This window comes from Cololabis saira, chromosome 11 (assembly GCF_033807715.1).
Source record: "Cololabis saira isolate AMF1-May2022 chromosome 11, fColSai1.1, whole genome shotgun sequence".
Taxonomy (NCBI): domain Eukaryota; kingdom Metazoa; phylum Chordata; class Actinopteri; order Beloniformes; family Belonidae; genus Cololabis; species Cololabis saira.
The window spans coordinates 24,035,606-24,107,694 of record NC_084597.1 but is presented as its reverse complement, the minus strand read 5'-3'; the positions used below and the strand labels follow the sequence as shown (position 1 = coordinate 24,107,694).

Genomic DNA, 72,089 nt, shown 5'->3' with positions numbered 1-72,089 from the left:
ACCCCTCTGTTGCAAGATTAAAATGTGTATATACTTGATAATAACCTTTAATATGCAGACAACGGCAGGGGGTAAAATAAAATGAATAGATACATAAATAATGTTAGTATGCTTAGTTGAAATAATCATACATAGTTGCTTGTATTGGTGTAGCACCTTTTCCAGATTGTAAGCTGCCTTGTAAGTGATGACATCTGTGATAGGCATGAACATGTATCCTCATTCACACGACCAGTTTGTTCCACGCTGTAGCCCCGGCTCTGCTGTGCTCTGTGTGCTGTGCTCCATAACATTCAATTTACCTCTATTCCAGCTTATAGGAGTTAAAAAAGGGATGAAATTAATACTATTTGAATTGTCAATGCTGAAAGGTGTAAGGAGAGTGGGTGCAGACCCCATGTAGAGGTTGAAATCAGTCCATCAGAGGGATGGTGAGGGACAGTGGTCTAGCACTAACGCTCAGGCCCGCTGTCAGAACATCTGACTTCTGAGCTATGAAAGGACTTAAAAGAGCATAGTAATACTTATTTCAAAGATAACACAGCTTGTTCTGCTGTCAACTGCACTAATAGACCAGTGCAACCAGTTTAATTTAGCCTGGAAAAGGTTCAGGGTGAAGTTTAGCAAAGCACCTTGAAGTAGCTGGCTCCACTCCGGATCAAAGGCTGCTGGTCCAGCTTACCAGAAGACACCAGCGGCTGTGCTGGCGGCTGTGCAACCAATGGACAGGTGTAAATAATTAGCCTAAGCAAAGAGCAAAAACTGAGCCAAAATGTCTAGAAAAGCATCAAAGTGCCAGATGAATCAAAGACAACACACTACTCTAGACTGCTTGTCTTTAGTATTCGCATTAACGCATTAATCAAACCTGATAATGCAGGATATGGATACTGGGAAGATATCTTGGTTGAACGAGGATTTCTCCTCATGATTTTTCACAGAATGCTACTGAAAAAAATCGTAAATGTCCTTATAATCAAGATACAAAATCAAATTATTTGTCTTCAATTCCACAACAATTCAATAATAATTATAGGTATTATAACATTTAAAAAATACTTTATAGAGATAATCTAATTAAAGACCACAGTCTGATGACTAGCAACAGGCATAACTTTGACACAGTACATATATCAGACACATGCTAACCCTAAAGTAGATTACCAGATGGATTGGAAAACCAGGCCACGTTTGGTACTGTATATCGTGTGAGGCATGATACATTGTTTGCACATGCAAACCCACTGAGGCTCTGTTATTTTTTACTAAATGGGTTCTTTACATGCTTTTCACTCATTCAGCCTTCTTAAAAAGAAGTCCAAGTCAAGCCGCAGGATCCCTCCTAAGAGAAGACGTTTAATCTCCAGCTTGGGATGGAAGTTTAAATGAGCTGTGTGGAACAGGAGAAGACAGCAAACTTTCCTCTCACAGGCCTAATAGTCTCCAACATCAACAGCACTTCATATACAACCACCGCTTGACAGATTAGAGAGACGGCTTGCCACAAACACACACAGATGCACACCAGTAAACATGCAAGTGGATTCCTAGCATATGCAGCACTGCACCAGCAACATATGATACATATGAATACATCTGCACATTATGGCCTTATAAGTAATGCACCAATCCACCCTTATGGACACACATATATATAAGCGCTTCCTTTGTGTTGACAGCAACACAGGTGGGAGTATAACAGCAGCCTGGCGTGCAGTCGCTCCATCTTTGGAGCTTCACATCGCATTTACAGGCGTTTTTCTTTCCAGGAGATTTAAGATAGCTTCATAAATAATAATCTCCGTAAAACATGATAGCTATGACACAGGAGATATAAGCATCATTTGAAGTGGTAACATTGATTGTAAGGAGTTTTATATGAACATGACACAACACAAACTTAGAATATGTTGTGTATGAATGCAGTTGCTGTTGCAAAATAGATTCTATGTTTTTAAACATAATTCTGATTTGCAGCCAGTTCTGTTAGACTGCTAAAACAAAACATAGAACAGAAAAGTGTTTAGTCTATCAGTGATTATAATTCTTCAGGTTTTGTTGAAACAAAGGAAGACTGGCTGGGATGAATTAAACTCTTGTACTCCTACTGACTCTGTTTCAGATTTTCCCTGGTGTTCCTCTCAAGTTTCTTTTTCGTTCTTGTTGTGGGGTCTCTTCGTCTTAAGTATGGTATTCAACAAATGTAAAGCAGCTCAACTGGATTGAGATCATGTGACCGGCTCTGCTAGTCATGACATTCCACACCCTTGACCGTGAAAAATGTCTGATATGATAAAATGTTGCTCAAATAGTTGCGGTGAATCTCACCAAGACACTGTTAAACGTTTATACAGTTGGCCTGTGCTGCCTAAAATAAAACAAAAACACAATATTGGTGAAATGTTGGATCCTATATTTAACAGAGCCAACTCTTCCAAATCATTTTAGGTGTCTTCACTCAATAACTTGCTTAACTGTTGCAGTTGTGTTAGAGGGTCAATAATCAGTCAATAATCACAAATACCTGATTATTCTCATCATGACACCATTCATTTTAAGTGGGAGACAGCTCACTACTTCTGGCTAACCAGTCAATCACACACAGAATAGGGTCTGATTTTGTACTATACTGAAATATTGACCTCCTGAAAAAAGGGATTTCCTTTGGTGGTAGCATATTTCTCTAGAAAATCTGAACATATGCTTATACATCAATGGTATCTTTCCTCATATGGATGTCATCTGATGCACCATCATAGAAAGCTTGAGCTGATAACAGCCAAGATAAGCCTCTTCATCTCTGGGAAATCTAACATGAAAATAATGAAACACAGACATACAACATCCATGAACTGTTCTTCTCTCTTAACTTTTTAAAATGTTTAGTCTTCTCTCGCTTTTTTCTCAATTTTTTATCCATCTGTCTGTGGCTGTTTACGCATTTCGGTTTGTTTCAACTTTTTAAATACATTTAAGTTGCTAAGTGAAGATTTGCACTAGTGTCTCTTAACTAAATGTTCACTTTAATTGACATCTTACATAATTTAGGTATATGTTGTATTTTGTAGGACCTTTTTAGATAACAGGATTTCTTTCTAGAAATGGGATTTGTACTCCAATTCTTTCTACACTTTTTTCATTTCAAATATATTTAATTTAATTTAATTTAATTTAATTTAATTTAATTTAATTTAATTTAATTTAATTTAATTTAATTTAATTTAATTTAATTTAATTTAATTTTATTTTATTTTATTTTATTTGCAATTTAAATTATGACTTTGAATTAGGATCTGTTTCCTTTCTAGGAATATTCAGACTAGCTGTTATGTTATTTCAGAGTGTCCTTAAAAAATAGTTTTGGGTTTTATTTAATTCCAACTGTGACTGACAAGAATGTAATTTTCAGGGGGATAAATGTATTTATAGATTTTAAATGTGGATACATTATATGTTTAAAGAACTTTCTAGAGGGCATACATTTTACCTTGAGAATGGTTAACCATGATTTCCTCGGCTTGCAACTTGTGATAAGTGATGATAGATAAGTTATATACGATCTCTATTTCTGACTGGTATAAGCAAGGAGAGGCACAATATGTTCCATTTATCCAATTTTTGGCTTTAGCTTCATATATTGAGCAATAAAAGGTTGAAGCAGTTGCTCAAGTGCATTTGCAACTAATGCCCGGGGGATTTTCAGCTGTATGGCTCGGTGAGTCAATACTGGTTGGACAGTTTGTCAGAAGAATGGGGTTCAACATTAAATGCAATCTGCCACCTTGTCTTGAGCTGGTGGAAAACGTTGTCTATAAAAGCTCCTTTTCAGACATGAAGTACTTCAAATTAATGTCTTCATTATTCTGTTAAAGCAAAAATATTCAGTCAATGACATATGCTACTTTTGCATTAATGTTCAGCATTTCTTCACTGAGACATACGGGTGGCTTTTAACCTCTCAGGCTGCCAAAGAAAGCAACTGATTTGTCAAATGATAAGCCAGCGGCGGTAGGCTCGCAGTAGGAAATGTAAAGGAGACCAATGTGTACCACTTATTGACTTTGTAAAGTGGTGGTGGTTGTGGGTGTGTGCGGGTGTGTGCATGTTTTATCTTTTCACTGTGCTCCATTTTGATGTATTCCCCATTAAGGCCTGAATACCGGTGCATTATTGGTATAAATCTAAGGGTGGCTGGTTTATCTGCAGAGTTCCAAACTCTGCCTGACCTGCCCATCGCAAAAAATGCATGGCTTCTTTCAGCGTCATAGGCTGTGAATAAATAAAGCAGATATAGTCATATTATCTCATAAAAATGGGAATGTGAAAAAAGTCCATTACCATTGGTGAGCACTAAGTGCTCGCTCTCTGACTCCAACAGACTCCCAATCAGAAAAAAAATACATCAGTAAGTATTTTCTTCTTTAGTTAGATAATCAAAAGAACATAGCATTTCGGGTTCTGCAGCATTTTGCATGGCAACCACCAAAGCTTTAGGCTTAATAATGGCACAAACCATAAATCAATGGGTTCAGAATGGCAATCAATCTTTTGTTTACAGTCAACGTTCTTTGTAACAGCTGACACTCAAGATGTGCTAGCTGATAGTTACTAATGCAGTGGATGCCCAATGTAGAAGCACAATTGGTCACTTTTTACTTCCAACTGCTGTGACATTGGCTACAAACAAAGGTTTGTCACTTGTTAGATAAGCAGCTAATAATGCGCCAATTTATGACAAGCAGCTACTGCATTTGTGTGCTGTGCCAAATTGTTAGCAAAAGACACTCTAGTGCTCAGTCAGACATGAGTTTCACACTTTCATTTGTTTCCAGACTAATGGAAAGCAACTCATGTCTGAAAGTGTTTTCAGTTATTAGTTCTTTTCAATCTGTCACATGCTCAAAGTATTTAGTACAAAGAGAAAGTGTCCTTTATGGTGGTAAATTTGTGAAACTGCCTGAAGAAAAGCTTTTGTTCTGTCTCTAATTAAACTTTTGCTAAACACATCAAACCACACCTTAGGTCAAATTCCTGTGCCATATTTTACAACTTAACTCAATACTGGAATCAGACACTATTTTGCAGCTATCTTACATCCATTTGAATCCCCTGTGTGGCGCCCCTTTGTGCTCTCCTTGATTATACATCAGTTTGTACTGAAATCCACCACAATCTCATTGACCATGCTAACACAATCCTGCAGACACTTATGCTGATGCTGCTGAACAAGGTACTGCAGAACCTTTTTGTGTTCATCATCGTTACTGTCAGTGATTGACAGGGATTATCTTTAGTTTTAGTAGTCCTGGTCAAGTCAGATACACTTGCACAGTGAATGGAAAAGAAAGAGATTGACGTCAGTCCTCAGCAGAGGAGACCACCTGGTACACAATTTCAGAGTTTCGTATGTTGTGTGCGGCTGCGAAGGAAGGAACGAGCCAAGCGTAGAAGACAGCTTTGGGGCTGGGTTCCCATGAGATTTCATCAAAGCAGGCGGTTTTTAACATTGCTGTGGGCAGAAGCAAGCAGCCAAAGATAACATATGGGTCTCAAGCTTTCAAAATGTCAAAAATAACAAATTGTTTAGATTCAGATCAAAGGTGAGTTTACCATCTGAATAATTGTCTTTGCTGCAAGCTTGTGGATCAGATTCAACAAAAGATAGGGAATGCATTATGCAATTAACTTAGAAGATATGGTATATCTGCTTTATTTATTCTCTCTCTAAAAAAGTAAACTGTTTTTAAAAACAGTTTACTTTTTTAACTCAATCAAATAATAACTGATATCAAAGTAAACAGCGACTGAAAAACAAAAATATATATCCTTTATTTAACCAGGTAAAAAACTCATTGAGATTAAAACCTCTTTTTCAAGAGTGACCTGGCCAAAATGGCAGCATAAAAACAATACAACAATACATACATATGAACACAGACAGTCAGTCACACATTCCGGGGAAATGTGATGAAATGAAAATGAAATAAAGTTCAAAAGTAAAGTAAAAAGCACTTGTTGGAACTGGACTCGTTCATGGAGCTTTTGCTTTAGAGTAATTTCCTCTAAACTTTCCAATCACCAGATGGTAATTTGTCCATTACTTTGCTTTTGTAACCAGTGTGTAGGATTCAAACACATCAGTGGGAGAGACACTCATGATGCAGAGATCGAACAGCTCTATACTCAGCATTTGCCTTTCTTGGTTATACAACGATCAAATTTGACTCATAGGACCAGTGGAAAAAACTAGCATGAGATTGTCTTGCATAATTTATCTTCAATAAGTAACTATCATTATAGCCTCACAGTTCTCCAAAGCAGTCAAGGGGCAATCATATACTTGGTCCACATGTGCACAACGTAGTACTTGCCCCAGCATGGGCAGAGATCATGAGACTGCAATATAATTGTAGTCTGTTTTGTGTAGGACAGTGTCCACACCAGTTTACAGTACACTGGTCCATGAATATTAAGGTGTTATTATTATCAAGCACTGGCATCATAGTTTTTCTAACACTAAACATTTCTTACTCTAATAGTGCCATCATTCTAACACAAATCATGTGCTTTTAACTCATTACTCTAACCATTTGCAAGTTACATTTAAATTAAAAAAACGTTAAGACCTGTAGAAAATGTGATGGGGCTCTCGGTCACTTGATGTCCGGCTGGAAAGTTGGCAACCCCACCTTTACTTCCTATAAGTATCCAAGTCAACTGTGTCCAGTACCTTGTTGTGGAATAAGTATTTGCGCATGTAGCAAGATGTTACACATGAATATGTGGCTTGAACGCTTCAAGATGTTGAAGGTATGTGTGATCAAGTAACGATCAGTGATGTTGACATAGCAACGTATCCAGTAGTCAGTCAGCTACGTTTTCATTTTTGCAGTGGATGATAAGATGGAAAAATTTATTAATTCAATCTTTTTTAGTGTACATCATAGAACTGCAACATTTAGACGTGTGGAACAACAAAATTGTAATTTATTGACTTGGATTACACTGATTTATATGTAATTGGATATAAGTGAAATTTTTATATTTCTTCGTAAAGAGTTCTGAGATGGCCACTGTTGTGATTTGTTAAATATAAAAATAATTAATTAATTTAAAAATCCTGATTTCTAGATTCAAGGATTTCAGAGGTGATCACCATCAGTAGAAACTGGAACAGATTAATTTATATACACATTGACTATTTCACTGGAGATGTATGCATTGCTTTTTCATTTCACCAGCAGATGGCAAAGGGGGAGAAATTGGAAAGCGTACAGTAGGTTATTAGATAAGGACTTGTTTAGCCTTCTGTTACAAACACAATTTTATAAAAGAAAAGACAAAAGTAGTCATGAACTTTCACATTGTTTAAGGCCAACATTTATACCAAACCATATATATATAACCATAATCAGGGCTGCACATAATTATTTTGGTCTGGTGCTCAGAGGAGCCCCTGGATATGTGACTTGGGCCTCCAAAGACCCGTCTCGCCGGATCGATAAAAGAGGGATGCAGGAATAAGTTATAGGCAAAACGATATTTATTCACATATAAAGATGAATGGCTCAATATGGTCCTTTACAAAGTTAATTTATTTCAATAATTCAACTAGAATATGGTGTAAAAGTTAATTTATTTCAATAATTCAACTAGAAAATGGTGTAAAAGTTAATTTATTTCAATAATTCAACTAGAATATGGTGTAAAAGTTAATTTATTTCAATAATTCAACTAGAATATGGTGTAAAAGTTAATTTATTTCAATAATTCAACTAGAATATGGTGTAAAAGTTAATCTATTTCAATAATTCAACTTAAAAGGTGAAACTAATATATTACCTAGTCTTATTACATGCAAAGCAAGATATGTTAAACCTTTATTTGTTATAATTTTGATGATGGAATTGTTTATTGATTTCATAAAATATTCTCTAATTTATTTTTTATTTGGGGTTTTCATAAACTGTGAGCCATAATCAGAGAGCAGCGTCTTGCTGGCGCAGGTAACTGCTGCTGCATGCAGTGACGGACACTGGCTTTTTTTATTTATGGTTCCGCGTTGCACCAACGCAGAGCTTACGGGGTAGGATACGCGGGAACGTGAACGTACGGTACGCGTCGCCGCGTAACATCATGCAGCCACTTCTCGGCAAACACACGTTTTCTGTTTCTATCCACGGGTAGTGGTTCAGTTTGGCATCTCTTTGTAGTTGGTGGTGGTGGAACGCCAAAATAATTACTTAATGGCGCTTGCTTCTTGGACATTTTGACGAGACGTGTCGGGGTTTGTTCAGTAAAGCTGATCCTTACCTCTCTCCCTGCGCAACCCACCGCAGCAACGGACGCGCTGTGATTGGCCAGCCCAGTACCAACTTTGAGTGGCAGTTCTGGGGAAAAGCTCTCCCAATAGATGTTTTAATATTAGTATTCTGGTCTGGCCACAACCAATAATATGAGCCCCAGCTGTTGGTACGCAAAAGCGCTTCGCAGCACAAGATTGGCAGCGCACTGTGGATTTTGACGGCGCATGCGCTCTGGCGGCCCACTTATGTGCAGCCCTGACCATAATACTCACTTTAGGAATCTTCTGTCAGATCATTAGTAGTGAGATAATGTCTGCCTCCACTGAACAACATTCGGCCGAACTGCATTCTCTCTGGTCCCCGATTATAGGCTTCATTACCTATTGGGGGCGGGGGGGTGGTGATCTGGTAGCCCTTGGGGTTGGGGGTCGGCTTGGGGGGCTGAGGTGCGGGCCTCTGGTGGCCCCTGGGAGGTGGGGGATTGTCCTTGACCGGAGGGGGTCTATGGGGGGGTTACCTTGTGGCGGTGGGGGGGGTGGCTGGGGGGGGCCCGGGTGGGGGTCCGTGGCCTGGGCATCTCCGGTCCATTCCGGGAGGGCCGGGCTGTGGACGTGGGGGTCCCACTTGGAGGGACCGGCTCTGCCTGGGTGGGGGGTGGCTGTCTGCACTGGGGGGGGCATCGCTGCCTTGGTCCGCCGTCGCTGGGCAGGGGCCGCGTGCCACTGTGTCTGCGGGGACTCCGGGGCCTTTGGGGTGTCCGGCGGGGGGGGGTGGGGTCAGGTCCGGGGGGCGGGCCTCCCCTGGCCAGGGGATGCGCGGGCTGGCGCAGCGGCGGGGTGGAGTTATTCTCAGGTGTCTATGCCTTATGTCGTCAGTATGAATGGAGGGATGTTGGGCCATTCCCCCCTCCGCCTGGGGGCTCCGACGATGCCGGGGGCATCCATGGAGGTACGGTGGGGCCCTGTCCCGGCTCGGAGGGCCGGCCCCCGTCAACTTGGATGGCCGGCGGGGGAGCGTGGGCGCCTTTCCAGGGCCGGCTCTGCTGGCCTTGCCTCCTGGCTTTGACCTCGGCACCCCCTCCTGCCCCCCCTACACGATTCATACGCACATAGGCGAAGGGGCAGGGGGTCCGGGGCGTGGGGGACATTGTCCCGCGTGGCCCGGTACTCCCCGCCCCACGGTTTTAATAACACTGTAGACACCGCACACTCAACATTTAATAAATACATTTAACAAGGATACTTAGCGTTCTGGAGGGGGGGGGGTCATTGTCAGTATGATACCCTGACCTCCCCCTCCCTGTTTTTATTGCATTAGCCACATGCACTCAACACCAGAGGCGGGAGAGGGGCCCACACCACCAGCGTCAGCCTGGGACGGGCGGGTCGCGGTGCCCGGGCCTGGTGGGGCTCGCCGCGCAGCCTGGGGTGCCTTCTGGCGGTGCTGGACCCTCCGGGGTGCATGAATGTGCGTCCTTGTTGGTGAGAATGCGGTATGAAAGGGTCCTGCCATGGAGGATTTGGGCCTCCATTGGCAGGACAACAAGATTTAATAATGTATTAATATTATTACTATTGTTGTGCCACACAGGTAGCTAAGCTGATCAGTTATCGAAGGCTAATGATAATTCTATTAAAGAATTATTAATAATTAATAAAGTCGACTATTTATCAAATTGAATTATCAAAATGATAATAATTCTCGTAGGGGCACCACCCCAGGGCCTTAATCCGGGGGAAAATGATAACTTAATAGCAGAAAATCAGTCTCATATGATTTGAATTATCCTGCTATCAGCAAATCTTACTATATCTTACAGAATAACAATTGAAGGAGTGATATCCGAGCACTGGTTCTGCTTAAACAAATCAATTTGTGACCAAATCTTGCATGAAATAACCACAACCACTCATTAAAAATCAATCAGAATTTATTTACATACGGGTATCAAAGATGATAAACAAATACCCAATAAATCTCGATGGCAGAACTTAAGTATTATAAAACCATTAATTAAGAAAAACAACAATCAATAAAAATGAAATGAAAGTTAAATGCATGGAATGAAAAAAAGAAATCAAAGCAATAATAAAAATGATACAGAACCTCTACAGTTCAAACGTGGCTGCGGTGTTTAAAGAAGCCGGGGTATTTAAAGATGGCGGAACCCTCTTTAAGCCACGTGCAAATCTAGACCGGATGGTGATCCCGGTGTTTAAACCGTGATCAACTGGCAAAACGGCGCTTTAAAGCATGAATGACTAGCAGAAAGTAGTGACTACAAATTAATGACAACAGTCATGATAATTATGCTGATGTAATCTCAGCTCTGAACAAAGATTTAGCTCTGCAACACTCCCAGTTAAACTCATACACCCAGGTCTCAAAACCTCACGCCACCTCGGGTCTCCGGGTGCCGATCAGGGGTTCCTGCCGGGTCTTTGGTCGGAGTCCGATCCAAGAGTTCTCCCGCCTCTCCCGCTCCTCCTCCTGACTCTGGAATCACGAGAGGACGGTGGTACAGCGTGAAGCAGCCGGCGCTCCCCCCCCGGTCCGGAGGCTATCACGTCGTCTCGGGTGCGCGCGGGGCCGGTCCACTTCTTCAGAGTGCGGGTGCCCGTCGGGCTGGTGAGCGCGTGGCCCCGGGACGGGGCGGCGGGATGCGTCTCGGTTCTGCGCTGGGCAGGCTGTCCACAGGTCCTTTCAGGTGAAGCAGGAGTCGGAGCTCCGGATGAAAAGTTGAGACCGAGAGTTGATGGGAGCGGATCCGCGCACCGCGGCTTCAACGGGCTGCAGGTCCAACGGAGCGGCCCGATGGGGGCCTTACACCTCCCCCCAGCCGGGGGGAGAAAGGAAGATGGGACCTTGGCCCGCAGCCAAAGGTCCTGCTGCTCAGGAAGAGAGGTTGATCGGAAGAGAGAGGAAAAAGGAGAGAGAGGGATGCAGCGCCGCTGTCTGCGCCGCTGTCTGCGCCGCTGTCTGCGCCGCTGTCTGCGCCGCTGTCTGCGCCGCTGTCTGCGCCGTGGATCCTCGCTGATCCTCCGGTCGGACCACGCTGCAGACCTCTCCTCTTATCCCCCCCTTTGGGGGGGGGGGGGGGGGGTCGTGGTCCCTTTGGCCCGGAGCCAAAAAGACGTGCTGACCCGCCAGTTGAATGAAGTAAAAAGAGAAAGATGGAGGAGCAGCGCTGCGTTTTGATCCTACGCGCGCTGCGGTGACGTCATCGGTGCCTCGTTGCGATTGGATGCGCGCCGCTTGTAGGCGCCACCCCCCCCACGCAGGGCATGCTGGGGGTTGTAGTTAATGGCAAGGCGGCCATTTTTGGAGGCACATTACAGCTGATTTCCAGCTGAGCAGTTTCAAAGTTGAATATACACATTCACAAAATGTTCATACATTTTATAAGTTCAGAGTTCACATGAGCATATGGGCAGCGCACAACACTATACAAGGATGGTTATTATTATTATTATTATTATTATTATTATTATTATTATTATTATTATTATTATTATTATTATTGTTGTTGTTGTTGTTGTTGTTGTTGTTGTTGTTGTTGTTGTTATATATTATTATTATAATTATAATAATAATAATAATAATTATTATTATTATTATTATTATTAGTATTATAGGAATCGGATGGGTGAATGGATGGATGCCTGGGTCTGGGGCCCTCTGTTGTCGGGCCCGCGAGGGTGTCTCCCTGTTGGGGGGTTCCCTCTCTCCGGGCCCGTCCCTGGTCCCCCCCGCTGCCCGTACGGCGGGCGCTCCTTTGGTCCTTTGTGGGGGCGGGTGCACCTGCCCACGTCGGCAGCCGGGGCGGCTCTGTCTCTCCGGGCAGGCTGGCCTTTCGCCGGGTGGGGGTCGTTGGCCTGGGGGGTGAGGGCCTCCATACATACATACACACACACACACACACACATAGCCACATACAGCCACTCAGACATATACATATACACACGCACATACACACACATAGACATATACATCGGCTTGCCACACATACATATACACACATACACACACATACATAGCCACACAGACATATACATACACGCACACACACACATAGACTATACATCGGCTTGTTCACCTGCATGCTTGCTCTGTAGTTTTTGGGGTTAGTTAATCGCGGTAGCTTAGCTCAGATTGTGATTGGATCTCAAGATTTGGGATGGTTGCCCCTGTTGTTTTTGGCCGGTTCCGTGTCAGTTTCGTGTCTTTTCTGTTCTGTTTTTTGTTGCAGATTTCCAGTTCTCAATGTGCGCCTCTATGTGTGTTTTTGCTTCCTGGTTTAGCAGCGGAAGTGCCCCCCCCCCTCTGTATGCGTATGTATGCGTATATATATGTATATATTTACCAGCATGATATTAACCATTAATATGTTTGCAGACAAGGTAAAAAAAAAGTATTATTACCATCTACTCTCAGCTGGTTTTGTAAAATGGCTCTGGAAATATAGCAACAACACCTCCACTGGACTGTTACAAAATCTCTTTAAACTACTTAACTCTTTACTGCCTGACATATAACATCATACACAGAAAATTTTGATTTTCTGTGTATTATGTATATTTCTGTGTTGATCATATTTTGAAAAGAAAAGAAACTCTCAATTTTATCTATAACTGTTTCTAAAGAAGAATATTTGCATCATTATGAATACATTTGGTAATTGTATGTTACTTGTTTTGTTTATCGGTATCATTTTCTTTTCTTTTTTTTCTTTTCTTTTCATTTTGTTTATTAAATGTTTGTTTTTGTTATGTGGATGGTAGAGAATTTTCCCAAATTTTCCATTTAAAATATGACATATCCAGCATTATAGGGTTTTGATGTATTTTAAAACTCTATGTTACTTCTTTACCTCCTCAATCACTTCTCCTTATAGATCTTATTCATGATCACCTTGCTGCTGCTTTATTTTTAAGCTGAATTTTACACTAAATTGTGACTTCTCTTTCAGCAATAAGCATATATGTAGACTTTACCAGTTACAGAAACAGATTAAGCATTCCCTTTAGAGTAGCTTCCTTATATCTTCACTTCATGAACACTATATTTATGCCACATTTTATCATCTCTTTACACAGCGTGGTTCCCCTTTTTGCTTATTGGTGCCTTCTATATTTCTGCTTCCAGGTGAATCTGTGGCTGTTCTGCACAGTTTCGACCTTGGATTGTTTGAGGTTTACATGGACGCAATTAATTAATTACCATGCTTGTTTATTGTGGAAATCTGCTCATAGTGACAGATTCATAACTGTTTCTGATACTACATAACGAATGTTAGGTCCAGAAGTATTTATACAATGACAGTGTTTTGTTTCATAATTCTGTCATTTTACACCACTTTCAACTTTAATCTAAGAGATTTTCGCAAAAATGTGCCTTTTGCCATTCAGAAATTACAACCATTTACAGTATTAAAAAATTATTTGTTCAAGTGACCCAAAAAATATGTTAAATGGCCAGGTGCTCTACCAGAATCAATATCAGGTACTTAGTTGGTATTTGGCAGCTGTGTGACTGGAGCTATCAAGATGAAGTCCAAGGGGATCTGAAGTGGAGCAGGCTCTCTACAGGCTGAAAAACTGTGCAAATAGATAAGACACAGCTAACCTTGGGTGTGGTTAAATCAACAGTGAGGTGTAGTCCTAAATAGAAAGAAAGCTCCTGTGTGCTCAACAACATCAAAAGGTAATTGATAACATCAGTAGATGATCACAGGATATTTTTCTTAGTTAAAAAAAACCTCACCATCACAGCAGCAGAAGTCGAGAATAGTCTTGAGAAGGCCATATTATTGTCAAACTCTCCAATCAAAAGACACCTTCATGAATATAAATACAGAGGGTTTACTACAAGGTGCAAACCTCTGGTAACACTCAAGAACAGGAAAGACAGATTAGACTTTGCCAGAAACCTTTTTCTTTTAAACAGAGAGAGAAAAGCCTCCCATGATCTGGAATAAGATTCTTTGATCAAATGAAACCAAGATAAACATGTAGCAGAATGAGGGGTGGAGAGAAGTTTGAAAAGTGTGTAGAAGGAAAAGAACAGTGCATGATCCAAAGCATACCACATCATGTGTCAAACATGGTGGAGGCAGTTTTATGGTATGGGCATGTATGGCTGTCAATGCAACAGGCTCACTGGTGTTTATTAATGATGTGACAGCTGACTAAAGTAGCAGGATGAAAACAGAGGTTTATGGAGCTGTATTCCGCTCACATTCAGTCAAATGCAGCAAAGCTGAAAGGGTGCAGCTTCACACTGCTGAAGATGGCTGTAATTCATAAATGGCATGTGCAACCGTTTTTTTTTTTTAATGAAATCTCCTCAATTAAAACAGAAAATCTACACTTTGGTCACATTTAGATTGTTTTTTTAATTTCAAATACATTGTGGTGGTGCATAAAAGCAAAAATCATATAAACTCAGACTTGGTCCAAATCCCTCCGGGCAGGACTCTGTGCCTTAATTGTTTTGTGTATATTTAACTGTATTACAGGTTGCAGTTTCAGAGAGAGAAAAAATGTTCCTGCTTTATTTATGTTTCAGATCTACATTTCAGAATTGTTTATTATTTGACATAAGCAACGTAGGTGTTAGGGTGAGTTTTGTCCTAAATTTTCACCTAATTCTTCTCGGAAGTGTTCAGAAAGACAAATGTACCATTAATGTGCCTCAGATCCAGCTTTCATTGAGAATTTTACTTTTAATGGGCTTTATATCTTTCATAAGCTTGATAAATCCCAAATATTGCAATATTCCTACACAAAAAGTAAGAATGAGCGAAACAACATACCTAGTTCATAATTTCTGCACTTGAGTCATAGTCATAGTTTGTGCATTTTCACATGTCAGAGTTGAAGGTGCTTTGACCTCTCTGAAGTGAGACATGATGGCCCACAGGCATTCAGAGTCTGTGGATATGGCAGTGGTGGAGCAGACCACACCACATGATTCTCATGTTTATAAGCTCAGCTTTGTAGGTGGTAGGGCGCCGGAGATTCTGCTAGTGATAATATCACTGTCTCTGTTTAAACACAAATGTTTGATATGAAGACCCAAGATGCCATTTATTTTTTCTCTGCTATAGTCTGGGTTGTTGTGGATTACCATACCATCATAGCTGCTAGAAATTATCTGTTTACCGGTACTCATATTTGTTTCGTAGCGAGAAGAAATTGGGCCTTTTTGTCCGTGTACATCCTCATCATCTTTTCCAACACAATCATAGTTCCATCTAATTGTGTCTAATATTCAAGCACAACGACATTTAACAAACGCACATCACATACATAAAGAGTATTCATGTGAAAGCAGTATACATTAAAAACACATTGGTTTGATATTATTTCTTCCTTATCATGCTTATTTCCTTTAATATTCATGAACATTTGCCAATAAGCGGAGTAACAAAAAAAAGGATTTGCTGTGTAATACAGTGTTTTACCTGAACTTCAGTTTTACCATCTCTTCTCGGTGAAGTCCTGCTGTAAAACTACATTATGAATGTATATATTAAATAAAGATGTGTTTTTCACCTGCAACACCCTGTTATGGGGAAAAAAAGTGTTTCCCTTACTTGATGAAAACAAAACTGCTGGGAACCTCTGAATACAAAGGTGCAGACTATAGTGCTCCGCCCAGACCAAGATTAGCGGTGGGAACACCAATGTTTTGTCTACTAGAATGTATCATCCTCTACTTTTTAATATCAGTACACTCCTCTGTTTCATTGTCATTCTGCATCAAGACGCTTGATGTATGTTTTGACCCTTTTGCAAACAAATGTTTAATTAAATCTACAGAAATCTGGATCATCTCTCAAGTCTTATTCTTGGTAACTTAGACACTCAGCTTTCAGTCCAGTTATTCATCTAGTTGTAAGGAACATGTTAAAGTTTGGCAGGTTATTCCATGACACACACATTTACAGTACTTTTTAACTTAACTAATTTATTTTTAATGATTTATTTTGAAGGGGTCGCCACAGCAGATCTTCGTGTTGTGTTTTGTAATGATTTGATGAAAGAAGAAGAAAGCAATTTGAAGAAAGCAAAAAAGATAGTAACATATATATACATATATATATATATATATATATATATATATATATATATATATATATATATATATATATATATATATATATATAGAAAAAAAGAAAGCAAAAAGATAGTAACATATATATATATATATATATATATATATATATATATATATATATATATATATATATATATATATATATATATATATATATATACATATATATATATATTGTGTATATATATAATATTTCCAATAACTCAGTCTCTTTTCTTCTTAAAAATAACACTAGAGGGCAGCAAAGTACGTGACATGCAGTGTAAAACATTAACGCTCCTACTTCAGTAAAACCTGCCAACATGTCAAGATGAACTACATCCAGATGTGCTGTTTTGGAAAAGGTTTGATTTTAATGACTTTATTCTGCAACATTTCAAACGTTGGCCTCGTCCAGGAGAATCATAGGTATAACGTTTTAAGGTCTAAAGAGTACCGGTAAGTCCAGAGTTAAAATCACTGGTCGTGTGTTGTTTTCATTGTGGTTGTTTTCTGCAAAGATATTCCTTGAAATATTTTACGATTCTTTAATACAGTCTGGGTCTTGCGGGTGGAGGAGGACGACTGTGAAGTTAAGAAGGTGGGGGGCGTGGGGGGGGCGTGATCAGGAAGTTGGAATGTGGGTCCCTGTGTGTGATGTGATCGTTAGCAGAAATGTGTCAGCCCCAGGCTCACCACCACCACCCCTGAGCCCGCAACTCTCCTCAGGTTGTAAAAGTAGAGCTCTTCATGTGAATATGCATGCATGCTTGTGTGCATTTGCACACACGCACGCTATATCCTCTGAGCCACTGCGTTGCCATGGAGGCCCAGATACGTTATCTTTGCCTCCTCCAGTGGAACAAGGGTAAACTCATTCACGAGGTCGAGGGTGAGGATGAGGGGGGAATAACAAGACAGCCAAGGAGAGTTGGGACGGGTGGCAGACCACAGGCCCATGTGTGGCCATGGAGGGTGAAACCATACTGGATTGAGAGGGTTTATACAGAGAAACCAAGAGACTGAAAAAAGAGGATGGTGGCGGCTTAGTGTGAACTTTGACTCAACAGTAAATAAGGCATCAGTCGGAAGAAACCACTCTCAAGTCACAGCAATAAAAACAAAAATAATCTAGATGCAGTTTCTCTAAAATATTTATTGTAGTTCACTTTGTAATAGATTTGATCAAAGTTTTGTAAGAATATGTATGGACTGTTAAACGTATGACCAACAAACACAATTTTTAATTTTGTGGTTTTCGACGTATTGTTTGTATATATTTTTGATCCAGATTTAAATAGAATCTAGATAGAATTTTTGTCACTTCATGTGACAATGGAAATGAATTCATTATTATCATTTTTGTTATTATTATTATTATTATTATTGTTGTTGTTATTATTCATTAATGAATAATAATAATAATAATTCATCATTTCGTTACAAAAGCAAAACGATGCGCTAGTGATCTATCTGCTTTTGCCTTAAAGGTAGTGATAAATCCATTGATATTCACGTTTATGTGAGACTCAGGAGGAAATCTGTGGAGAAAAAGAAAAATAGATGTCATGTTGGCTTTTATCAAAGTTTGTTACTATTCAATCAAGATTTAACCCAAAATAATAAACATCTTCATGTCTCGTTTTCCTTCTGCCCCTCTTCCCTCTCTACTCTCTTGTCCCAGCTGAGACCACTGTGGATGGGTTTTCTGCCACAAACCTTCCAGCTGCTCTCTCCACATCTGGTCACGCGTGCCTCACTGATCCACGAGTCCCGGCTGCTCTGGCGGTGAGCCACATCAGCCTGTTCACCTGCCCGCCTGCTCCACACCAGACTCCACTGAACAAGTGGGAACATCAGAGCACGCATTCAAAAGCACCGGGCAGGTAGGGGTGTGTGTGTGTGTGTGTGTGTGTGTGTGTGTGTGTGTGTGTGTGTGTGTGTGTGTGTGTGTGTGTGTGTGTGTGTGTGTGTGTGTGTGTGTGTGTGTGTGTGTGTGTGTGTGTGTGTGTGTGTGTGTGTGTGTGTGTGTGTGTGTTGAACTGGTGCGGTTGTGCATCTGCAGGATGAGTGCTGATTGCTTACTTGAAGTCCTCCATAGTTCCTCGTTTTTTACTTGAAGTCTCAATTTCTTTGGCACCTTGTCATTAGCTGCCGCATGAGTGGAAATTAGTAGCTTGTAATTTTTCAGGGGGGCAACCCACACACTGCGCGCGAATATCATGTTATCATTTATTTATCTGTTACATGACAACGCTTGGGCTTTGTGCAGTGTATGCACTTGTTTGATTTCATTGCTGCAGATTTATAGTCTATAAGCAAGCTGGTCAGTGTACAGCTGCTCATTCACTTCCTTGGCTGCTGCCTTGCACGTCTTCGAGGATATATTTAGATTGTATGTTTAAGAGCAAACGCTCATTAGCCCGCATGGTCATGCAACATGTGGATATTTATTTATTCATATGCCTTTTTATTTATAAGTGAGGACAGATTTTACTGCCGTGTACCCTAACGAATTCTTTGAAAGACATACTTTATTCTACTTGAAAGGGGTTTGATTCAAAACGCAGAGAAGGTAATTCGCATTTGCAAGCTTCCTGCGTCCTATAATGATATATACAATAATACAATCATTCTTTTGGCCTGGACTTTTATATCATATGCTTCCAACTCCTTTATACTCTGTCTCTTCGAATACTGGTTTCAAAACATGTTTATATGGTGTATAATGGGTGGAATTTTGATTCAAAATGAAGTCCCATCAATCTCAGCGATATTTAAATAACAATCTCAATTTGCCCCCTAAATACGTCTTTTCTTGTGTCATCTTTTTGAGTGAGAAAAAATAGATTACATAATATATATATATATATATATATATATATATATATATATATATATATATATATATATATATATATATATATATATATATATATATATATATATATATATATATATATATATATATATATATACATACATAAAGATGTGTTCGTTAATTTTTTTGACAGTTTGGTCATTTAGTTATGCTATTAAGCCACCTATAACTATGTTAATCTAAGTTAGTCAGTTAACGATGCAAACAGGCAAAGTTAAATAAAGGTAGCGTTGTAGTAGCCTCTTCAATTGCAAAAATAACTTTTTTTTCGTTTTTTTTCCTTTGTTTCCCGTACAGACATCAATGTCCTTCTTCATGAACGTGCAAAAATCTTTGATTCACTGTAAAGACATCATTATAAAAGCTGATTTTCAAAGTTTAAACCATTCTATTCAACCTTTCCTTCACATTTTTTTCTTTTTAACTGGTTAATTTTTTTTATTATTCTTATGTCGTTAATGAGATTGTGAATGACAGCTGTAATTTTCCATTTGTGGACTGCCTGGGCGAAATGATGAAGAAAACTGTTATAATAAACTAAAAGGGCTCCTGTTGATGAATGCATATGTGAGTTTAATGTAATTCAATTTACAAATGATTCATTTTATCTGAAAAACGTTCCGCCATTTCTATATCAAAATTACAGTAACAACCTCACTGTGGTCAGAACCAATATCACATATTATGATGATGATGATAATTTGTTTGTTGTTGTTTATTTCTTGCGTCCTCTTCTGAGTGTGAGAAAAGATAGTTAGGAGAGCTAGGGGGAGAGACAATGATGAGAGAGAAAGGTAGAGAGAAAGAGAGATAGTTTCCTTAAAAAATATTTTGTCATCCTTCGGAATTATCGATAATGTGACGTATATGTCATCCAGTTTTGGGGTTCTAAAGCAGGCTAATTATAGCATGGACAAACTTTTTATAGCTCACGTTCACATATTTTTAGGATTTGCTTTTTATTATCCAAAATTTACATTGACCAATTAATTTTATTTTGTTGTTTTCAGCCCTTTTGATTTTTATTTTTTTTAATTTTTGTACATTTTTGCTGATTTTCCGCGTTTGATCATGCTTGTACTCATTTCTCCTTTACAATGATTGGGGGTAGGGCTGTTTTTTATGTTTCAAAATGAAAGCAAGGCATAATGATTCATTTTGCATTTGAAGTCTTCGTGTTTATTGATACTGTGCATTTGGGTACATCACATTATTATTTATGGTTTTTTATTTATTTATTTACTAACTGCGTGCTTTATTTATCAACCATGCATGGGACCAAGTGTGTTGCCTGCTTTGCCTGCTGCCTGCTGTGGCTCAGGTTTTAATGTGGTCCTCGATCAGAGAAGAGCGGTCGAAGTTTTTCAAAGTGTTCTTGTATGAAAAAGTGCGCCATACTCTCCGCGATATGTTCACCAGTGTGTGATGAAGTGAGACTACGGTGAAAGACAAAGCCTCAAACCTTATATAAGGGTTCTTGTAAGAAAGATATGAGTATCTTTCTGAATGTGTCAAAGAGAAACGTATTATAAAACCCTCTAAAGAAGTTACTGAAGGGCCTAAATGGGACCACTGTGACTCCTCTCTTTTCTTATTTCATTAGTTTAAGTCATGCACGACTCTGTTTTCTCAAGTGGGTGGGGTGGTGGTGGTGGTAGTGTTTATATTGCACATTTCCATTCAACAACTCAGTGAATACCTATCTTTGCCCACGTTTCCCGACGCATATGATGTTCTAGTCACCGTTACTTTTATACAATAAAAGACTGCTAGACTTCACTGTGTAAATGTCTGAATTACCACAGCACCCTAGAGAAGCCTCTCAGTCTGAGTGCGTGACACAAAAGTTCACATAATTATCCTAAACTCTAAATTCTAAAGAGTTACAAAATCGGCTATTCTTTGTTGAAAGATGCTGTTGTCTCGAACTTTACGAATGTTTAGGTCAAAACTAAGAAAAGTAACGTCTAGAATTACCCCCCAAAACATAATAAAACAGACTTGAATAATGACTAACGAGATGTTAAAGGACTTTTTAAGTTTCAGTCCTTCGCCTCTTCAAACGGGCACTAATCTGGCATTGATCCCCCCCCCCCCCCTTACACTGTGTTTTCCTTTCTTAAAAACTTAAGACTTTAACTTGCGAATGTACAAACACCCCAAACAACAAGTGCTGTCTGGGCTCACCCTCACCTGAAGAAAGGGCAGGCGCCTGCGCAATAAACTCGCAGCATAAAATGTTAATGAGAAAGTTTCAGTCCGGACACAGCAAAAGAGTTAGAAAAATAAATACCGATTCAGTAAATTTTATGTTGCCATAATTTCTTTTTATTGCTGAAAGCTAAATTTGGCTAAATTAGCTGTTTGGGCTATTTTGCGTGTATTGGAAGGGCTCGAGGGGGGAGGGGGGGTTACAAACGAAGCAGAGTTAAACTCCAAGTTATCAAAGTTAAAGAAGGTTCTGTCATCTAATTTAAAATATATATTTTTTGTGACCCCCCCCCCCCCCCCCCCCCCCCCCCCCCCTTCGACCATCCTCCTCCCTCGTCTCACCTCACCGCTTGCTCTACGTCGCGGACTCAGTTTCCGCTGCGCGCTGTTTGGTCACTGATGCGCATGCAGTGGAGAGTTGGGGAGCGAGCGCGCAGGAAAGAGAGGGAGCCCTTGAGACGGACAAGCCAGAGGCTGCAGGAGAGAGAGAGGAGGGGAGAAGGAGGACCTGCTCCGCTGGGACTCGGCTGCAGCTTACTGCTAAGTGCTATCCGCGGTGTCCGCTCTCAAAACGGAACCCCTCAGCTGTGAAACAGTCAATAAGGCTGCGAGCAGCTTCCCATACAGCTGGCAGAGAGCGCCATGCAGGAGGAACCCCGCGGCATCGACTTGGTATGAAATCTGGACTTATACTGTGAAGAGGAAGAGAGAGAAGAGGGATCCATGGAGAGTCTGTGCAGCTTCATCGCAAAAAAACGCCTGGATTACCTGATTTGCTAGCTTTGGACGTTTGGCTTCGCTTCTCCATTCCATACAACGTGATTTTTTTTTTGCTTTTTTTTTGCTTAATTTACTTTTTTGATTTTTTTTTCTAGGTAAGCTTGACCCTGCTCTGATTCGGCTAAAGAAAGTAGCTTCTTCTTAATAGTCACAGTTATTAGCTGTTTGCATGCATGCAGTGAGCGTCGCATGACTTTCAGCTCTCTGCAAGGTTGGAGTTCTGCATTGTTTAGAGCGATAAATGCTATTCATTTGTTTCTTTCTTTCTTTTTTTGCTCTGGACTTCACACGGTCTGAATATCAATGCTTTTCAGGAAACAGTGTTTCCTTATAGCGACCGAGTCCTGGGCCTGCTTTGATGTGCAGCCTCTCTCAGAAAACAAGACAGCTCGAATGTTTTTAATTTTCTGTAGTTGATTCAAGTGATATCTTTGTTTCTATAATAAGAAATATGCTTAAAAGGTATCTAAAAAAAAGAAAAAACACGCCTTGAAAGCTTTTAAATTAATTTCAGGTGTTTTGATTTCTTTTTGTAGAGCTGAACCTTTTTAGCGCATTTAACACATGCCTATAGGCTATTTATAGTCTCACAATGTAATAATTGCATGTATTTGTTTCTGTTCATCCACAAAAAGGTCTGTCTATTTATTTGTTTGCTCAAAAACGGCCTTCATTTCTGTTTGCAAGAGTCTGGAGCCCCAGACGCTGACATCTTTGGTCTTTCCAGTTGCCTCCATAGTTTTCGGAGCTTCGGTCATGGCGGACCAAGAGGAGACATTTGTCCTCCAAAACTCCCCGGATGAGTCGGATTCAAGGGAATTACAGAACGACAATAAACCAGAGAAACAGAACGGGACTTCCACTAAATCCCCGTCGTCACAGACAACTTACATTCAGCAGGTACGTGCGCATCTGCAGGGCCCAGAGTGCGCCAGAGCCTGCCGGCCACACATCAACTGTTGCACGCGTATTCATTTACACAAGTAACAAATCGTATTTTGTGGATGTTTAGAAAAGAACACGTACAGTATTGGGAGAATAAGTCTGCTATTTTTATTCATGACTTAACTGGCTCTGCTATTCCTCCTACCAGTAAAGTTCTTCTAAATAAGCAAATTAGCAGTTTTCTTTTGTTTAAGACTTTATTTTCTTTCTTTTTTTTGATTGAGAGCGTATTATCCTAGTAAAAATAATTAGGTCAAAACTAACATCCAATAGAGATCCAAATAGCCAATAAAAATATGGGTGCATTTTTATTGAAATTTGTCTGACAGGAATTCTGGCTTTATCAAACAGTTGTCTTTATTAGAAGGGATTGTCTCAAGTTAATGACAGTTTACATAGAAATCTTTAATTATAAACTTTAGATTACGTAATGTAGCCTATATATTTTATTTAGCATATGCTTTTAGACTTATAGACAAAATGTACCTATTCAAAGCTGTTTCTTTATGTTAAAATGAGTTGCAGCCGTCCAACTTCATTATAGGCGATGTGTGTACAGTTTTCATAAAGTAGCGGCTCAAACTTGTCACTTTAAACACCATGCCACTGTTTGAAGACCATTTTCTCCAAGAATGAAACTCAAACTGAGTTTTTGTCTCATTCCTGAAGCTTTAAATTCGCACTGAAGTATTCTGTTATTGGTGCGCGGTGCCAGTGAATGACACATCAGCTTTAAAGTGTGACCGTGGTAACAATATTATGAGCTGTTTTATTTTGAAGGGAATGGAGGGAATAAAGGTCTACCTGCACGAAAGGGAACTGTGGATGAAGTTTCACGAGGTGGGCACGGAAATGATCATAACCAAAGCCGGACGGTAAGAGGATCTATTAATACGTGATTACTTTATACTGCAGTGAGCAAGTTCTGATTGTGAGGTATTTATTTCAAATGGAGAGCAGGCTGAAAGATAATATCTTTTTCTGGGGGGGTTGTTTATTTATTGCTTTTTTTATTTGGGAGCCAGAGGGTTGTTGGAAATAAATGGTTTTACTGCAAACCAAAAATAAGTGACAGACAAACAGCCTCTGCGAGACGCTGAGCAAATCAGTGCACAACCTAGATTTTGGTTCTTCCAGTCAAATGTAACACCACCGGCCCATCTCCCTCGGACAGACACCATACAAGAAAGCTTCCATTGCATTTTATTTTATTTTTTTAATGTTTTTATTTTATTTATTTTGTGCTCGGTGGAATAATAATATGTTGGAGGCACGGGCTGTTCTGCCGTTTGCAACTATTTCCAGGTATCTGATGTTTGCGCGCGTAATTGTATGCAGACACTTTTTGTGACCCAACACTTATGCAGCCATCTGTTGCACAGGGACTGAGAGTGTGTCTTCTCGCCTGCAGACTGTATCTCGTCAAAACAGCTCATAACGAGTGTGAACATACATATGCATGATGATACTGGTGTATCCTCCTGGCAAATAACACGTGCAGCTTACTATAAATTATTAAGACTAATAATTTACCCGATTTTACTATAATCTCCACCTGTGAAGACAGAAAGATGATCATTATATTCCTGGCAATCATTTTTCTTCTTTTTTTGGCATGAGGTGACGTGACGTAGCAGCTTCCCTCCCTTGCGTCGTTGTTCCTCCAGCTTACTTAATATTATTATTTCATAATAATATGTGTGTGTGTGTGTGTGTGTGTGTGTGTGTGTGTGTGTGTGTGTGTGTGTGTGTGTGTGTGTGTGTGTGTGTGTGTGTGTGTGTGTGTGTGTGTGTGTGTGTGTGTGTGTGTGTGTGTGTGTGTGTGTGTGTGTGTGTGTGTGTGAAAGGCCCCTGCCCTGAAATCTCTCCAATGTCCCCGTGTCTGCGTTTGTTTGTGTTTGAAGTTCACTTTTCATAAAGTTTTACTGAAATTTTGTTTTTCTTGCAGGAGAATGTTCCCCAGCTTCAAGGTTAAGGTTACGGGATTAAACCCCAAAACGAAATATATTCTCCTGATGGATGTTGTTCCCGCAGATGATCATCGATACAAATTCGCCGACAATAAATGGTAGGCACACATTCTGAAGCAGAAATGTTTCGTTTATTCTATTTTGATACACAGTAAAAAAAGAAAGAAAGCATGAAAGAAATACAATCTTTGGGTGGTCCCTACAGTCTCTCTGGAGGCAGTTCCAACAGGAACATTTATGTTGTTATTGACAGCGCTCATACGTGAGTAAATTCTTGCTCTAAAATTATGGACCGCACCGTTTGCAACTGTTGGCAAGAATTGGAGATGTTTGAGCCGGAGCTGGATTTTCGGTGTGAAATAAATGCTGATGGCTTGTTCGACTACGGCATACCACATGCGCCCTGAAGTTAACAGTTGGTCACCTTTTAGCGCAAATATGGTTATTTATCATTGTGCTGATTTCTGACCTTGGGCAGAAATGCCTTTATTTGGGTCATTGGCTTTAAAAGAGCGTGCTTTGACGAGGATATAGTTGCATGATAATAATGCAGATAGTGACTTGTAGCCTTCTAAATAGGGGAACTAATTCTGCCATGGACCTGATAACATACCCCTGTACCTGTTCTTGCACTCTGAAGTCCAAACAACACGATTATACGAGGAGTTGCAGAATAAAACTTTAAGAAGGAGTTAATTCATTGTTGGTAAATTGTCTAGTGTCAGTTCAGTTTTCAAGAAATCCCTAAATGACAGTGCACTGTAAATTATTTTTCAAGTTATTTTTACTATTTCAGATTTGATCTCAGTAAGTTTTATTGGGTTCGTGTAATCTGTGCTTGCACAATGTATAGTAGCCTACAGTAGTACAGGGCTGAAAGCGCGAGAATAATGTTGGTGTCAAATGATTATTTTGCACTAACGCCCCTGCAAGTACATTAACATTTTATTATGCAGGCGTTGTAGCGCCTGCATAGCTGCAGTGTGCGTCTACGTTTGTCACCCCAAGTCCTAACAGCATGTATATGTGTGCGTCAGGTCTGTGACCGGGAAAGCTGAGCCCGCCATGCCCGGGAGGCTCTATGTCCACCCGGACTCTCCCGCTACCGGGGCGCACTGGATGAGGCAGCTCGTCTCCTTCCAGAAACTGAAGCTGACTAACAACCACCTGGACCCATTCGGACACGTAGGTGCCTGGTCCTAAATATTATTCAAATACATGCCGTTTGTGTCTGTAAACGCGCTTCGGTCGTGCGTTTGTGCAGTGTGTACATGGTTTTTGAGCTGTGTCTTTTGAGTCTTTCATGAGTCACTTAAAAGCCGTGAGTTTTCATAGCAGATCATTCAATGAGGGAGAAAATAATAATAATAATAATAATGATAATGATAATAATAATAATAATAATAATAATAATAATAATAATAATAATAATAATAATAATAATAATAATAATAATAATAATAATAATTGTGATTATTATTATTATTATTATTATTATATTTGTAGTAGTAGTAGTAGTAGTAGTAGTAGTAATATATGTTCATATGTTAGCTAACTCTAACCCCTAGACTATCAGTTGTTAAAAAAATGAAAAATAAATGAAAATACAACTCCTTCTAAACCTAGAAGAAACAAAAAAATTGAGCTATTTTCATTGCCAAGTCTTAACTTTAATGCAGGATGGTGTCTATTAAATTTATTTGGAGACTAAACACATTTTCAGAGTACTTTAAACTTATTTAAAAACACTGTAAAGTTTTAAATAGTACTCGCTCTCTCTCTCTCTCTCTCTCTCTCTCTCTCTCTCTCTCTCTCTCTCTCTCTCTCTCTCTCTCTATATATATATATATATATATATATATATATATATATATATATATATATATATATATATATATATATATATATATATATATATATATATACATGTGTGTATCAAATTTTGTCAAATTTTGTCAAAATTTAACGTCCAATATATTTTAAACGTTTTTTAAACTAGATGTAAATATGCAAAAATATATTGATTAGTTTGATGTCTTTAAAACCTTAAAAGAAGAATATAAACATATTTACGTACCATAAATATGCCATCATTGCTTCCAGCTAATGCCATTTCTTGTAATGGCTTTTTTCCCCAGCATTCAGAAAAATGTAGTGATATTGTATTAAAAAGTTTCAGTAGAGACAATTGTGAAAAAAAAGAAAGAAAAAAAAAGAAAAATATTCTTGATTTGAATGTGTTTGTTGCAAAAGTGCCCTGGAACGTCTTTTTCTTGTGGTCCAGGTTTATTCTGGGAACTGTTAGATATATTGTAGACCTCCTTCAAGATGATTAGAAAGGAGCAGTCAGGCCTTTTTTTTCTTCTTTAAATAACACAATTACACCATTACCTCTCCTATCCCCTTACCAGGTAGTATGGTATCCATTTCCTAGCCTTATAGCTACTCATTATTCTGCACTCTGGCCCCATTGGCTTTTGTAATTCCTGAGTACCCAAAACAGAGAGCACAAACATCACTTACTTAATCAACAAACAGTCCTGCTGGCGGCAAGATTTCATAAAATTCTGACTTGATAGGCACATTGTGGCCTTATTAGATATCTTGTTGTACAAAGTAAATAGTCACCTTCTTACAACAGTCTGGATCATTAAAGGGAAAATCAATTAGGAGGTTGCAAAAGATGCATCAATGGCAGGCCTGTTTTTAAGGGGAAAATAAGCAGCTAAATTAAGTTATTAAAGGTGTAAAATTGTCCAACTCTGTGGTAAAGGGTGAGAAAAATGTTGTATTTAGTTTTTCCCCTGTAAATAAGACATTTAGAGACACAAGCATAACATTTAAAACATAATCATGTGCTACAGTAATTGAAATTAAATGCATTTAACTAATTGCAAATTAACAAGTATTTTAAGAGCCAGTAACATCCTAAATAGTTATTGAATATCATTAGGTTGCATTAAGCAGAACATCTAAAGTGACACTAGCAAAAATGTATATTTCCACACACAGAAACCACTATCTTTCCACATGGCACCTATAGACTGTTGCCTTGCCAAAGTCCAGCTGGCAAAATGGAACTTGAGCTCATTGAGCAGCATTGTAAATTCAGGTTTAAAGTGCGCTTTTGATTGGTTGCAGTGGTTCCTGGCTCACCTTCTTTCATGCTGGGAGACAGCACCAGGGGATTCATAAATGAAATGCTGATGGCTGGCCAGAAATGCACACTCCATCAGCTTGTTGGTCCAGCTGGTTAAAATAACTTGTAGATGATTTATAATTACTAGCAGTGAGACTTGAGACCAAAACATATTGCTGATGTAAATTAGACCAGCTCAGGGGAGGCTTGGCGCTGAGGTTTTTCCACTAGAAATGTCTGCAAAATTAGATATAGGTCAGCGGACTGAGCAGGGCCGAGTTAGGCAGCTCAGGAGACAAGCAAGATTTTAGCTCTGTGGTGCTTTATTATACAATTAAACTGTATAACTGTCTAACTGTTAATACTATTAAATTAACTATATAAACTCAGACTGAATTAGACGCCCGTCCTGAAAAAGAATAATTGTTGGTACCAAATATTCTTTTTTTTTAATTTGTGGCTTTAGTGGTCTTTAATTGAAGTATAGACAGGAAGGGGGTAGAGAGAGAGAATGAGGATGACATGCAAAGGGCCGCAGGCCGGGACTCAAACCTGCGACCACTGCAGGAGGACTGTCGCCTCAGTACATGGGCCGCTTGCTTTATGTGCCACCCAGCTGCCCGACACCAAATATTCTTAAAGTGAAATATCCTTTATTTATCTACCTGTTATGTTATGATCATATGTTTACAATTTTTAACAACATGTGTGGTATTTTATGAGGTGATGATGTCATAGTTCTGAGGTCAAAATCAGTTCTGTGATTTATTTAACTTCACTGACAAGATGGTGTAGTTGATTTAAGGGCACGAGTATTGAATAACGTTAGAAAAAAAGGGAGTCATCCAACATCATAAACTATCATTTTGGTAATAGTATCCTAAAGCAGTTATGTAAAATAACTACAAAAATGCAATATACAGATGAATAGAGGTTTTTGTTTTTTCCCACTTTGATGTTTCATTTCTGGGGGGTTTTACCTGCATAACTGGCTTGTAATTTTTTTTAACTACTCAACTCAAAGTAAGTTAAAACACTCTTTTTTTAGCAAAGAAAAAGAAAACACATAAAATAATTTTATGTAATCTGATACCTTATCCTGATTGTGTCTGTTTACCTTTTAAATAGTAAAACTATATATATATCACTGTTTCTTTGGTTATGCCCAGATTTTTGTTTGCTTGTTAGTATTGGTATTATTATTTATCACTGCTATTTGGTATCATTCTTACAAAATCATTAACCAAATTAGTGCTATTCCAGTATGTGAGTTCCTAAATATAAGTTGTTTTCCTCTTAGATTTCATGCCAAGCTGCACTTTTGGCTTTGGTCTCCCTCTTGGCTCCCAGAATATTCCTCAGTGTTATTCATCTGTTCTCCTCAGTTTTCTCCCGCACTCGTCTCCTTGTCTTCCCACACATGTTTCAGCCAAGAGGGTGGAGTGCGAAGATCGCACTGTTTATATTCTGATGGCAGTTTGCGATGAGCAATAGATGATGGTGTACAAAGGCTGCTAATCCTGAGGCTCGGGGAAACTCTCTGATGTTTCGGTACTTGAAAGCAAAGGGCAGCAGCGTGGGACCCAGAGTGATCCCTCACTATCATTAAATAGTATCATCTAGAGGCTGGGAGCAGGAGGTGTGGTGGGGGACTGGAGGGGGCTGGGGTAGGGCAGAGATACAGCAACTGGGCCACGAAGACGATGCATGGGCTAAGGTCCCAGTGGGTGGTCTGCAGCTACACCCTACCAACGCAGCGCCCCCTCCACCATCTTGCACACATAATGGACTTTGGGAACTCGCGGTCAGTGGACCATGCTATTTTCCAGAGTGTGATGTGGATGCAGCTTGTAATACGCCTCTGAGGCTGACGTTTTTAGCTTATACTGTGCAGAATGACATGTTTGCATTGCTGGCCTTGTCTTGGATTGCGTGGAGTTATGTGCACACCAACAAATACGACAGTTATAAATGGATGCAAAAGAAGATGATTTTGTTGAATCTACTTTTCCTCTGTGCTTGGAAAGTATTGAGAAATCCTGCCATAGCTGTTATATTTATAAATCCAAAGAGGTCCAGAATGGTACTGTGGTACAAAAAATATATATCTGATACAATACTGACACAACATCTGACAACCACATATCAGCTGTGTTTATGTAAGCCACTGAACCCTTATTCTCACTGATATGTTTTGTATGGGTCAGAGATGTCCATTAAACAGTTTGCATGTGCAAGATGCATTGGCAGACATTGGAACTTGTACCCTGTTCCTAGTTATTACCCAAACCACCAGCATGAAATGATATCAAGTTCAGCTAAGAAGTAATAATGGTCTTCTACTCAATGCGGACCTCTATGGTCCATTTAACTCTGAGGAAATATTGGGTTTTGTCTGTGCAATGCTGCAGGATGCCCCCACATGTAGCTACTGGAGGTCAGGGCAATCCTCCGTCTCATCTGGTGATGGCACTGAAAGGCAGATAAAAAAACAATCTTCAAGATAAGAGATAGGGGGGATGCATGGGAGAGGAAGGTGGGGGCAAGAGTACGCACAAAGAGGAGAGGAGTGCAGAGGGGAGACAGAAGAGAGGTCTATTTTTATCTTTGAATGTATCAGAATTTGATGCAAATAATAATAATAATAAAGCATTACATTTTTTTCAAGGCTGATAGGCACAATTCCCTGATCTGTCAAAACAATTAGACTTGAGATCCATGAATGAGGAGACCTCAAAGGAGAAGTTCAAGGCTGAAGTTCAACAGAGTAATTTGCATCTTAATGTTGGCAAGAGAGCAGCTGATCATCACTGAGAACAAACCAGGTTAGAGGAACAGACAGAGAGGGGATGTTTATGTCAGTTACTGAATCCGTCCCAAACCGTTACCATGGAAATTACACTGTAAGAAATTGAGTTTAGTAATGAGCCAGTTCACCATGAAGACTTACACAGAAAGTTTTATTTCAGGGAAATCTAGAGCCAGTCAGACCTTTACCGTTGTTTACATTTTGAGGAAAATGTTCATGCATTTCACCAGATAAAAAAAAATAAAATAATTGAAAAAGACACATATTCATTTAATGACTTAAGATAAACCCACTGACATTTCAATCAACGTTTTTTTTTCCTTTTGATTGAATAAATAAGCCGAATTATTCAACAAAATCTAAATCATCTTGATAGAGCGCTAAGAAAAATCTGAGATTAATGAGTTAGTCTGGTAATTTACCAAAATTTACCGGGTTTACTTTGCTGATACAATAAAATTAATTATCGACCTCTTACGAAAATAAAGAAAAAATCAATTAAATTAAATAAAAGAAAGAAATAAAACACATAAACATATACAATGTGATTTCATCCATAGCGCATTAAATTGAAATTCCAGTTTTTGCGTGCACAACATCTCTGTTAAATTATTTTACATCATCTTGCTTCGAAAAAAAAAGAAGAGTTTTGTGGCATTAACATAATTTAATATTTGTATAGCCTAACTGTAATCCCTCTTTATTCCAGATCATATTAAATTCGATGCACAAGTATCAGCCGAGGATTCACATCGTGAAAGCGGACGAGAATAACGGTTTTGGCTCCAAAAACACGGCCTTCTGCACCCACGTCTTCCCGGAGACAGCCTTCATCGCGGTCACGTCCTATCAGAACCATAAGGTAAATTATTTTGCTGTTTTGGATTTCCGTCCACTTTAAATTCACACATGCGCCCTGAAATTGTTTTGTTATAGCCTAAGTGCATTTAACCGAAAGAAACTTTCCTGAAACACCCGAACGCAGTTTAAGATGTCACCAGTTCAAATGCATAAACTTTGAAGATCTAGTTGTCATTTTGAGTTATTGAAATGTGCGTCAAACCTTTGATTGAACGTTGACCACTTTCTCCGCAGTCCTTATAGTGATGAGAGAAAATCAAAGACGCGGTCCTCTGCGAGTTTAAAGGAAAGTCTTGTCGCTGTCAGCTGAAAATCACTGATATCACACGGAGTTACTGACAGACGAAGGGAAAACTTCAGATACCCGACTAGACGACGTCTGACCTTAAGTGACTTTTGGCAAGTTGCCTCTCTTTGTAGAAGGAGACAAGCTGCAGATTATCCGGATAAACCTCCGGCATGACTTTCCCAATACTTTAGTATCTTATCAAACTAATGATAAAACTACTACTACTACTACTACTACTACTACTACTACTACTACTACTACTACTACTACTAATAATAATAATAATAATAATAATAATAATAATAATAATAATAATAATAATAATAATAATAATAATAATAATAATAACAATAATAATAATAATAATAATAATAATAATAAAACTGCGGAATCAATAGTGTTATTATGTTCTACAATTTTATTGCGCTATAAATATTTTTTTTAAACACTCTCTTTGTGTGTAGTATAGGGTAACAATAACTCGTTATTTATTTGCACACTTTAGGCCAACCTCTATAACACCCTCTTTATTTATTTTAACTTTCTCACAAACTCTCAAAGGTGCAACAGAAGGCGGTAGGTCGCAAAAGGTCCGTTTTTGGTTTAAACGTTTTAAAACGCCATATCTGCATGGGGAAAAATGTTTAGCCTCCACTTTTTTCAAAATATTCTTTATTTTATAATGTAAAATGCAAGTTCAGAGTCTTCATTTTTTATTCAGTTTTCCATTTTGCTCCGAGGAACGTATTAAGGAATTAATCCTAGTAAACAGGAAATTATCTCTAACTTCTGACCTTATCGCCAAATTCGTTGTTTAAAACCTGAAAACTTGGAACTTCCCTTGTTTTTCACATTTTAACAGTTTAGAAAACTGAGACTTAATGGCATCACATTAGAGTTAAATAAATAAAAAATCCCCAGGCTGCAAACCTCGTTGTTTAATTTCAGTGTTTAGACTCCATAAAAAAACAAGGATAAAACTCACTATTTATTCTTTCCACATTTCTTAGGAGAAAGGGGGGAAATCTTGGGAATACAAATATCCGTAAACAGCGTCTGTTAAACATCATTTAGCCATGCGAGCCTTCATGGTTCTAGTTTAGGGAATATTGGAGAAAAGGGGGCGAGGGCTCATAATGTCCCTGCAGCCAATCCGAAGTCTCTGCACCTCTGGGAACAGGAAGCACAAATGACCAGTATTCTGTAGAAACCATTCATTATTTTCAAAGATGTTATTGGGGGCTGAGATCGTAACCCTGGGCTAATTATTGGGGCTTTCCAGACCTGCAGAAAAACAAGCATTTCTGATTTGCAGGCGTTTTTAACCCACAACTGTCTAATCAAACGGTCAGACATCTGTCAGAGCAATATTGGCTGCAGGCATGTGTCCAATTCACCTGTTAGACTGTTGGCTAATGAAAATGGTCAAAGTCTCAGGTTTCCAGTCTTTCCTGTCACAGCTGCAATTAAAACATTTTTTCCAAAGTGTGTGTTTTTAAAGAAGTGTGTTTTCTTAAGAATTTAGTGAAACTGGAAAAATAGATGCATGTCAGTAAATCTATAGCTTGATTTTCCATTATATTTAATAAATCATTTTCAAGCACATTTGTGATTTTTTTCCCTCTTTTTGTTTTTCTAAAATAGCCCAGTGCATCTGGAAATATATTTATACAGGTTTCAGTTATTTTACTCAGCAAAGTTTAGGCATACAGGCAAGTTAAAGTTTTTTAAGCTTTAGTTTTAAGTATTTAAGTTTTGTCTGGTTGTCTTGAGTTTTTTGTTTTTTGTTTTTTTGTTTTTTTGTCCCCAAATTCAATTGGATCAAATTTACATTCTGCACTTACATCCTCTGTACATTTGCATGATTTTTTCTAAATATTTGATGTTCTTTGCCTGATAACTGAGGTCAGACTGTAACATTTTTTAAATGGTCATTTACTGCCTAGAGTGTCAAGGGGCATAAAGAACTCTAAACATTATTTTATTCCAAAAATATTGAAATGAGGATCAGGGACTTGCCTGGCGGCATGAGTTAACAGGAAGCTTCCAGAGTGTCGCATAATAGAGTTTACAAGGTTATGTTTAGGTGTCAGCCAGCATGCATAGAAATCTCCAGTCTAGTCAGAATTGCCAACTCATTACCTGCCAGAAACCACTGCTCAGGAGAGGGATATCCCTAGATTGTGTTTGACCTCTTTGGGGGATTAAGCAGATAATTCTGGGCTTATTCATAAAAGAAAGTCTACATTTGCTATACTTCGTACTGGCAAAGACATTTACACCAAAACATAAAGAAGTGGATTAAATGCTTCTCTCATAAGTGTAAAGGAGTATTTCTCTGTCAACATTAAAACCATAAACTTGTGCTGAAAAGCTGTGATAAATTATCTGTCTGAGAATCTTGCAATTACTGAAAAATAGTACTATTAAAGTTACCCTTTTTGACAGAAAATATTGATGCACATTTTAAAATTCTGCTCTGATTCTTGTGATGAAGCAACACAGTCTCCACAACAACTGGCTTGTATTGCTCAGTGTATGTTTATAACAGAAAGCCTGTCCCCCACTTCAGATCACCCAGCTGAAGATCGAGAACAACCCGTTCGCGAAAGGCTTCCGTGGAAGTGATGATATGGAGTTACACCGGATGTCCAGAATGCAAAGGTAGCTCCAGTTAAACTGATCTTTTGTTCATTTTGAAATATGTTGCTCGTAATCTTTAATTGATGCCGGGCTTTGAGATGTGGAAATACTTACACATGCTGAATGATGTCAGATAAGTAGATAAATGTCACTTCAATTAGGCAGGAATTACTGACATCCTGGTCACAGTGTCACTTAACAAGCCCCTCTTTAATCCCCCAATCCCCCAAATGCAAGCCAGTCGTGAGTGTTAGTTTCAGTGAGTGTTATTTTCAGTGATGTAAGTGTAGTTCTTGATCGCAGGCCAGTTTTCATGCTAAAGACTTTTATGGCTGATCTGGCAGAACCTCTGAAACATGGCTGTAACATCTTTCTTCCAGAGTGCTTGATGTTCCAACTGCTTGTGTGTCTGCTGCCTGTGTGTGTGTGTGTGTGTGTGTGTGTGTGTGTGTGTGAGAGAGTGTGTCTGCTGCCTGTGTGTGTGTGTGTGTGTGTGTGTGTGTGTGTGTGTGTGTGTGTGTGTGTGTGTGTGTGTGTGTGTGTGTGTGTGTGTGTGTGTGTGTGTGTGTGTGTGTGTGTGTGTGTGTGTGTGTGTGTGTGTGTGTGCATGTATGTACATATGTGTTGAACTAGTGGATAGCGCTTGGACAGGGAGTCGAGGCCGTACACACGCCACTTTGCTCTGTTATTCAGTCCAGATGAGGGAGGGAGCATGAGTCCATACTACATGGGAAACACTTTTTCAAAGGAGAAAATCTGGTTTTGCAAAACCCAGCCCCCCTCGTTTTGGGAGGCAAGAACAGACAAGGTTTCCAAATGAGAAATCCCAAATCAGGCAAAACTTGTAAAGGTTGTTTGGTTTTTCAAGGTGTTAAAATCCTGAACTCTTTCTGGAACCTTCCTCCTGAGCTACAGGATGAAGGTCATTCTGATATTTAACTTCTGACAAATGTGATTTATGTTGCAGCGGAAAATTGCTGAACACTTACATAAAAAAAAACCTCAAACAAAATAACAACCTAAATACTAAATTGTACCAAACACACATAAGGTTAAATGCAATGTTTAGAGCAACATGCCTTCCAGAAATCAAAACCTGAAAATACTGTGAATAGACTATGGTGTGAGTCCAAACCACAGTATCGGTCTTGCATTCCTTTGTCCAAGCTTTTTTAGTACAGTAAGCAATGCACATCTACTCCTGGTTCCACTTTTAGGGAGAGCTTATTGCAAAGCCAGACTGCTTTTTCAGCTTAAGCTATTCCTAAAATCAAAGAACCAAAAGCAAAATGGTGCATTGATGGATTGTGTGTACAGAGATATGATTGAAGTAAATGCTGCATTTTTTTACAAAAGCGTTTTCCCCAGACAAGTTTGTCTTTGTGTGTCCTGGGTGAGAGCGGCTGCTGATTGTCTTGGAGACCAGATCTTGTGATGACTGAAATGTACAGATTTAAACCACTAAGTGCTCTGGACACGTGTAGCATATGCAGTAGTATCTTACAACTTCACAAGCAGATAATTATGATCTCGTGTCTGTGTTTATGCACATAGTACCAAGGAGTATCCAGTAGTACCTCGCAGTACAGTGCGACAGAGAGTTGGTTCCAGCCAGAGTCCGTTCGGCGGGGATGTCCAGGGTATGGCCACACCCAGCACCCTGAGCTCTCAGTACTCCCAGTGCGAGAATGGGGTCACAAGCACCTCACAGGACATGCTGCCTCAGTCGGGCTCCTACCCACTGCCACATGAGCACGGCCAAGAATACCACTGCATCAAAAGGAAAGGTAGGAAACTGCAGTGGCATGGACTCTAAAATGATTAGATCAAACAATGTTGGCCTGTATTTAACGCTGAGGCTTACGATGACGGACTCAGTCCATCAGATGAAATGGTATTCTTTCATCTGATAACTTTTTTACTGCTGATAGGCACACTTACATGACTTGACAGACCGGAAGACATTGCAATATGAGTCAAAGGTTATCCTTTTATAATTCCTCCATCACTATTAGACTCTGATTGGGTACATTAACACAGCATTACTCATAAATAAATGATTATTTCATCAGTATCTCAGTAGTAGAGATAGTAGTAGAGAAACTATAGTAGTCTACTATAGTAGAGTAGAGATACTATCTAATTTACTGATCGAAATGTAATGTAAACCTCTTAGTCCAACTAAAATCAGACTAAACCAAACGTTTCATAGATGGCTGAAGTTGGACTAATTCCTGTAGGTAAACGTTCAACGGGAATTACCGTTCGTTGCAAACTATTTTGTTCAAAAGCGGAACAGATCTGGTGATAGTAGCAAATATTGCTACTTAAGATGCTTAAGACCCTGGAGGCGATACAGAAGGAAGGACAGACGAAAAAGACATACGAAATCTACAGAGCTATAAGTCTGTCTAGTTCACCATTTGCCACTTTTCAAATTGACAAAGCAAAGATGAATCTGCTGTTTTGGTGTTTATTGTAATAGGTCAGCCAGAAAACGTCAATGCTAACAAGCAATTCTTATATCAATTCTTACAAGTTTTCTGTAGTGATGGGTCTCCCTTTGAAACCAGGATGTCTAAATATGCCTGTATATTATCAAGACATGCGATGTGTTCTGCACAAGACAAAACCCAACCACGATATATATATATATATATATATATATATATATATATATATACTCATGTACATAAATTCCTAATAGTCAGTTCATGAGTAAGGTGTACTTGTTTATATGTAAAACCATTAGAAATCTCTCAAACTAATTCAAATTATTCTCATTGTGATTTTAGGTGTTCGATAAAAAAGTTAAAAGACAACAGTGGACTGTTATAATGTCACCTTCTTAAAATGATGACCTAAGTCACATTTTTCTCAAGTTTAAAAAAAACCCACTGAACATGTTTTCTGAAAAACTTAAGACAAATATGACTAAGACCGTTATATTAAAATGCTGACAATAATATACATTTGATCACAGCTGACAGTCATTAACCATTTTTTACTTTACATTTCTGGCTGTTCACACTTTAACACTTGTTCACTTGTGTAACTCTCCCTGCAGTGGAGGATGACTGTCACTCAGGTGAGCACAGTTATAAGAAAGCCTATCTGGAAAACTCATCCAGCGAGGAAGACCATTACTACCGGCCAATTGGCTACACCCAGGGCCTCAGCCTCGCCACTGGGCCCTACCGCAGTGAATCCAGCCAGCGGCAGGCCTGCATGTATGCCAGCGCCTCGCAAGGAGCTGAATCTGTTCCCAGTTTGGAGGACATCAGTTGTAACACATGGGCCAGCGTCTCGCCCTACGGCAGTTGTTCCGTCACCACCATGCAGCCGATGGAGAGACTACCCTACCAGCACTTCTCCGCTCACTTCACTTCAGGGTCTCTGGTGTCCAGACTGGGTGGGGTGGGAGGCCACGCCTCTCCGCAGCTGGGCGACGGCCACCACGCGGCTATGTACCAGAGCTCCATGGCCCATCAGACTCTGGGCCGCCAGTGCAGTCCCGGGACTGGGATCCAGTCGCCAACAGCTGGCCTACAGGGAAATGAATACCTCTACACACATGGCATACCGCGCACACTATCGCCACACCAGTACCACTCTGTACATAGTGTCAGCATCATGCCAGAGTGGAGTGAGAACAGCTAAAACAAAGGTTTTTTTTTCCACACTCAACAGATACAAAGAAAAGAAAAGACACAAAAGGACCAAAATAAGCTGGGTGTAGGTGAATTTATATTTATATATTTTTGACAATGTGTGGCTGTTCATCTTAAAGAGATCCATGTTTTTCATGCGGAACACGAGATATTCGTAGGGTGGTGTTGACTTGAAGAGGAAGCATTTTATCAGTTAAGTAGTTGTGACAGCATCTGCACTCATAAGAAAGCAACATACGCATTAATGAAAAGGAGCTGGACCAGAGCACACACAAGGACTGCTCAAGTGCAGAGAACACTGACAGTAAACAGAACAGAAATGCTTTGGATGCTTGGCCGGCAGCCTCTAGCTGGACGCTATTCTTGTGCAGTGTTGTCTTTTTTGCATGTGTGTGTTTCTTTTTTATTGCCTTTTGGATGTCAGTGGCCAGTGAATATATTTTCAGCTTTTTCTCATCAAGTTCAAAACTTGTTTTATATTCATGTCACAAATTTATTGTTTTTTTCTTCTTTATCACATTAGCCTTAGTTGTCATTATCTTTTACTTTTTTGTAGTTTACCTAAGTTGTAACAGTGCAAAAACATTTTTTTTAAAAAGAAAGAAAAGATAATGCTGTAAGTATTTGTTGTGGCCCTTGGATGAGAATGCTTGCTCCTAAATCTGTCCAAAATGGGATTTTGAAATGATTACCGGTATGCGTATGGTAGAAATCTCCCGTTAAATGGTTTGTTGTTTTTTTCTTTTTTCTGTTTGTTTGTTTTTTTGTTGTTTTCTTTTTTTTTTGGTAAAGACCTTTCAGGCAGACTCACTCTTCAGTAAGTGAAGTAACAGAAATGTCACTGCCAAAAAGAAGTGCAGAAATGCAGACCATGACACCAACAACACCTTGAAGAGTTATTTGCATCAGGCTGGTATCTGTACGAACATAGAGCTAGTGATTTCCATGATGCCTTTTGAGAATCATCCCGCATTTTGCTATATTTGAGAACTTAATGTGAAATCATGTTATACGGTGTAGTTCTTGACTTATCAAGCAGAGGTTTCTAGCTGCTGTTGCATACACTCTTGCTTTTCTTAAAGGTGGTTCATTTCTTGCAGTAGCCCATTCGATAGTTTCTTAAGGCAATTATGTAAATTTTTGGATTCAGTATTTTCTTTTTCTTTCTTTTTGGTAAAGTGTAGAACTACATTTGGCACCATTAAAGCACTGGTGGAATAGGGGGAAGAGAAGTTTTAACCTGAAACATATTTACTCTGATGATCTAATATCGAAACTGCTACTTAATGACGTTCACTTTCTAGGGTATGTTGGACTACAGTGGACTCAAGTTAAATTTAGAAAACATGCCCATATAATACTACCCATTTCTGACCTGAAGATACATTACCTGCTGTCAAGTGTACAGTATACATCTAATATAAAATTTCACGCACTAACTTCAGTTCAACAAAATATTGCCAATATGACATGTAGTCTCCTGTGTGAGTCACTAGAAGTCAATGAAGTATTCAAGGACAACAGTGTCTGATAATAAAACGTAACTGAGACTCAGACAGTAAAACTTTATTACCAATATTCAAGATCCATATTTACTACTTGATATTTTTTATAAATGAACATTTAATATTAACTGTATATCACAATTATACCTCAGTTCATCATGTGGTTAGAGACAGTGTTTCAGTTTTTTGTGACTTCTGAATGTTTAAGCAGGAACAAAATTATCAGCATATTGAGTATTGTCAGTAACATGATGAGGGTGTTGATAACTGTTTAGTTATTTACGTTTCTCTCCTCCTTGTGGGCAAGAACTCAACAAAACACATTTAAGAGTTGTAATCACCCACACGTATTTAGAGATCTACAGATGGGCATGAAAATGCAGTTACCAGTTACCCTTGGGCTGTCAGACTCGGAAAATTAAGTTGGTAAAGTCTGGCCAGTGATAAAAAATGTTTTAACATCGTAAAAACTGCATTTACAGCATTTTTTAACTATGTAAACACCACTGAAATATGCTTAGCATTCCTAAATATGGCTCACAAAAGTTGGAAAATGCAATAATACAGATAAACTAGTCTTATCTTTCAACAGGTCAACATTATCTCTTTTTTGTTACTTGCTATTTTAAAATTGGTTCATAGCACTTTCTCGGGCACACATCACTTATAAAACTGAAGAAATGTCAATTCTTTGTGTGCTTGAGCTTATCCTACAGTAGCAGTCATCCACTGTAGGGGAACCAGAGTGCTACTTCATTCACATTTGCATTAGTTTGATTTCTAAAGACCAACTCCAGTGTGGCAATTAAACAGTATAGACTCATTTTATTTTGCATCTAAAAGATAATAGTTATTACTAATTTTCCCAAAATAAAAACCTTGCTTATCTTGAATAAGTTCTTCATCTTTTGAGAAATGGTAAATATGTGTTTTATGCAGTCTCATCTTGTACACAGTGAATGTGTGGGCTCTGAAATATTATGTTTAATATTTCTTAAAATGGCACTTGAGACAGTCAAACATGTAAAGTAGCAGCCAGACATCACATAGAATGTAAATTTGAAAATGCGAATGACATTTACTTGATACACATTACAAATCAAAGATCCGTTTCACCATGCAGTTGAGTGTATGTTAGGGGTATGTTTTACATGTGGATAAAGGTTAATTTTGAAGTCCTTGTAGGTGTTAGGATGTTTTTTGTCAATAGTATTTATTTTTCAACTATGTAAATCAGCTTGCTCTTTCATATATCAAAGATAGTTGGTCCAGTTTTTATAGCCCGCTTTTTATGATTGTATAGGATTTTCTAATCGTACTTACTCATAAAACAAGAGATTACTATACAGCTGTCAAAAGTATCAAAATAAGATTGAAAAACAAAAATACATAACTGTGTAAATATTCATGTACATAACAGAATATCTGCAATAAATTAAAAAAAATAAACAAAGTGTGTTGTATTGTTTTTATCTTCCAAATGTACTTTTTATGGCCAAAAGGGTCAAAAATTGCAATTATGTCACAGTGTTGTAAAACACAATTTCTGCAAATGTTTTGTTTTGAGTGGTTTATTGATCATTTCACTTCAAGTCAAATTAAATGCTTGAACCAGTTGTAAAACATGGTAAAACTACTACAACAATCAAAATGACGATGCAAACATGCATCCATCCATCTATCCACACACAGGTCTTTTGTAACCTCTACAAGCTATCCCCATATGAGAATTGGGGTACTCCATTGTTAGTACACCAGTCAATAACATACAATCCAAGCCTGAAATAAGATACAAAGTGTAACGCGTTTATAGTTTTTGTGCACTTTGTACACTTTTTTTGTTTTTATTTTCATCTAATTATATTAATTCCAGTCTGCTATCATGGCTCATCTTCACCCAGCCAAGAATAGCAGAGCTATTTCATGCATGAAATATCTTAAGCCCTTTTCACACTGCTGAAGAGACCAGCTGATATGTGGTTCCCAAGAAAATTGGCCTTCGTACCCACATCAAGTGAGTTGGTACATATAGTTTGTAACCATTTAAACAACTGTTAACTAAACATAACATTGCAAATCGAAACATGAGTGCAATTATCTACAGACAAAAAGAATAAAAATAACAAAATGAGGGATAATTGATTTTATATGTCTGCAACACAGCTGGTAGGTTGTTAGAGCTATCACCTTTTTCTCTCTTTTGTAAGCTGGTGCATCTTTGTCGTCATTGATTCCGTTGTTGTAAACACATTGGCAGAATAGAGAATAGAAGCTGATGTTGAATTGCTGAGATGCCTCTGAATTTGTAGTGGAGTCAATCAAGTAACCTTATAGCGTCTGTAAATCAAATCAAATCAAAGTTTATTTAGCACTTTTCATACAATAGTAAGGCAAAGTGTTTTACATAATAAAATCAACATTTAACATAGAAAGACTCACACACTCATGGTTATAAAAACATATCCTCACATTAATACCCTCACAGCAACATCCCCACAGACCAAGTAGGCATAGTCCCCGGTGTTGAAGATCCCATGAGGAAAAAGCACTCGAGTTAACATATTAAAAAGTAAAAACAACATTAAAACAAACCTAAGAACAAAATGAAAAAAAGTTAATATAAAAGAATAAGTACATTTTAAAATAATTGAAAAATAAGTAGTTAAAATAAGAAGAAATAACTAGATAACAATAAACTAAACCACACTAATAAAATAAATAATATTCAGCTATAAGCTAAACTAAAAAGGAAGGTCTTGAGCCTCCTTTTAAAAATGTCAACAGTCTCTGCGGCCCTGAGGTTCTCTGGTAGGCTGTTCCACAGATGAGGACCGTAGTAGTGGAACGAGGTCTTGCCAAAAGTTTTTGTTCTAACTTTAGGAACAATTAAAAGACGGTACCAGAGGACGTCAGGGTCCACGAGGGCTCATAGTTTAGAAGCAGATCAGATAAATAAGGAGGCCCAAGACCATTAAGACATTTATAAACTAATAAAATAACCTTAAAATCAATATGGACAGGGAGCTAGTGCACGATTTTAAGACTGGTGTAATGTGGTTCCGCCTTCTGGTCCTCGTCAGCGCACGTGCGGCTGAATTCTGTAGTAGTTGTAAACTTGAAATACTCTTTTTAGGTAGACCAGAGAGCAGAGCATTACAGTAGTCTCTTTTATTAGAAATAAAAGCATGCATCAACACCTCCGTGCTGACAAGAGAGACAATTGAGTGGACTCTGGCGATGTTTTTAAGATGATAAAATCCTGTCTTTGTTGCATTTCTAATATGTGAAACAAAATCCAGCTCAGAGTCATAAAGGACGTCCTGATTTTCTCACACACTTACAAGATTTAAAATGTTGCAGTTTTGTTGAAATTATCCCTCTTTTGTTTTCAGGGCTAATAATTAAGACTTAATTTTGTCCTGATTAAGCTGTAAGAATCTGCCACCCATGACTTAATTGGTAAAATACAGTCTAAAAGAACATTACCGTAGTCATCAGGAGACACAGCGATGTATAGCGGTGTATCATCAGCAGAGCAGTGAAAATCAATGTCTCCTGATGATATCCCACTTGGGCGACATGTATAAATTAAAAAGTAATGGGCCTAAAATTGATCCTTAGGGAACCCCAAAATGTACTTTATGGAATCTTGAGAAGCATGTATCCATACTTATAAAAAATCGTCGATCAGTGAGATAGGCATAAAAACATTCTAAAACAGTGCTAGAGACACCCACCAGACTTCTAAGTCTATTTAATAAAATGTGATGATCTACTGTATCAAAACCTGCTCTAAGATCCAGTAGCACCAGGATTGAAAGCTTCTGTGAGTCCATATATTGCATATGAGATCACAAACTTTAAAAAGGCTGCCTCTGTCCTGTGGTTTGTCCTTAAACCAGACTGATATTTCTCAAAAAATATTTTGTTTATTTAAAAATGTATTTAATTGGATAAAAACAATTTTCTAAAAGACAGGTTGTTGGGTTTAGTTGAGAGAAAACTCGACCAAGCATCTTTGAATCAACCAGGACAAAACTCTCCAGTGTTTCGTCAGGTAAAAGCAACACTTCAGATCTGTTAAAATCACCATTTTGTTGTGATAAAGCTGGATCTAATAGTATTGATCTTATTTCTGAAGTACACATGTTTAGCGCAGCACTATTACCATCAACCATGTTATTTTTTAGCTGATTCCATACTTTCTGGTATTTTTTTTTCTGATTCCATTCCATTCCATTCCACAGTTTGCTATTTTCAACAACCTGCTATATGGTACTGAGCTGTCTATGTTCTGGCCATGTAGTAATTTAATAAGGGTTAGAAGACTTCAGGTGAAGCCTTCTTGGTGCCCATGTAACATGACCACTGAGAGTAAAAAAAGTGTCTTGTATAGGTGACATCCACAGTTCAGATGAAAATAATAAACTAACTTCATTTTCTTAGAAAGTTCTCATTATCAGAAAATGTAATCCATCTGCAGCGTAAACCGCCATCTGTTCATGTTAGGTGGTAGTGGTAGTTTCTAAATATAGTACATCCCGTTGGACCGTCATGGGGAAACAACCAAAAACTGTAAGGTTGAATCCATATTATTTTAGCAGCAGTAGCTGCATTAAAAAAATAGTTAAGCAAACTTGCTGCTTTTTTTTTTTGGAAAATTTGAGAAAGTATGAATTAGGTCATTATTTTAAGAGGGTGACTATACGCAACACTTCAGTTAAAAAAGGAATAAATGTATGTGGAGCAAGACTGATTGTGCAAATGACAACATACAAACACAGCATGACAACAGTAAACATCAATTAAATTCTGATGTTGAAATTACTCTTCATTGTTTCCACCATCTATTATCCAGTGGATAATCCAAGGGATTAAATGTCTGCAGTCTAGGTAATCCTCCTATCTTGTGCCCCTTGAGAGCTATGCCCCCCAATAAATCTCTTACACACATGTGTGTTTACTAACCCTTTGGAGCATTTGACTGTAAATCATGTTTTACTACATCTAGACTGAGTTCAGTTATGTTGAATTTCGTGCAAAACCCAAGTGGTGTTGCCACTGACTTTTAAAACTTGCAATGAAACTGTGAATCATTTTCAAAGTTATGTATTCAGAGGCTACATAGATGTGGCGATATGTTCTACTTTTTTTCTCACAGGAATTTGTTTTTCACCCAAAGGATAATTTAGTGTTGATGTGATATTTTGAATGATACAAAATCAAAAATTGTGTTTGTTTATATATATTTAACTGTCACCTTGTTTATGGGTTAGGGTTAGGGGTTGTCTTTGATATTCTAATGTTCAATCAGCAGTCATTTTTATATCTTTGTGTCTGGAATTTGTCTCAAATACCTTGTTATGATAAATGTATACCACATGGTTTGGTTTCACAATAAAAGCAGATTTTTTTGTGGCATATTTTTACAATTGCCATTAAACGGCTTATATCTAGTTTTGAGAAACTTCCTCTTTTCACAATTTAAGAACATTATATGAAACGTATTCTGTGATACATCAAATAGCATGAACTAGCCAATTCTTTTCATGGCAAAAGTAATGCTGGGCCAAACCAACTTCATTTTCAACCCTTTCCATTTTTCAAACTTCTCATGATCCCTCTTCTAGATGTTGACAAGTTCCTTCTTCTTGATGTTGTTAACCACCACCATGTCCAATGTTTCAGTCTGGACTTGGAAGTCCTCCACGATCATTGTTTTTTATTGTTTTCCATGATTGGAGTCATCTCCTAATTTCATTTTATGAAGTCAGCAAAGGCTTTCTATTTACTATTTTGAAATCGGGATTTACAATCCATACTTCACACAGATGTTCCTGTATGCCAGTGTTCCCCGTTTCTGATCCGAGAGGGCTGCTGCCCTGCATTTTTTAGATGTTTACCTGCTCCAACACACCTGACAAAAATGAATGAATAACATTTCAAATATTTTATATCAACTTTAAAAATGAGAGAAACTGGCAGCACATGATACGTACACCTGAAATGGCCTCCACCCCTGGGGTGGGTTGTGTTGGGGGGGGTTCTTTTTTCCCTCCACTGTTGCCTTACACTTGCTCAGAATGAACGATTGCACCAAAATTAAGATTTAGAGATTCAGTGCAGTCTGTTGGGTTCTTTAGTCAGGTTATTTTTTTCTGGATTCTGAATTTGAACTGGAATTGTAATGAATTGGACCATCATACCTCAATTGCAGTAAAATGGTGTGAGCTGGGATATAATTGGATTTAACTGAATTGTATTCATTGGACTGAGCTTTTCAGGGTTTGTTGTCTTTCTGTCTGAATTGGTGCCATACATGTAAAATGAATGGAATTCAACTGATTCAGTCAGGAAGTTGTTTGATTTGTGCAATAAACAGTATTTCATTTTTTATATTCTTGCAATCGAAAGTTATGTGAAAAATGTACATTGAACCTCGACTTAGGGCTGAGGTTCATACAAGTTAGAGGTACAGTATCTAAACTAAAATTAGAGCACTGTCCCCCGTTAGTGAGCCATTCAGTTGAAAGAGCTGCCAAAACTCCAGTAGCTGAAAAGGAAAGAAACAATAAACAGAAGAAATATGACATTATTTGTATGTTTTGCTATGACAAATTAAAATATTTTCTGTAACAGTCCATGCTGCAGCAGATTGGAAACTCAGGTGAAGTGAGGAGGGATGCTGTGGTTTCCATGGTGATTATAGTTAGGTACGATGGTTCTGTGACGACTGCTGATATTCTATCACAGAGGTGGGAACATTAATTCCAAGAGGGGCCAAAACTGCTGCATTAGAGCTACTGAGCTGTCACATACAACGCTATATGTTGTAGTCAAGTTTAATGGCAAAGTAAAGCGTAAACTTTCTTTGTCAAACTTACTTATATTTATAAATGTATTTTTACTGAATGAAGGCTGTTTTGAGATGGCTACATCCAACCCTCAGGCTGTTTTTTGACCATATGTTCGAGCACAAACCCCTTTCAAAAAGTATTGAATTTTGTTTAGCTGTACAGCTGGTGCCGGGTTATCAGTCCTTTCACTATGTTAATACCAACACCAACACGTACCCTGATGTGCTGGGTATTTGATGTGAACTTTTGTTAACCATATAGTTGAAAGCTAAAAAGCAAAAGGAAAGTGAGCAAGAAAAAATTTGAATTAGGTCACACACGCACATCAACTTGAAAATCATAGTGTCATCACACTAACCTCTTTGTTTCTGTGTTTTACTTGTCTTTTTCAACTGTCTCACTCCATCCCTTGGCCTGTTTGTCCCCTTTACTCCATGTGATCTTGCTCCCAATCCTTCCAACTACCCCTCCGCGCTCTCCACCACCCCATGGCCAAACATGATGACCCAGACTCCCTGCCTCCTTTGATGTGAGTGATGTGACCCCTGTGCTCTCGATGCCCCTACACCGCCAGTCTTATCCTCTCTCCGAGAGGCGGTACAGCCCACAGAAAGGGCCAGTCATTAACCCCGTACAACCCAGGCCTCCCCTCCACTGCTTAAACACATGATGTATCACAACACCCCCCCCCCCTCCTCCAGATTCACCCAAACATGCATGTGTGGGCGAGAACTGATGATGCAACGGGCTCTTTAAACATTTAAAGAACGGGTCAGCTTTTCAAAGGGAGGAGCTTGAACCTTTGGCCACTGGTTCAGTTATCATGGTCAGCGGTGGAACATCTGGTGATATGTCAGAAGGAAAACAAATGAATGTCTAATGAATGAAAGCCTGGATAATGAATGACACATAATACTGGTACATCAATAGTTTGTTGGGTTTATGAGTGTATATCTTGACTGATGATTGGAATATAGAGAAACCATACTTTTATCTACTAACTGATAAAATATGTTGTCATGTAGGGAAATGTATATATGCGAGCATTATTTATCATAATGCCTTCAACCTCAAATTAGTACAAGAACACTGAGTCAGCAGTGAATTCCTATTCTGGTATCTTTCAGTTGACCCAACATCAGTTTTTTTTCCTTCTTCAGAGAGAAAATTAAAACAAGTCTTCTCAGAGTAATGATGAGTCATGGCCTCGGCCAACCTTAAATCTTAAACCTAAACAAATCACAGTCTGGGTGCCCCGCATGACAAAGGAGAAGAGAGCAAGAACAAGAGCATTCCTAAGAGTTGGAAGATGTGGGGTGAGGGTAGGGGTGGGGGTTGGGGTGGTGGTGGTGGTGATGATGATGGGGGGGGGGTGGCTTTATTAAGATGTACTGAAACACAGATCACCACAGATGAATGAGGACCCGCAACAAAGAGAGAATCAAATCAATTTTCTGAAAGAGTCACAAACATCTGTTCAAAAAGTCAAACCGTTTGCAACTTTATGTCTTTCATTAGGGACTGGAAGCCCCCTTTTGAAAACCTTCAGACAGACAGCTTAGACATCATGTCATAGGGCTCAGTCTGAGCTCAAAAAGACGAAACTAAAATGAAGAGACAAAGAAATGAGGTCTCCTGAAAACCACATCTTAATAAAGAGGAGCAAGTGTGGGTTTCAATCGACAGAGCATCTGGACGAGCCCCTTAAGGAGGTAAATGCTAATATTGTTCTTGCTGGCAGATAAAACAAAGTATAGCACACTTTTACATAGGTTCCCAGGGGTGATGTTTATACCTGCCCCGAGCCTTGTGGTGGGATAACAGTGGTGGTCAGTCTGGAGGTAGTAGAGCTTTTCATCAGATAACACATTTTCTGGTTCATGTAAAGATGTCCAGCATATCAACAAAGACATGCATCACTGTGATGTGAAATTTGCATCTGCGCAGAGCCGCCTTTTTTTTCTTTTCTTTTTTTTTTTGTAGCCAGCACCGCCAGCTGAGACAAGTCCTGGGACCTGAGCGCTGATGTGGGAGAACAGACTCTTCCATCCTCCACCATTCGGTCTTTCAGCACCACTCCTGGTCAGAGTCGCGGGGAGAGTGTGGGAGGAGAATGGGGAAGGCATGGGAGCGTCCTCCGAGGGAGGCAGACAGGGATGGTGCGGTGTTGAAAGGGTGAGAACCAGACAGTGTCTCAGAGTCAGAGAGCAAAGCACATGGAAATTTAAACTAAAACTGCTGTCTGTGTGATTTTAGGCAATGGGGAGCAACCACTGGTACATGACAGCATATCACAGGGAAGCCCTTGAATCAGTGTTCAAATGACAACTACACGCCTTACAAAAACAAGATCTAACAGGCCATTGTGGCATTTTTCTAGTGCACTCTTTGCAAAGCTGTGATGCTGCTAATCTTGGTCAACTTTACATCCAAACAGAGTGTCCTACAGTAATCAATAATCCTACCTTGAGATAATCACTTCATTAAAGGAGCATGTGGCAGGATTGAGGCAGGATTTATGAAAAAAATTCGTATACGTTTTAATTTTTCTAGTAATAATGTCAGATGAAGCGTTCCAAACCCAAAAGAATGAGCCCTCTAGTCTAGTGTATCTCTCCTTTGCCTTGAACAGGCTGTGTGCTGCAAAATGTGCTGCAATTCGGGGCCCGAATTTCCCGCGCTGGGCTGCGGATGTGACGTCACATGACGCTGCATGCGCGTTCTCCCTGTTCTCCCCGTGCCGGTGTCGGTGCTTTTTCCCACCTGCTTTTTTTTAATCGGAGGTCTCCCGTACGTGATGACGTTCCGTCTTGTGGCTTTTGACCGTTTGCGCGAAAAGACCAGGAACAGAGTGACTACAGCAGCCGAGAGAGAGAGAGAAGTCATTGAAAGAAGGTCGTGTCGTGAACAGCAGTTATATGTTTCTTCTCCCTTTTACCTCCACTATGATCTGCTGCTTCTGACTTTACAGAAGTGTATGTCTCTATATGTTCTCATTGTTGAATCTGTAAATGTCTAAGCAAAATAGTCATAATACATTATATAAATATAATTAAAAAAATGTAACGTCAACTAAGCGCTCACTGATTAATCCGCAATTGCCAAAAAAGACGTTTTGAATGTGAAGACATGGTGAAAAACTACCTTCCTAGCTTAACATGGCAAAAAAATACCATTGCGGGGAAAAAATGCACACTTCCAGGGAAAATATTGCAGCCCGATACAATCTGGTACTCACACCGGCTTCGCTGTTGGCTGCAGTACCCCCAACGGCCGTCGTGGCGAAGGGTGGCGCTAGAGAGTCTCATTTCTTAAAAGGAGCCTCGTGCTCCTTTAAGCAGTCATGTGTTTATGTGAATTGTTAATGAAATAATCACTTGATATAACCACTGATTCAGTTCTACCAAAAAGCATATAGATATTTAGAACAGGTTAAATCAGTTACTTCAAATGTTTTTTGTGCTTGCAATGAGATATGGAGGAGCATTAATGTCATCCTCTAAAAGCTACATACTGTATTTGTGCAACTGCTGTTCAGGAGAATATGTCCCTGCCTTAAATGTGTGTAGCTGTATTTGATGTAAGAGGCTCACATACAGAATAAACTTATGTTCAGCAAGTTCCAAAAAAAATTCAGATGAGGAAATTAGTTGTATATTACACCAACCCCTGCAACTATTGTAGTGCCCTGCCCTAATTTACTGTCTAAACTTCACTTTGGGTATTGCAAATCTAAATTGGTGAGCGTTTTCATATCATCAAGTAACACCAAATCCTGGGCTGAAATGAAATTGTCCTCTAAATCATATATCATGTGATATATTAGGTGGGAGGTACACATATTAGCTACATATATATTAGGTGGGAGTGGTAGCCTAGTGGTTACAGAGGTGGGCTTGGGCCTGGACCCAGGTTCAAGCCCCCAACCACTGAACCACTATGGGGCCCTGAGCAAGGCCCTTAACCCCCTAACTGCTATGTGGGTGCTGGAAAAATGGCAGCCCACTGCTCCTGGTGCAACTAGTGATGGTTTCATGAGATATATACTGCCAAATAAAGATTTTTATTAAAATATTTAGTGCGTTCAATCAATCATCAGTCTCACTGCTTTAAGTTCATATTCATTTAATCTGAATGATTTCGTCTCACCAGCTGATCATTTGCCAAACCAACCTGTTCCTTTGATTGATATATATATATATATATATATATATATATATATATATATATATATATATATATATATATATATATATACAAAGATATATATATATACAAAGTACACCTAACAACATGAGCTACAACTTGAATGTGTAATATTGACTGATTAGTCAGATGGGACCTTGGAGAATAATATGAAGTTAACAAACTGCAGCAGAAACTTAACACAGACTGATATAAAGACAGAAAGAAGGAAAAGGGAAAAGGAAAAGAGGAAATATATAAGACTTTTTCATCTGCTATGAATCAAAAGAAAATTATTTTTACCATGTTAAAAAATATGGTACTCTGAGTGAATCAGGGTCATACCAATTTGCAGAAAGTGGGTTTTTTTTTTTTTTTTTTTTTTTTTTGGGTGGGGGGGGGGTCCCATGACAGGTTAAATAATGACTTTCAAACTATTCTTTTCCCAAAAGCCAGTTTAACTCAGGGAAATAGTGTGCAGTATAAGTAATGTTGTCCAGTTTAGTGCAAAGAACACACATCTATTTATCAAGTACATAATGGCATGTCAGTCAGAACTCTTTTTAATCATGGCCCACATTACTCAAGATTTGATTTTAAATTATGTTTCCATAAAACCAAAAAGATTCACAGTCATGCAATGTCAGAACATTTTTAATCAGAAGACTACTCTCAACTTTAGTTCTACATGGAGGGTAAAAAAAGAGAAGAAGCTGAGTGAAATTACAGCATTTGTCCAGTAAAGCCGTCATATTAGATTTGAATAAATGGTATTTTGCAGAAGTCCCATAAATCCTTGTCCTGGTAAAATGAGGCAGTGTAGATCATCAGTGTTGCAATGTCAAAGCTGGACCACTGGAAAATGACCTCCAGCTGTCTCATCATTAGAGCTGATAAGGCAACAGTCTCCCTTCATTCCTCTTTCAGTCTCTAAGAATTACAGGTACATATTGTAGCTAATGGCACATGGAAAACAGCTTATTTTCACATCTTCCTGGGTAGCATCATCTTTCTTAAAGGAACATATTTAGACGTGTAGCTCTTGAAAGCTCTTTGAAATTTTGAGTGCACTGGACTGCATTAGTCTGATCATTTGAATCAGTTTTGCCCTGGGAAAAGCTCTATACTGTAGCTTAACTGCAGGTTTCAGAACAAACGTAAGCTGGATAAATAGCAGCACATAATAACAAGAGTAACTTTCTGACAACTATTACTCAGAATACTTTAGGACAATTTTCTCAAATTCACTGCACAAAGAGAACTGGATGAACCTTTTGTGACTTATCCCATAGGTTTGTAAAGAGTGGTAGTTGGTGGTTTCCACTAGCGGGGGTTCTGGGGTAAATCTGCTAGACGGGAGCCTCCTCACCACCTTCAGCCAGCATGTGTACATTACACTGTACCATCACACAAGGACCAACTGAACAAATATTATTGCTTATCACGTGATCGCAGTAATGTACCTTTTGTGGTGTTCGCAAACAGCAAATAGTGTAAAAGGAGACAAAAAAGAACAATGCAGCCAAAAAAACACGCTGGATCTCTTCAATGGCAAAATACACTAATTGGACCTGAACCTCCTCATGGGTCCATTTATCATTTTGTCTTCATCAAATGTACTTAGAGCCAAGTGTTTCTGGTCCAAATAGTTCACATAACTTGTGTTCCTGTAATTTATGCTCTTGTGATGGGCTGACCATAACTCCCTGCCCGTAGAACACTCAATAGGCAGAGGCTGATCTGAGTACCTGTTCTACTACACTGGAACATGTTTCACCCTGCAACGGTTCCTGGGGGCCTCTTTTGCAGAATTGTTCCTGAGATATGCGTAAATGATTCATTCTAATTAAATTTGTCCAAATATCTTCATTTCAGGTGCTATCAACGCTATCAAAACAAGATCTGAAGTGAGTGCTGGTAGGGCTTTGGGAAAACCCTTATTTGCTCAGCCTGCTCCTCCAGGGGGTTAGATCTATTGCAGTCAGGCAAGGCGAACTGGAGGTTTGATGGATTCTGGTCCCTGCATACTTCATCTTCGAAGGGTCCTTTAAACGGCTCTTGGCTCCTTTAGTGAATCTGTGCTGGGGGAGTTGCAGAGCTGCCAGCGAACATTTGCAAGAAGGGTTCTCGATTGAAATGTTGTTTCTGTGGCAACATCAGAAATGATCCCTGCATTTAGCTGACACACAGCTAGCACACACTGACTGAGCTTAGTTTTGTGCTTTTAACAATGCGCCGTACTATGTAAGTATGTACTATGCTAACTTCTCTCATTGTACGGGAAACACCCAAGTTTAGCAAGCCGTTTAATTAAGCAGTTGCGATTTTCCATTTGAACCAAGCACTTAACCAAAAACTAACAAGGAGAAGTAAAATGACTGTCTTAAACTAGTCTCGAATTCAGCTGCTGAGACTCGGGATCTTGCAAATTTAAATCACGACTGCAAAAAACATGTCAATATTGCCATATGTTATCATGTGCAATACTACCAGGCTGATGTACAGTATCAGTGCTTGTCTCAAAGAACATGCAGGCTCTTTTGTGTGTGTATCTCCAGAGAGAGGCAATAAAGACAAGGCAAAGTGTGAAAATAAAGAAAAGCTAAGTAGAGGTTGGCTAACTGTGTAACATAGTTCTGAATTCATTAAAAATTACATATTTAGAGGGGAAATGGCTGCACAGTGAAATGTACAAATTGATCAGAGATCTTATTTAAGCAAGGTTGTGTGAACACTGGTCACAAATAATCCATTAGCAGCAGGACACAAATAATCTGGTCATATAAAGCTGTCGATTGAGCAGCCCTGTGACAAGAGTGTAGATGAGTGGACAAAAACCCAAGTGTATTCTATACCCTAACAATGGGATACCTGACCACAGCCGTTCATCTACAGTATAGGAATACACAACAGGGAGCTTTGTAACTGCCGAGGGATCGATAGCATACCTACAGGATAACTGAACCCAAGGGTAAGGGAGGCAGCAGGCCATCCTGACCCCTCCGTGCCTTCAGAGACAGTGTGCCAACACAGCAAGTCAATACGTCTAGAAGCAACAGTATGGGGCCATCACATTTTGGGAAAGCAAGCTGACTTTTCATGCGTGCCACAGTCTTGAGAGAATAGTTAATTGGAATTATGTTAAATCTCTATTATTTTGATAACCAGCTTTTAAACAATATTCACAAAACAAAAGTGCTGAAATAGAATACTATCATTCATAAGTACAACTGTATTAGAAATTGACCAGAATGGGACAGTCTCATACAGGATTTAAACATAAATAGAGCTGACTTGAGCGGAGAATAGCAGAAATTATGTCTCTTTCTATTAACACTAACAGCAAATCAATAAATACTATTCTCCAGAGGCACTCTTAGCTGCTTGTGGCAAGGTATCGATCTCCCTAAATGCAGGTGTCTGCATGTTACTTTCAGAGAGACACTGTGGCCTGTCTGTGTGGCAGTAAACCCCAGCCATCCTCGATCCCCTCCCCTCCCCCCACGGTCTTCCTCCTTAGCTTTAACTCCGTGTTGCTCTGTTCCACCACCCGAGCAAAGCTGCCAGTGCAGCACCTCCACAGAGGCCGACGTGTGACTTGATGCCATCAATAAAACCATCATCTGAGATGGACTTACATTGTGCCCCACACAGTTAGCGCAGCCTTCTGCGATGAATCACCTTGATACAGGCATGCCCTCGGGGAGCAAAACACTCAATATCTCACCAGTAGGTTTTTCTTGGATCCATACCGGTTCATGTTTCTGCTTTTTTTTCCTTGTCCCCCCCCCCACCCCCCCGTCACCACCACCACCACCACCACCATGCTTTTGTATTCTTAGTCTTCAGGGCTCCGGGTTAGTCAGCTGCAACGCTCACCAGATAAAGTCACAGTGGGTTGAAAACTAGGGCCTAAAGTTAGCAGTAGACAAGCGACAGAAAAAGGTTAACTTGCTCTAAAGTTAGGAAAAATTGGATGCGCACACTCTTAAAAAGAAAAGAATGCTGTAGGATGACTGGGAACAGGGGATTACTTAGCTTTTTGTGTCGGAGAATCAGCTTTTCTGTTTTTATCTTATCACTGACAGGTTGTTTGGTTTTTGTAACAGCTTATTATCTACATTTGTGAGAAAAGGTCACACTTTTGTAAATGAATGCGGGAGCATGTGTTTGGGTGAGAGAGAGAATGTGCTATCATGTTGGTGGTCTCCTTTTTTTTTCTCTCGTACTTGAAAAACAAACTGGTCCTTCGCAAAATAAATCCTTTATCTGTGAAGTACCAGTTTCCCGAAGTATAAACATGAAATCGCCACTCAAACAATGTAACAACCTACAGTATTTTACAGAAGCTGTGTTGATCACCCCCCCAAAAAAAGTATTTATTTGGCATGCTAGCACTGTTTTATCTCTAAGTACAGAAATGTGAAAAACACTGATTAAAAGTTGGCTAGCCCTTGACAGTTGACAGTAACAATATGGAAGACACCCCATGGTTCCATATCTTAACAGAGTGGCCTATCAAGACGGATGGGCCTGAAAAGACAATAAATAGCCAAAGTCACTGATAGGATAACAGATAGACGCCAGCCATGATAAACTGCTAAGCACTGCATGTAAACATAAATTGTATGTAAGTTCTAAGGGGATAGTCATAGTTGGTGGAAAAATGTTTTGGGTGGATGTACCAAAACAAAATCACTTACTGAAATGATCCTTTCACTTCATAGTTCATTTGAGCTCAGTTGTGAGGGAGGAGCAAATAGAGATTGCACGAGACTGATTGTGTCTCTGCAACTAAACAACTTTGGTCAATCCCTATCTCTGTGTCCTCCAAGCTAACAGCTAATGTGGATGGAGGACAGGAGTTCACAGAAAATTAAAACATTTACAAAGTCACTTAACACAAAATTAAATGGTTAAGCTGGCTTGTAATGCAAGGAAGCAAAGACTATAGTCGGTGGTGCTGAAGCTGCATCAGAATCGGTACTCTAGTCACTTAGCAACTAATAGCAGTGAACTTGGGTCCAGAGCAATGATCATAGGGTATTGATATTCATAAAAATGAAGACACAAACATTGTAGAATAAAGAATATTTCAAAATGCCCCCAAAAGGGTACAAAGCTCAAAATACAAAGTTCAGTTACACAAAGGCAACAAAAAAAAAGAAACCATGACAAAAACTAACATAAATTAAAGCTGCAAGCAGCGATGAACGGGCACTCGCACTAGGCCCGGCCCAAAGCAATCGGCGCTTGGAAACTCAACAACAAGAACAACAACAATAACGCCTGGCATGAGTGTCACAATACCTAATTGTGGCTCATGATACTATACCATCCAAATTATAGCAATAGCACTGATGTTGCCTAGATGTTGTGTTAAGAGCATAGTATTCTAGTTTAACTTGAATACTCTCACATAGAAATGAAGGTCTCACTGCAGTCCCTCTGGTTGAACCAATACAAAACAGGTATCTGAAATACACAACACTGTATGAGTTATGATAAATCACAATGTAAAGAGGCTGTAAATATACAGTTTAACTTGAATACTCACATAGAAATGAAGGTTGAATACTAACCTAAAAAACAAACCAGCAATGCCATTTTTCTCAATGTTTGGGGATAAGGAGTTTCTTCAACAGGTCACTTTTTTCTGCAACTCTGTCTATAACCAAGTCATTGTCAAGGGACATGAGGATGTCTTTCTCTGTGGTCATAAGCATGAATGCTTCCAGGTGTCCTTGTGACTGTGTGCTCCCCCCTCACAAAAGAAAAATAGAGAAACATATTTTCTCATCAACAAAACATGTTATTTTATTGTCTGAAAGGTTCAAATGTTATTTTGTTGTCTAAAAAATGGTTCAAATGTTATTTTATTGTCTGAAAAATGGTTCAACTATGTGATTTTGTTACTTGAAAAATGTTAAATATGTTTTGTTGATGAGAAAATATGTCTCTCTATTTTTCTTATTTTTGTGAGGGGGGATATATATTGTTTTTCGGCACTACCTTGTTCTCTATAGCTGATACAACATGAATTACTCCTATGTGGGATCAATAAGGTTCTTATTTTTGCCATCTGAGAAAATTAAATATATTATATTTGGTGCCTAACTGTTTGCCAAGTATATTAGTGCGTGTGTGAATAAATGAAAAAATGAGACGTCAAACGTAAATTTCTTTGTAGAAAGACGCTTTATGAAAATAAGTCCATTTACTTGTATTAGTTTACAGCGCAGTCTTGCCACATCCAATATGGCGGCGACGTTGACGTACGGCGCGTCGTCGCAGGATAGAGACGCACATTTTGATGTATAACACACCTGGGTGCACGTTACGGTTTGGGCCCTATTAACTGCCGAAGGAATGGCATAAATTGCGCCAAAATTAGACGATTAAGTCAAAATGCCCGACTTCCTGTTCGGTTTAGGCCATGGCGCCAAGAGACTTTTCTTTAAGTTGCGGCATGATACAGGTGTGTACCGATTTTCGTGCATGTACGTCAAACCATATTGTGGGGCTTGAGGCACAACGTTTTCTAGGGGGTGCTGTTGAGGCATTTTGCCACGCCCATTAATGCAAACCATGAAATATCAAATTTATCGCCAGGCCTGGCTTGCGTGCAAAATTTGGTGACTTTTGGAACACGTTTAGGGGGGCAAAAAGGCCCTCCTTTTGTCGGAAAAATAAAAAGGAAAAAAAGGAAAAAATATTCCTACAGATAAAATAGGGCCTTTGCACTGTAAATGCTCGGGCCCTAATAAAGAATAAAGAATAAAGAATTCCTACAGATACAATAGGGCCTTCGCACACAGATACAATAGGGCCCTAATAAATAGATAACGTATACTGAAACATGTAAATGATTGCTTGATCTGGGGGTTGTCTCTATCACCAAAGAGGTATACGTGCAGTGAAAAATCTGTTCTGTACAAGCATACATATTTCTCACACGAATGATTACCTGAGTGGTCAGCTGTTTCAGTTTCTTGCTTCAACAAGTCAACAAAATAGTACGCTGTTATGAAAAGAAGACAAGCTTAAACAGAGAGTATTTAAACATTTGAAAGGGAACACCTGGTTTCACTTTAAATTTTAGAAAAAAATTTACCAGAAAGCATGAACTTGATGTGTATGCTTCTCAAGAATTCTGTTTTTGTTTTTTTAGTTTTTCTTTATACTTCTAACACAGAACCATGTTACCGGCTGTCTCCGATGGACTGGAAACCTACCCAGGGTGTACGTAGCATTTCACCCGCTGACAGCTGGGATAGGCTCCAGCAGACCTCTGTGACCCTGAATAGTATTGAAGTGGGTAAAAAATAATGGATGGATGGACATTACCTGGTTTTCACCTTAATTGTTCATCTGTAGTATTATTGAACACAGCCAGCCTCACTTAGTAAATAATTCCCCTCACACTTAATGTGCCCGCCAACTCTGAAACACAGTAGAGGTGGTAGACCAGCCACTTAATCAATAGCAAGTTTCATATTTAAGATTCTGTGAACTTGTTTGGTCACAGACAACCCAAGTTTTTACGAGCCATTTGAAGACCTTGGACCAGTGATGTCATCAGACAACTTAAATTGTAAACCTAAGGTAAACAAACAGCTAGACCTGCACTCTGAAGCCTAAAGGACTTTAGTTACCTAATATATGTGATGCAAGAAGCTTTGTGGCCATTTGGTGTTATACATCATAGAGTGGTAATGACACTATAGTGGTAATGATCCAGAAAAGACAATGATATGAAAACCCCTCTAGAGAGCATTAAACAACAACAAATCTTGCTTCTTATCTATTAATGAAGATTGGCTATATGTAGTTATACAGTAATTTAGGTGGCAAGAGGTGCATCTTTACATGCAGAATTGTTGTCATGTATTGTCGTTTAGCATTAAACAATGACACAGTATTGGAGAAATGATGTGCAATGTCCATAAACATCTTTAATAATGCAGTTAATACATGTTTTCTCTCCTGTGAGATCCAGATTGTAGGTAACCTACTTCAGTAGAGCTGGGCTCTCAGATGATTGCTGTACACCTGGCGATGGTCCAACATGCAGCTGAGATAGATGAGTGTGTGACAGCACTCTCCCTTTACTCATGACTCTCACACTGATCCATGTAGTGTGTGTGTGTGTGTGTGTGTGTGTGTGTGTGTGTGTGTGTGTGTGTGTGTGTGTGTGTGTGTGTGTGTGTGTGTGTGTGTGTGTGTGTGTGTGTGTGTGTGTGTGTGTGTGTGTGTGTGTGTGTGTGTGTGTGTGTGCGTGTGCTGTCTGTATAAACTCACCCAGAGGGACCCCAGGCCTGGAGGAGATAAAGACTTCTCCTAAAATGTAAACACTCTCTGAAGTGGTGAGCAGGACAGCTGTAGTTACACACACACACATTTAGAGAAATGCAGTCCCAAGGTCAAGGTTAAGCGGCATGCTCTCTCAAGGCTCACTTTCCCTCTTGACCCTTTGTCTTGCTGTTGGATCTATAGTGGAGTTTAGGTGCTGAAACATGGCCCACTTTGACAGAGGAAAAACACTGAGGATGTGTGAGAGTGTTGGAATAGAGAATGCTGGTACACGCTGTTGTTTCTCACACAAAAGCCAGTGAACGGGTATTATATTTGTAGCTACGTTCATTTTAGAAAAAAAGGTGGTATTATGGTATTATGTAGTTTTTGTTTGTTTTCTTCCTTGTATTGTCATCTTCATTTCCATCATAGCTTTCTTGAGTCTCTCAGTTGCTTCTGCAAGATTCCACTGTAGTTTTTAATAGTAGTAAGGTAATTTCTATATTTTAAATGAACTGAGTCTCACACTGTGTCAAACTATGATAATTTGATAATTTGCAAGTGTTATAAAGAACATGTACTACAGAACTGTGAAACTACAAAGAACAACTCAGAATTATATTCCAGTGGTCACATTTAAAGGGGACATATTATGGCATTTAATGTATATTTTAAACAGGCCTTGAATGTCTTAAAAACAATCTGAAGCTTGTTTTTTCTACATAAATCAGAAATTCAGCCTGTGGGCCATGTCTATAGTTTTACCGCTTCTAACCACTTTTTCTGTGCTCCATTCTAAGGGAAGGGGGGGTATGATAATGAGGCTCTGCGCTGATTGGCTGCTTGAATGACGTGTGGGAGGGGAGGAGACAAAGCGTCGCTCTGGGAGAATAGCAGCTGCTGCGTAGCAAAGCGTGTCCACGGTTCTGCGTTAAATCAACGCGTACCCTACGCCGTAGGCTCTGCGTTGGTGTAACGCGGAACCATAAATCAGCCTTTAGTCACCTCGTCTTCACACTAATTCACACAGGAAGATTGAATTTAATTCTAAACAGTTACACCACGGTTATTTACTCCAATTCCTCATCATTTCACTTCTTATGTTACAAGACAAATGAATCATGTAACTGTAAAGAACTCACAACACTGAATTTTCACAAATGGCAACTTTATTGTTAAAATATATAAATAAAATGTATGCACTATTGCTGGCTCAAGGAAGGACCGCGCGTCTTCTGAATGTGAACAGCTCCAGATGCTTGAAAGATCTGAAACCACAGAAGAAAAATGTATTACGGTACTGACCCGCCGGCTCCAGGGGAGCCGGCCCGCCGGAGCCGGTTCCCCCGGAGCCGGCGGGTTCGGATCTCCGGGTTTGGATCGACGGTCCGGTCCGTGAGCAGCCCCCGCAGCTCCGTATGCGGCGTCGGGGCTCCGGAGCTAAGCTAAATACTTAGCCCATGCAAAGATCATACAAATATAAATGACATAAAAAAAAGGAACATACCGTTGACTCGTGTGCAGTTGCCGGGTCCGTGCTGTGGGATCTGATCCTTTTATGAGGGTAAATGTCGATACAAAATCTCATTTCTACTCTCCCTCGCTGTGGAAACAGCCACCACTTGTAAACAATGGCGGAAGCTCGAGCGGGCGGACAGAGCTGGTTGTGGGCGTGGTTTCAGCAGCGGAGGAGACCGAGGGCGTGGTTTGCATTTTGGTGACGTGAAGAAAATGCACAAATCCAAACGGCTCACAGAAACCACATGACACTGGGGGACTCTGTAAGGCGGGAGGGAGCAGACCTTGCAGATTTTCATGGGGTATCATCTTTTCTGTGTTGGCAGGGTGAGGGGAGACCACTTTATATATGTTAAAACAAGAAAAAACTTGTTTTTCATAATAGGTCCCCTTTAAGGAAATGCAAATAGATTTTCCCCCCACAAGACCAGAATGTCCTTGTAACAGCCCAGTAAGGTCCCATCGCAGATTAGACCACTCATACCCCAAGATGGTATTAACAGCACTCTCAAAGAAGAGATGCTGCAAGTCGGACACAAAGATGTGGAATGGATACTTTTATTTTATGACTATTTGTAAGGTGATGTAGTTATCAACAAGTACTTTTGTTTTTGTATAATATTAGATGAAGGCATAGATATCATTTGGAAAATCACGTGTTTAAATTAATTTATCAAGCTTAAGTTAAACTTATGGCATGGCTGCTTTCAGAAGAATATGACGTAAATCGCTCGCGAGATGTGGTAGTATCGCGAGAAAAACTACGAGGCAGCAGAATCTAACATGGCGAGCTAAAATAATTTCTGTTCTCAGCAAATGCTTTACCGAATATTATCTGAGATTAAACTAATGAAAACCTATTTCATAGATAGGCTATACAAATATAAAATAATCTGGAGCAAAACGAAACCTTAGACTCACTTACGGAATATATAGACGAGTGCTTTAATAGAATCGTCATGGGAAAAAAGAACGGCGTCACCCCAAGCGCATCTACATCTAAGAGATCGCGGGACGAAGATTCACCTGGAGCCGTCTCCCCTCCAGGGAACACCACCGTGGACATCCTGCTGTCCATTGACAGCCGTTTGTCCAGCTTCGACTCCCGCCTGTCCCTCCTTGAGGTCCTGCACAGAGAGATCCAGGCTCTGCGTGAATCTCTGGAGTTCAGCCAGCAGCAAGTGGAATCTCTTGCGGTTGAGAACCGAGGTTTGAAAGAGTCAGTGATTTCCCTCACAGAGGGAATGAACCAGCTCCAGAAAGAGAATAAAACCATGAAAGAGGCCGTCTTAAACCTGCAGGCTCGGAGCATGAGGGACAATTTAGTGTTTTTGTGGATCCTGGAGCAGACGGATGAAAACCCGAAAGTGACCATTCAAGAATTCATCCAAACGCAGCTGAAACTTCCAGAAGAGGTGGTCCGGAATATCACATTCCATCACGTCCATCGCCTGGGAGGAAGAAGACCAGAGGGCCAGAGACCAAGACCCATCGTAGCAAAAATTACGCTTAAACATTTTAAGCAGAAGGAGCAGGTGAGGAGCCGCGGACCCCAGCTACACGGATTACCATTCTCCGTCAACGATCAATTCCCCAGGGAGATCCTAGACCGCCGCCGGGTTCTGTTCCCGATCCGGAGGAGGCTCATGGAACACGGGCAATCATCCCCGTGGACAAGATGTACGTGAACGGCCAATTGTACCACAACTCGGTCACCACTCCCTGGCTCTTCTAAACGGATGAGTACAAATTATTTCTTCACTGTTGGTGATTAGATTAGATATAGCTCCATAAACACTTTCGGCTCATATTAAATTATTAATAATCACTACTCCTCCTTTTTGGCGGTCCATTGTAGTCGAAGATGACGTAGCTTCCTTCTGCTGTGGTGTGTTGGACAGCGGCTATCGGTGCTGGCGACGATGCCACTGTAGGTGACTATGGAGCCCAATTCTGGAGCCACATATTCTGCCACAGTCAGGACATGTGAGGCCTGGGTCGGGAGGTTGAAGTGGTATTGGGACAGTACGTTGGTATCGTCGTTTGCGCCGCACCGTCCGCTGCTGAGTGCGTCTCTCCTCAAGCTGTGAGACCCCTTCGTGGCATAAAGAACGCCAGAATGGTCGATCAGCTGCAGAAAAGTTGTGGGCAGCAAAAAAAAAAATATTTGAATAAAAGGGGTCAAGGGAAGAGTTCAGGGGAAAGCCTGCTTGTAGAAGAGTGTTTTAAGGCCCGTTTTAGAGGGGACCTATTATGAAAAACAGAAAAGATTAAATACCATGAAAATCTACACCCCGCCTGGCTGAATCTTCCAGTGTCATGTGACTTCTACGAGCTGTTCAGAATCTGCGCCTATCGTTACGTAACGATAGGTGCAGATTTCCATAGGTCTGCCTCCACTGCTGAAACAACGCCCACAACTCTCTCCGCCGGCCGGAGCGTCCGCCATTGTTGTCAGAAGTGGTGGCTGTTTTCCCCGGTTTCCACAGCGAGGGACAGTTTTTGCATCGCCATTTACCCTCATAAAAGGATCAGTGCCCACAGTACAGACCCGGCATGTGCACACGAGTCAGCGGTAAGTGACGTTATGTTTTTTATGTTATTTATATATGTCAACAAGTATGATCTTTGCATGGGCTAAGCATTTAGCTTAGCTCCGGAGCACCGGAGCTGCTCACGGAGCTGCCGGAGCTGCTCCAGTGTTCCCTAACGGAGCCACTCACTCTTTAGGTAACATCCGAGCTCTATTAGTAATACATTTTTCTTCTGTTTATGGTTTCAAAGTTCAAAGTTCAAAGTTTATTTAGACAGGACAATGTATATTATTTATAACAAAATTACGCAGTGTAAATACACCGGGTTTTAGCAGTAATGCTAGTTTCCACCCGCAGTCCCCACAAACAACCAGACACACTCACACTCACACCTACGGGCAATTTAGAATGATCAATTAACCTAGCATGCATGTTTTTGGACTGTGGGAGGAAACCGGAGTACCCGGAGGAAACCCACGCAAGCACGGGGAGAACATGCAAACTCCACACAGAAAGGTCCTGCTGGGCCTGGGAGTCGAACCGGGAACCTTCTTGCTGTGAGGCAACAGTGCTAACCACTAAGCCACTGTGCTGCCAGATCTTTCAAGCAATGCACCTGAAGCTGTTCAACGACACCTTCAGAAGAAATGCACGGCCCTTCCTTGAGCCAGCAATAGTGCATACATGTTGTTTATATACAACGTATGTTCTTTTATTTTTTTAACAATAAAGTTGCCATTTGTGAAAATTCAGTGTTGTGATTTCTTTACAGTTAACATGATTCATTTGTCTTGTAACATAAATGAAATGATGAGGAATCTGAGTAAATAACTTTGGTGTACCTGTTTAGAATTCAATTAAATCTTCCTGTGTGAATTAGTGTGAAGAAGAGGTGACCCGGATCCCTGTTCAGGTAGGCTGATTTATGGTTCTGCGTCACACCAACGCAGAGCCTACGGCATAGGGTACGCATCGATTTAACGCAGAACCGTAAATCAGGCTTTAAGATCCGTTTACACCGTGTCATAACTGCATGCGAGCGTCCGACTATCGCGTTGAGCTGCGAGACATCGGATGCTCTCTGTCCACACTGAAACCGTTAAACTCGCGGCCAGTTAGGACAGTCCAATACAAAAAAAATAAAGCAATGGAATTTATTTTGTCCCAAAGCTCCCTCGCATGGGACACGCTTTGTGTACGCAGCTGCCTCTTCTCCCCGGAGCGAGGCTTTGTTCCCTCCCCTGCTACACGTCATTCAAGCAGCCAATCAGCACAGAGCCTCATTATCATAGCCTCCCCTCCCCTTAGAATCACTCACATAAAATGGGGTTAGAAGCGGTAAAACTAGAGACATGGCCCACAGGCTGAATTTCTGTTTTATGTAGAAAAAACAAGCTTTAGATTGTTTTTAAGACATTCAAGGCCTGTTTAAAATATACATTAAATGCCATAATAGGTCCCCTTTAAAGGACTCCACAGAAGGTGCATTCCTGAGGTAGTCAGGTAGAGAGTTCCATAGGCGTGGGGCGGAGGCAGAGAAGGCCCGGTGTCCCATCGTCACGAGCCGTGGACAGGGGACATGAAGGAGTGTGGCATGGCTGGAGCGAAGGGTGCGTGCCAGTTTATGGATAGTGATTAGATCACTTAGGTAGCTGGGGCTTTTATGATGGATGGCCTTGAAGGTCAGGAGGAGGACCTTGAACTGGATCCTGTAGTGCAGGGGTGGCCAACCCTGGTCCTCGTGAGCCACACTCCTGCATGTTTTAGATGTTACCCTGCTTCAGCACACCTGATTCTAATTAATGGTCCTAATTAGCTTGTCATCAAGGTCTGCACAATTCTGTTGATGACACAGGTACTTGTATCATGGTGTGTTGAAGCAGGGTAACATCTAAAACATGCAGGAGTGTGGCTCTCGAGGACTAGGGTTGGCCACCCCTGCTGTAGTGGACTGGGAGCCAGTGGAGTTCGGTCAGAACAGGGGTTATGTGTGCTGACTTTTTGGTACCGGTAAGCAATCTTGCAGGGCTGTTCTGAACGAGTTGGAGGCAGTGGAAGGATTTTGCAGGTAGACTGGAGAGAAGTGCATTGCCATAGTCAATGCGTGAAAAGATGAAGGCGTTTACCAGTTTTTTTAAGTCATCTTTGGAGAGGGATGGCTTCAGTCGGGCTATATTTTTAAGGTGGAAGTAGGAGATCTTGCAGATGTGTTTTATGTGGGCTTGGAATGATAGGGAAGAGTCAAGCTAAACTCCAAGGTTGGTAACAACAGGGGAGAGGGAGATGGGCTGACCGTCGAGGGAGAGTGCAGCAGTGCTAGCATTGGCGAGTTGGTGGGAGGTACCGATCATGATGGCCTCTGTCTAGCTGCCGTTGAGTTGGAGGAAGTTGTTATTCATCCAGGAGCGGATGTCCTCCAGGCAGGTGTTGAGGGAGGACACTGTTTAAGAGAGATTTGGATGGGTTTTGATATAGACCTGAGTGTCATCAGCGTAACAGTGGAAGTTGATTTTGTGTTGTCTGATGATGTATCCAAGTGGGAGCAGATATATCAAAAACAGGATGGGGCCCAACACTGACCCCTGTGGCACACCACATGTCACCTCAGTGTCGTCAGACCTGGCACCTCCCAGGGAGACATGGTAGTAGCGGTTGGTCAGGTAGGAGGTGAACCACTTCAGTGCTGTGTCTGTGACCATTGTTGGGCGTCGCCCACGTGAACTCTGGACTTATAAATGTGTATGAACATTTTGTGAATGTGTATATTTGAAACTTTGAAACTGCTCAGCTGAAAATCGGCTGCAATGTGCCTCCTGGTGATCTCGGCCGAGATAGTCCGTTTACGACCCCCACGGCCTAGCTCGAGATAGTAAGTTTACGATACCTAGGAGGGGGGTCAGGCGCAGTATAGCCCCCACAAACCCAGCAGGGTTCCTGCCAGACCTGGAGGAACAAAGGAAAAGACAACGCAAAGGGACCAGGGACAGACTCCCTGGGGTGACGACACCAGGGGGGGTCAGACTCAGTGGAGCCCCAGGAAGCGAGCCCTGAAGGGGGGGACTGTCCCTCTCAGTAAAACCGCCCCAAGCCCAAAAGCGGGAAGCACCCAATCACTTGCCAGGGGCTGGTGACATCACGCAGCCCGCGGAACTCAAACTCCCGTCCTGCCCAGTGCATCACTCTCTCTCCCTCAGCCAGCGGACCGGACAAGACGTGCCTGCCGACCGAGGCAGCCACGGCCGCATCTACCCATTCATTCCTGAGCGCTGCGACGAGACGGGGGGGGGAGCCGCTTCGAGCCTGGAGTGTCCGGCGGAGCGTAAGACCCGTTACCACGGAGCGCACTGCGCTCCCAAGTTTCTCTCTTTTCTAATTTCTCTCTCCGCTCTAAGTTCTCTCCCGAGGAGGGCCTGATCCTCCGGTCAGCCTGCCAGCTCAGCCCGAGGAGCACCCAGCCACCTGTGTCCGTGAGGCCCACGCGCTCAGGAGCCCGGACGGGAGCCCGCACGTCCGACGAGTGGACCGGATCCCCGCGCGCACCGAGACGCCGTGATAGGCTCCGTTGACCAGGGCGGGATCGCCCGGCTGCTGCACCCCTGTCTTTTTATTTCTTCAGAGTCGAAGGAGAAGAGAGAGAGACGAGAGACTGCTTGGACTGAAAGCCGAGAGGAACGAGGCCGCATCGGACTGGAACCCCCGACAGAACCCGCAGCCCAGATGCAGAATCCAGAGGAGACGTGAGGCTGTGTTTGGGCGATCAGTCAGTTAGAACGGTGTAAAGCTGAACTTATGTTTAATGGGGTTACTGTATGCGTGTTACTGTACGTTATCATTATTGTGTTCTTTATCATCTTTATTATTATCACATTTGATTCTTCTCTTTTCATTCCATGCATTTTAACTTTCATTTCATTTCTATTGATTGTTGTTTTTCTTGTTAGTTAATGGTTTTATAATAATGTCGTGTGCCATCAGATTTATTCGGGTATTTATTTACATCTCTTTTGATACCCGTATGTAAATAAACTCTGATTGATTTCTTTATGAGTGGTTGTTATTTCATGCAAGATTTGGTCACAAATTGATTTGTTTAAGCAGAGCCTAGTGTTCGGACATCACGCCTTCACTGTCATCCTGTAAGTGGTAGTAGGATTTGCTGTTATGCAGGATAATTCAAATCATATTGAGACTGATTTTCTGCTGTTTAGTTATCAAATTTCCCCCGGAGTAAGGCATCGGGGGTGGTGCCCCGAGAATTATTATCATTTTGATAATTCAAATTGATAAATAGTCCACTTTATTAATTATTAATAATTCTTTAATAGAATTATCATTAGCCTTCGATAACTGGACAGCCAAGCTACCCGAGACGCACAACACCATGGTGTAGGTTTTAAAGCGCTGGAGGAGGATTTTATGGTCCACAGTATCAAATGCAGCGCTCAGGTCCAGAAGCACTAGGATGCTGGGAGATCCAGAGTCCGTTGCCATGAGTAGGTCGTTGGTGACCTTCACCAAGGCAGTTTCTGTGCTGTGAGCTGGCCTGAAACCAGACTGGAGGGCTTCGTAGAGGTTATTATGTACAAGGTGTGACTGGAGTTGACAGGCTACAACTTTCTCGAGAACTTTTGAAATAAATGGGAGGTTTGAGATGGGTCTGTAATTTGACAGAACTTCTCGGTCGAGTTTTGGTTTCTTTAAGAGTGGGGTGACCGCTGCTGTTTTCAAAAGGGCAGGCACTTCTCCACTCTGCAGTGATTTATTGATAAGAGTAGTGAGAAATTGGGCCAGGGTTGGTGAGCAGACTTTAAGCAAGGGAGTGGGTATAGGGTCAAGGGAGCAGCTGGTGTGCTTGGATTTGGTGATGATGTCCAGGAGTGCAGCTGGTGTAACCTCCGTGAAGTTGGACAGGGTGGAGCCACTGGTGGGCGGAGGGCAGATGGCTGGGATCCCACAAGGTGTTATGTTGGGTTTGATTTCATCCACGTTGGTCTTAAAGAAGACAGCAAAACGGTTGCACAGCTCTGGAGAGGCAGCTGAAGGGACTGAGTTGGTGGGGTTGAGAAGACGGTTGACAGTGGTGAATAAGGTTCTGAGATTATCTTCACCATTGCTGATTAAAGTTGAATAGTATTTTGAGCGAGCGACTTTAAGGGCAGCGGCGTAGGCAGTTTTGTGATCTTTGTAGGCCAGTAGATGGACAGGGAGGCCATTTTTCTTCCATAGCCTCTCCAGCTGGCGGCCCTTGGTTTTCATAAGGCGCAGCTCATCATTAAACCAGGGAGAGTGACGCGGGATGGTAGTTTTCTTAATCTGTTCAGGAGCATGGAAGTTGAGAGAGGAAGACAGAGTGGCATTGTACAGTTCAATCATCTCAGTAGAGGATGAGGAGCTGAAGTCGGTTGAGAGGGTGGGCATTATGGAGTCCAGGAAAAGAGGGGTGTCCAGCTTGCGCAGGTTGCGAAGTTCAAAGACCCTCTCTGTGGGGGTGGTATTGGTGGATGGAACTTCCAGTGACAGTGAGACAGCCTTGTGGTCGGAGGCTCCAAATTCAAAAATATTAAGATTGGAAGCAGGTACATCTCCGGTGATGATGAGGTCTAGGGTGTGGCCACGTTTGTGGGTGGAGCCCTTGACATGTTGGTTGTATAAGGTTTAGTGAGTCCAGGTGGGACAGAAACGCAGTGGCTGAGGAGCAGTTGGGGTTATCTACATGTATGTTGAAATCACCCAGTATTACAATGTTAGAGAGAGTGGGGCAGACTGAGGTAAGGAGGTTAAAGAATTCTGGCAAAAAAGACGAGGTAACGGTGGGTTTTGGGGGGCGATAAATGAGAATGAATGTAAGAGGTTTGGGTGAGAAACATTTAAAGGCAAGACACTCAAAGGACTGGGTCTCAGGAACAGTCAGTGTTTGAAGGAGTAGTGTGTCCTTGTGTAGGGCAGCGATGCCACCCCCAATGCCGTGTGCATGAGCCTTTTCAATGTAAGTATATCCTGGTGGAGAAGCCTAATTTAGATGGAAAAAATAACCCTCTTTATGCCAGGTTTCATTTAGAAAAATCATGTCAGTTGCATCATCAGTGGTGAAGTCGTGTATCAGAGTAGCCTTATTTGATAAGGACTGGGTGTTAAAAAGTACAATTTGTGCACTTTTTGCTGTAGTGGAAACAGGGGCATCCCTAATGTTACAAGGGGAATCCTTGGTTACAGCTGTGAGACAGACCGTGCGCACGTACTCAGAGTTTTGATGATGACGTCGTGCAGCGGGTCGCTGATTGGTCCACAGAGAGAGAATGGAATTCCCGGAGTAAATAAACTTTCGCCGGCTACCTCTGTGGACATATCTGGGCCGATTGAGTAGTCCAAGTTGCTTGATGACGGCAATAAAATGTCCAGAGGTGACTGCGGAGTTGATTCGGAGGAGATTTGGAATAGAATAGCTAAGCGCCATAGAGTCTAAGAATAGATGTTGCTTAGCTCCAATAGCCGCTAACCAAACAGTACCAGTCGGTAGCAAGATAGCCGGTTGGCTAACGTCGTCAGCGAGTGTTTTCCAAGCTTCTGACTCATATACATGTAGCAGTGTAGACATGCACACTGCCCAGTAGACAGCAACTTTCGTCTGTGTTCGTAGATGGTTGTTTTCAAACACGCGAGAGCGCAGTCTGCCAAAGGAGTTGGAGGCTTGGTTGATACGTGTTTGTATGTCATCATCTATTTTGCAGGAAGGGGTCAGCATGCTTCCGAGGTAGCAGAGAACTGACTGAGGTAGACAGTCTTGAGGGGTGTGCCGCAGATTTTAAATACGGGGGTGGAGATCGCTCTTGTGTCATGATCTCTGTTTTGTGGATGTTAATCACAAGGCCGAGCGAGCCGTAAACAGAGGACATGGTGTCCAGGGATTGTTGCATGGCAGCCGGGCTGTGGGCCAGAAGAGCAAAATCGTCTGCATATTGAAACTCGTAGATGTTGCTAACCAGGGTCTTGGTCTTGGCCTGTAGTTGTAGTCTGATGTTAAACAGGCTAGCATCAAGGCAGAACTGAATTTTCACACCACTTTCTTCCTGAATGGATTTGTGGAAGAGGAGTGTGGCTGCCGTCAGGAAGAGATTGAAAATCACTGGGGCCAGCAACAGCCCTGCTTCACCCCAGCCTTTACAAGGAAGGAGGGAGATTGCTGGTCACCAACAAGCACAGAATTTGGGAGGAACGCCAAACTTCTGCAGTATAGTCCAGAGGATCTACCGGTCAACTGTTTCAAAGTCCTTAGTGAGGTCTATGAAGGTGATGTAGAGGTCCTTGTTCTGCTCCCTTCATTTCTCCTGGACTTGACATGCAGTGAAAATCATATCCAGTGTGCTTCGGTTCTTTCGGAAGCCACACTGGGTCTCCAGAAGGATGTCCTCTGTGATGTGTGCTGTTAGGCGAAACAGCATTAGTTTTGCAAGGATCTTGCCAGCAATAGAGAGCAAAGAGATGCCACGACGGTTACCACAGGATGACCTGTCTACCTTCTTTTTATAAATGGTGACGATGTTGCTGTCTTTCCATTCCTGGGGAAGTGTCTCACTTTGCCGGATCTTGCAGATAGATGGTAGAGCTGTCGCAGTAAGAGGTAACCTCCTTTCTTGAGGACCTCGCCATCAGTCCATCAGGGCCAGGGCTTTTCTTGTTTTTGAGGCTACTGACTGTGGAGAGAACCTCAGTGAACTTGGGTGGTTCATCGAGAAAGGGAACTGATGGAAGTTCTGGGAGAGCATTGAGGACAGAGCCTCTCTTCCAACTTGCTGCGGTAGCGGTCAACGCACTGTGGAGAGTCGAGGGCCCTGCAGTCAAGACGCTTCCAGGGCTGCTGTTTTTTGTGTGGTGGTCAAATCTTCAGCTTTAGACTGGATCTAATCAGCCGGTGATTAGTCCAGCATTCAGCCACACACATGGCCCGAGTTATACAGACATCATTCTGGTCCTGTTGCCGAGTGATGATGTAATCCAGTAAGTGCCAATGTTTTGACCAGGGGTGCATCCATGATGTGATGTACTTCTGTTTCAGCTGAAATATGGTGTTGGTTAGGATCAGCTGATGCTCAGAGCACAGAGAAAGGAGTCAGAGACTCCTTTTATTTATTTTCCCTGTCCCATGTCTTCCGATGACTTGTTTCCACAGTTTGTCGTCAGTGCCTACACAGGCATTGAAACCGCCCATTAGGACAAGCTTGTCGGAGTCAGGGATTTCAGACAGTGTGGCATCAAGGGACTCATAGAAGGCATCTTTTGTTTTCGTCAGCATCCAATGTGGGGGCATAGGCACTGACTAAGGAAGCAAAGCGACCTTTCACTAGGGGGATACGCCAAGTCATAAGCCGTTCGCTGATGCCTTGAGAGGACTCAGGGATGTTACTGAGTAGCTTGCTTTTCACGGCAAAGCCAACTTCGTGGAGTCTGCGTTCGTCCTCTGGGAGACCCTTCCAGAAGAACGTGTAGCCTTCACCGACTTCTGTGAGTGAGTCCTCACCAGAAAACCGAGTCTCGCTCAGTGCCGCAATATCTATGTTATACCTCCTGAGTTCATGTGCAATGAGAGCAATCC

At 40.5% G+C, this 72,089-nt stretch overlaps 1 protein-coding gene across 1 annotated transcript; it reads left to right on the top strand.

Moving 5' to 3' along the window:
- Positions 1–23,022: 23,022 nt before the first annotated feature.
- tbx5a (T-box transcription factor 5a) lies at positions 23,023–41,574 on the top strand. The gene is made up of 8 exons (XM_061734103.1): positions 23,023–23,178; positions 24,004–24,098; positions 25,172–25,291; positions 26,231–26,378; positions 31,851–32,003; positions 34,864–34,955; positions 36,489–36,721; positions 38,002–41,574. Exons 1-8 carry the CDS (start codon positions 23,035–23,037, stop codon positions 38,592–38,594), a joined length of 1,578 nt encoding a protein of 525 aa, XP_061590087.1. The 5' UTR covers positions 23,023–23,034; the 3' UTR covers positions 38,595–41,574.
- The last annotated feature ends 30,515 nt before the right edge of the window (positions 41,575–72,089 follow it).

Excerpts from the sequence above, each read along its gene's own strand:
- tbx5a (XM_061734103.1), top strand. The coding sequence starts at position 23,035 with ATGGCGGACCAAGAGGAGACATTTGTCCTCCAAAACTCCCCGGATGAG. Across the intron at positions 32,004-34,863 it reads CGTCCTATCAGAACCATAAG|ATCACCCAGCTGAAGATCGA; the intron begins GTAAATTATTTT and ends CCCCCACTTCAG. Across the intron at positions 36,722-38,001 it reads CCACTGCATCAAAAGGAAAG|TGGAGGATGACTGTCACTCA; the intron begins GTAGGAAACTGC and ends CTCTCCCTGCAG.